The sequence below is a fragment of the Lactuca virosa genome, chromosome 4, assembly GCF_052849685.1.
Source record: "Lactuca virosa cultivar CGN04683 chromosome 4, Lactuca_virosa_CGN04683_v6, whole genome shotgun sequence".
NCBI classification, from domain to species: Eukaryota; Viridiplantae; Streptophyta; class Magnoliopsida; order Asterales; family Asteraceae; genus Lactuca; species Lactuca virosa.
In genome coordinates this window covers 292,771,320-292,843,408 of record NC_136429.1, presented here as the reverse complement: position 1 = coordinate 292,843,408, position 72,089 = coordinate 292,771,320, and the positions used below count along the sequence as shown (strand labels likewise).

General features: G+C 36.7%; 3 protein-coding genes and 1 non-coding gene across 8 annotated transcripts; 3 read left to right on the top strand and 1 right to left on the bottom strand.

Annotated features, from left to right (window-relative positions):
• The first annotated feature begins 1,295 nt into the window (after nt 1-1,295).
• Nucleotides 1,296-1,844, top strand: LOC145105979 (uncharacterized). The gene has a single exon (XM_079043038.1). It carries the CDS (start codon nt 1,296-1,298, stop codon nt 1,842-1,844), a length of 549 nt encoding a protein of 182 aa, XP_078899164.1.
• A 26,592-nt stretch (nt 1,845-28,436) lies between these two features.
• LOC145110309 (small nucleolar RNA R71) lies at nt 28,437-28,543 on the top strand. Its single transcript, XR_013709692.1, has one exon. It is a non-coding gene; the product is annotated as a small nucleolar RNA R71 (small nucleolar RNA).
• A 19,121-nt stretch (nt 28,544-47,664) lies between these two features.
• On the top strand, nt 47,665-50,645 carry LOC145108390 (uncharacterized). Of its 2 annotated transcripts, none has more exons than XM_079045412.1 (6): nt 47,665-47,883; nt 48,722-48,839; nt 49,011-49,187; nt 49,674-49,772; nt 49,870-50,115; nt 50,234-50,645. In XM_079045412.1, exons 2-6 carry the CDS (start codon nt 48,762-48,764, stop codon nt 50,504-50,506), a joined length of 873 nt encoding a protein of 290 aa, XP_078901538.1. In that variant the 5' UTR covers nt 47,665-47,883; nt 48,722-48,761; the 3' UTR covers nt 50,507-50,645. The 2 variants fall into 2 exon arrangements, with proteins under 2 accessions (XP_078901538.1, XP_078901539.1); XM_079045413.1 differs by lacking the exon at nt 47,665-47,883 and adding an exon at nt 48,512-48,578.
• Nucleotides 50,646-51,266: 621 nt separating this feature from the next.
• LOC145108388 (uncharacterized protein At1g01500-like) lies at nt 51,267-54,321 on the bottom strand. 4 transcript variants are annotated; one of them, XM_079045409.1, is made up of 4 exons: nt 54,070-54,320; nt 53,487-53,540; nt 52,460-53,188; nt 51,267-51,717 (listed from the first exon to the last, which is right to left on the bottom strand). In XM_079045409.1, the coding sequence occupies exons 3-4, from the start codon at nt 53,141-53,143 to the stop codon at nt 51,478-51,480; spliced, it is 924 nt and encodes a 307-aa protein (XP_078901535.1). In that variant the 5' UTR covers nt 53,144-53,188; nt 53,487-53,540; nt 54,070-54,320; the 3' UTR covers nt 51,267-51,477. The 4 variants fall into 4 exon arrangements, with proteins under 4 accessions (XP_078901535.1, XP_078901536.1, XP_078901537.1 ...); XM_079045410.1 differs by having other exon boundaries at nt 53,487-53,528; XM_079045411.1 differs by lacking the exon at nt 53,487-53,540 and having other exon boundaries at nt 54,070-54,321.
• Nucleotides 54,322-72,089: the final 17,768 nt, after the last annotated feature.

Here is a 72,089-nt window from a genome sequence, read left to right as displayed (position 1 = left end):
GCATTATGTTGATTATGGTCCTACTCCCTTCCGGGTTTTTCATTCTTGGTTTGGGATTGTTGGTTTTGATGATATAGTGAGAGATTCTCTGATGAACGGGGTGGTTTTAGATAACCCTTGGGTTATTTTTAAGAAGAAATTACAGCTTTTTAAATCTAACTTAAGGAAGTGGAACATCAATAGTCGGGATCTGGTTGCTACTAAAATGAAAAACATCCAAGATTCGATTGAGTCAATTGATAGTCGCTTGATGAGTGATGATGGCTCTGCTACTTTTAGAGAGCGGAGGGTCTCTTTACTTAATGAATTGGCGGATCTTGATCACTCTTCTCAGTTAGATCTTTTTCAGAAGGCAAAGATTCAGTGGAATATTTAGGGTGATGAGAACTGGGGTTACTTTCATGGTATCATTAATCGTAAGAGGCGTCAAATTGCTATTCGGGGTTTAATGCTTGACGGAGCTTGGATTGATAATCATGTACGGATTAAGGAGGAATTTCATGTTTATTATCAGTCACTTCTAGGAGAGTAGGGAATGCCGTCCTTTGACAGGGGCCACTCATTTCAGTACTTTATCTATTGATTAGGTTGACTTTTTGCAGTCTCCTTTTACTCGTGAGGAGATTAAAAGGGTTGTTTGGGATTGTGGGTCTTCTAAGGCTCCGGGGCCCGATGGATTTACTTTTGGGTTTTTCAAGCGTTACTGGGATCTTATAGCGGAGGATGTTGAGGCATTTGTCATGCATTTTTTTCATCATTCTTCTATTCCGAAGGGATGTAACGCTTCCTTTTTTACTATTATCCCTAAAGTTCGATACCCGAATACTCCGAGAGACTTTAGACCTATTAGTCTAATTAGGTGCCAATATAAAATTATTGGTAAACTTTTAGCTAACAGATTGGTGGAGGTCATTGCTAGTGTCGTTAGTTTGGAGCAATCTGCTTTTGTCAAAGGTAGACAAATTCTAGATGGTTCCTTTCTCCTTAATGAGGTTGTGGCTTGCAGTAAATCTTTTGGGAATTCTCTGATGCTTCTTAAGGTAGCTTTTGAGAAGGCCTATGATTCCCTATCATGGGACTACCTTTTAGAGATCATGCAGATTATGGGATTTGGTCCGTTATGGTGTGGTTGGATTAAGGAGTTATTGAAATTTGTCACGGCTTCGGTTTTGGTCAATGGATCGCCTACCGATGAATTTTAGATTCATCGTGGTTTGAGACATGGAGATCCTCTTTCTCCTTTCGTTTTCATATTGGAAATAGAGGGTCTTCATGTGGTTGTGGTTAGAGCTCAGATGGCTAACGTGTTTAGGGGGATCTCTATTTCGAGCGTTGAAATTTCTCATCTTTTATATGATGATGATGTTATATTGATTTCTTCTTGGGATCCTGAGAATGCGAAACGTCTGATTCTTATTCTTCGTTATTTCTTTATGGCTTCGGGTCTTAAAATCAATTTGTATAAAAGCAAATTGATTGGTGTAGGGGTTCCTTTATCTCTAGTCTCTAGTGTTGCAGACATGATTGAGTGTACAGTTTTTGAGCTTCCTTTTATCCACCTCGGTGTTCCAGTTGGTCAGAATATGTCTCGTATCTCTGCTTGGTCTCCTGTGTTTGATCAGTTTCAGAGCAGATTGTCAGGCTGGAAAGCTAAATGCATTTCTTTTGGTGGTCGACTTACTTTGGTTAAGTCGGTTCTGGGTTCGTTGAATAGTTTCCTAATGTCGATTTTTCTTGCTCCTATTTCGGTTCTTAAGTCTCTAGAGTCGATGCAAGCTAGATTTTTTGGGGAGCAGATTTGGATGGGAGACGTATGCACTGGGTCAGATGGGACAGAGTTTTAGCGGCCAAAGTAGAGGGTGGTTTGGGTATTGGGAGTTTATATTCCTTTAATAGGGCCATCATGCTACGTTGGTGGTGGAGATTCTATCATTGTCATGATGTTATGGGTTCAGATTATCAAGTCTTTGTATGGCTCAGATGGAGGTTGCAAGTCTATGTCCCCTAGGAGATCCGGATCGGGACATTGGTGTGGAGTGATTCGTATGTTTACTCAATTGTGGGAGAAGGGTATCGATATTTAGTCCTTTTTCCTATCAGGGTTGGTGATGGGAACGACCATACGTATTTTTGGAAGATTTGTGGATTGGAGAGGCCCTTCTTGCCGAAACTTTTCATAGAATTTATGCTTTGGATACTGTTAGACAAGCTACAGTTAGAGATCGTCTAACCTTGGCGTGGGATCATGTTACTTTCAGACGTAGTCCTAGAGGTGGTATTGAGCAGGAGCAGTGGGATGCTTTTATTTCTCTTTTGCAGGATTTTCAATTGCAATCGATTCCTGATAAATTGGGTTGGTCGATAGATGTTTCAAATACTTTTTTTGTTTCCTCTGCTCGTTGGTTCTTAGATGGGAGTATGCTTCACTCTGGAGGTGGTGAGACTAGATGAAATAATTGGGTTCCCATCAAGATCAACATTCTTTTATGGAGGATTCAATTACTCAGTATTCCTACCAGAGAGAGACTATCTCATAGGGGAATCATGTTGGACTCGATTTTATGCCCTATATGTTCCCGTTCGGTGAAATCTGTTGATCACCTCTTTGCTGATTGTACTGAGTTGATGGAGATTTGGCCGCGTATTGCTATTTGATGGGGAATTCATATTCCGACTCAGTATAACGTTCACACCCTTATTAAGTGGTCAGATTTTGTTGTTTTGAGAAAGGGTCAACGAAAGGCCTTTGATGCTGTGGTTATGACATCTTTCTGGTGCATGTGGAATTTTCGTAATTCGACAGTTTTTGGAACGGTTATGCGTAGGAAATCCATGCTTTTCGATGATATTGTTTATAGATCCTTCTTTTGGATTTCTAATAGGTGTAGTAAAACCAAGATTAGTTGGAGCTCTTAGCTTCATAATTCGGCTTCTGCCACTTTTTTATTGTCATGATTTCTTTCAAGCATCTTGCTAGTTTTTTAATAAAATATTCCGCCGTTCCAAAAAAATTTATAGTATGAACAACCACAATCATTTTTCTAGTTTTCACCAAACGTAATGACAAATCCATGATTCAAACTCACATATATCAAACTAAATTGTTGTTACTTAATCAATAGATCGAAATTTTGATTATCAGGCCGGGTTGACAATAATATATTGTCTAAGACATGTATAATATTAACTTTAGCAACAAATATGGAACGAAATTTTAAACAAAATCTTAGATAATGTCTTTCGATTGTTCCCAATAAGTTTTCACATTTTAATTATAATATATACTTGTATCGTTGCTAATAAAAATAGTTGCTTGGCAATAAAAAAACAAAATAATTAGAAGAATTTACATGTAAATAAATACTCTTATGCTTTCATAATGTCTAATATATATCTAATATATTTGATCTTTAGAAGAATTATAAAAAATCATTATCTTTTTATGATGTTAATATCAAGAGATCTAACTAATCAGTAAATTTATAAAAAACATTTACTACATATAATCAAGAAATTTTGAACCAAATCTTAATGATATTTGTGATAATTTAGGCCTAAACATATAATACATACATTTTATTATTTTAAATTTTTATCTTCATATGCAATTCGCAGTTCGATCAAATATTCTTTTATTTTTATTCATATTCATCTTCTTAATCTTCTTACTCAGTAGATCAAGACAAGTATAAAAAAAAGATTCTACATATCATTATTTTATATTAATATAAAGATTGATAGGAACAAACGGTAGGAAAATATTTAATTTCTCACAAAAGTTATATAACTATGACACATTTAGCCTATAATATTGTCTAGGTTCTAGGTAGCTTAGCTATAAATATTTCCATTATTTCTTACCTATGCTAGAAAAAATTCATATTTTCACCAATGCATTCAACAACTACAATGAAGCCTTACTTGAACTGATGTACACACTATGGTAATTTTCACTAGATTTCTATTAGGGTTAATGCCACAAAAACCCTCAAGTTTGCAGCAAATTGTCGCTTTTATCTAACGTTGATTTTTATGTTCATTTATGCCTCACATTTGTATACTTTTGTTCATATTGGCCATATACCCGGTTTTCAGGTGATTTTGGTGCTTACCTGTCGGTGAGATCGCTGACGTGGAGCTTATGTGACTGCCACGTCAGCCAATATTGTTTTTTTGAAGAATAAAAGTATAAGGCGTGCATATAGAGAACGTCTAAATTTTACTTCGTATGAGTAAATTATGATTTTTCGAAATTTCAGCGCAATAGTGTGCGCACAGAAACCGAAATTTAGATCGGTCGATTGTTACAAAAAACAATCTAAACATGAGTTTAAGATCTCGTCGATATGATTTCGTCGATATAAAGACAATCGAGAACGGAGTCCGTATGAAAGAGTTATGAATTTTAAATGGTCGTTAATAGTATAATGTGTTGGATTAGGTGTCTAAGGCAATAACTAAATTGGTATATACTTGAATTAAATGCAAAGTGCTTTTGGGTTGTCCTCAAATCTAGTAATTGACTAGAATTACTTTTGGAGAGAGAGATTGATTTATTGATTTATTATATGATTAATAAATAGCAATAAATAATTTTTTAATATATTATGAGATTAATATATCAATTAGAAATAGTATTATTTAATTAATAATTAATCAGAAATTAACTGAAATTAATTTTGGGATTAATTGGATTAATTAAAAGTACAAAGACTTAAGCTGTAATTGTTCAATAATTGAACAAGAGAGGTTCCAGAACTTTCCATGGGTTATGGACGGTTTTTAGGAGTTTTTTAAAGGATTTTAGATTAATCCTAAAAGATAATTAAAGAGTTGGATAATGACCAAATTTGAGATAATAGTATTATATTCAAATTAGGGTTTTCAAGGCTCCTTGTATCAGTTATAAATAGAGCCACTTGGCTCCTCATTTTGGGCCACGACTTCTACCAAATGAATAGCCAAAAATCATATTCCCTCTCCTCTCTCCTCAAGTCTTCTTATTTGCTATGGTTTGGGTACAACCCATCAGAGGCATTAGATTTCTGGTGCTTGCTTTCTAAGAGCTTTTTGAAGAAGGATTTGGTTGATTATTTGCAATAATAATCATAAGGTATGTAAACCCTAATCACTTGTAATTCTTGATTATAGTAGGTTTCCTTAGGGTTCTTGATGTTCATAGATTGTTCCTATCAATAGAGAAAACTTATATCCAAATAGGTTGCATGTGAACTTAAGGGTTATGTTTTTGTGCCACATGTTTTAATTATAACCTGTAAACCCATTAGTGGTATAGAGCTATAGTTTTCTATTTGATTGTGCATATTAGTTAATAGATCAAAATTAGGGTTTATAGAAATTAAACTCTAATGGCCATGGATTTTCGATTTTGCTAGGGTTTCTTGAAACCCTAGCCTCCTTTAACCTTATTTTCGAAAGTGGTGGGGGATGTCCTTTAGGTTTTATCTTGTTTCCTTAATTATTATTTTAAAAGCCTTAAAATTTGAATAATTAAAACTTGATAAACCCAACCCAAATTTTTAAAAATTAGAAGGGTTTGGATAAGGATTACATTTGAATTATTTAATCCCTAGATGAGTTAATTAATTTAATTAACTATTTAATTAAAAGACAAAGATAAATCAAAATTTGTTTAATATTAATTAAGTAAAAGGTTTATTTTAGATAATTAATATTTAAACCTTGTATTTTGAAAAGTTTTAAAATACACCTTATATATATTATTAAGAGTTTAATTACTATATGTATAAGAAAATTCAGTCAAATCAATAGTAGGCATCATTCACGAAACCATGTTATAAAGAAGATATAAAGAAGCAACTTAAAAAATGGTCGTTGAATGGGTGTCCACTCTCATCCACCGCTCTCCTGTGTGGTGGAGGGTCGTTAGCCGAACGGGTTTGATAGGACATAATATCATTAAAAGTATAATGATATTAAAGTACTAGAAACTTCTTTAAAAATCTCACTCTAGTTACTTTAGGAAAAATGTGAAAAGTGTGCTAATCCATGAAAATGCACATCATATTTTATCTATCGTTAGTGGAGCGTGTGTGGTTAACCGGCACACTAATAGGGACTTTTAAGCGAAATGATGCGCATCTCGAAAATCGATACGTAATATTACTACATTAATTAGTTTTACCAACTATCTAACTAACTATTACGATTTAAGGCAGTGTACATTCTCGTAAATAATATAGCACTAACAGTCGGGTATCGAACACAAGGAACGAATTTAATTAACTAATTTAATTACTAAAAACTAACCTAAAAGCATGAAAAAGTTTAAATGGTTTTTATCTGATTTTACAAGTTCAGACAAACTTAAACAATTAACTAACGATTTAAACAATTACTAAAAACACTTCCGTTTAGTTTGAATTCATTTGTCCTCTATGGTTAGCTACTAATTATGGATTATTAAAGTTGGTTATCATATATTATGTTATTAGAAATTCAAGTCCAAATTTACTAATGTTTTTCACTAATTCATGTAAAACTATGTATGGTCATACACCAGCAAACATAGAATCAGTTATTGGTTATAGAATAGCTATGTAAGATTTATCTAAGTAAACACAATTATGGCCATAATTTATGTTCTCCAGCACATCTAAATTAGTTACTTTTATCACTTATCTAAGATTTGGTCGATACTGGCTCTAGCAATTTAATAGTCACTAAACTATTAGGTAACAAGTTTATGTAATTTAATGGTCACTAAGCTACACAAAACCTAAATTCAAGCAATCAAAGTATCAAATATTAACATTCTAGGTAATCAAAATCAAACACAAGCTCAAAACCAACGATTAAAATCCATAATTTGATAAACTAAACCGAAGAGTTAAAGCTTCATCTAGCTAAACGAAAGCAACTAAATTCAGCTACTCATGGCTGAAAACATAGACAAAATCTCAATATAAATTGACATGACTAAAGTAAACAAACCAATGTAATGAATGTGTTCTTCATTCTCTCGATCTCCAAGATAATCTCCTTCAAAAGAATTCTTTGTGCACTTTTTGGACTTCAAATTCGGTTTCTCAGAATTCCTTTTCTCCATAAAACTCTCCCCAAGAGCCTCCTAAAGCAGTGAGAATGAAGGAATATTTATAGTTTTGGTAAACATGTTGCTCACGTCATGAGACTTGATGGCTCACATCGTGTGCTCGGTAGTAATCCTTATCTTCCAAGGAAATTAGATCTCGTATGCTGATCTTCTAGAACTTGATCCTCACGTCGTGAGATTTGATTCCTCACTTCGTGAGCTTGGCTTTTCAGCTGGAATTTCCTTCTTTTAATCTTCAATCCTCTAAAGTTCCAATTCTTGTCAACTTTGGTCCTTAATCTTTAAGAGTGTTCTTTTTGGCTGCAAAATACAATTTAATTCAGTAAGTACCAAATATCTTTGCAAATAACCAAAATATTAATAAAAATGTATTACAATATTGCCTAAAAATGTATATAAATATGGCAATATCAAATACTCCATACTTATCATTTGCTTGCCCTCAAGCAAAACTAACTTATTTTTAGGTCAAACTTTCATCACCAACATCACATAAAACAATCCATCTTCAACTCAACCATTATACCAAGACCTCAATGTGCATATTTGTGTCTAAAGATCCTAAAAACATCCAAATCCTAAATACTCACAATCCTGATGAACCTTCACCCCTTAGCTTATACGACACTCATTTATGCAACCCTCTGAATCCATCCTCAGACATCTTTCTTAACCTTAAGGTATTTTAGTGTTAAGCTACCCAAGCATACATAATCTAGAAAAATTACAACTTTTGATACCACAATGGAGCTCTTGGAATTCTTCACTTCTTTGAATAATTGATCTTTGATTTCTTTGAAATCACCACCTTTATTTTTGGTTTTTGGTATCTTCAATATTTTGATTCTTCAGAATTTTGTTTTTCTTTTGATCTTCATACTTGACAACTCCAAAATTATTACAACTTTTGATAATTTTTCTTTTTTTTATATAACTCACTTTTTTCGTTTAAATCCTACATGCTTAAGCAATGGAGCTTAACTTCAACTTTTATTGGTTAGAGGTATTAGTCTAAGTGCAATGACTACATAAGCTCTCTTAGATAGATTTCAGGTACATTCTGTAAAACTTATTATGTCATATAAACTACCAGATTATCTTTCATACCTCATGACTTTTCACTAAGACTTGGGAAGCCACAAATATACTATAACATATGTTGGATCAACTAAGCATTTGAGTTCGCACTGGATCATCCCATATAACACTAGCAACCTCATGACCCTTCTAAGACGTTATTTTTCTTGACTCTTCCCTTGTAACACCCAAAAATTTCAAACCAATTTAAACTTTTAAAACATGTCAAATTCATCAAAACATTACAACCTTGTTTTCAAAATATTATTTATCAGAGTATTCCCAGAAACATAAACATAATATGAGGAGCTGTACGATCATGCCTTCGTCTTGCCGCGATCCCCTGATGTACCTGAAACAATAAACTGAAACTGTAAGCCCAAAAGCTTAGTGAGTTACCCCCAAAATACCGATACACATACAGTCCACATAACCATGTCAGCAATAACATATCATAACAAACTGAACAGAACAACACATAACGGGTCCACAGCCCTACAGACTGTAATACTCACGAGCCCACAGTACGAGTCTCCCTTAGCCCGTAACTGGAATGCTCCTGACCCCACAGTACGAGTCTCCCTTAGCCCGTAACTGGAATGCTCCTAGGGTTTGTTGGCTACCGCACGAAGCAGTACAACCTCAACCCATCCCATATAACAAACACATAACATAACCACTGAGCATGCAATAATCACATAACATCACAGGTAGTCCTACAGATCCACCTAACTGGCATAACTACTAGCATGCAACACCAACTCGTACTCAACCTCTAACACTGCTAGGATAATATATCTAATGGGCCGGCCTTGGTGCCTTAGACCCCTTAGTATAGTGAGGATAACTCACCTTGCAACTGTCGTCTGAAACTAGAAAGCTCAACTCCCGGATCAACAACACGAACTCCACCACCTATAGTTACCATAAAACCCTTTTTCATAAATCTCCAAATTACCGGAATACCCTCAGAAGTCAACTGGTCAACCCTTGGTCCAAGTCAAAGTCCACAGTCAAAGTCAACAGTCCATGTTGACTCGACTCGTCGAGTGCAGTTCACCGACTCGTCGAGTCCTTCCTGAACTCGAGAAGTCGTGAAATCCTTGATTGGCTCGGTGAGTTCCCCTTTAACTCGTCGAGTTCATACGTGTCCAAGAATTGGGAGAAACCCTAGCCGACTCTCCGAGTCTTCGAATGACTCGCCGAGTTCAAGGCAATCTTCAACGGACTCGCCGAGTTGTTCATCAGTCCGTTGAAGATGGCTATGAACTCGACGAGTTGTTCATCAACTCGTCGAGTTCATAGCCATCTTCAACGGACTCGCCGAGTTGTTCATCCAACTCGCCGAGTCCTTGCAGACCTTTATCCATGCAGACGCTTTTTAAGCCATGGCAAGGTTCCAGATTACAGATCCAAGCTTCTAAGGCATGTTTATCACGTAAAGTTGCAAACTTTACGCACATGCAAGGATCTAAAGGCCCTAAATGACCAATCTAAGCTTCCAATGGAGCTTTACACCTTGGGAGAGTCTCATTCTTGCACAAGTTGGAAACTTTATGGACTAAGAAGCCCAGGGGAGCTCAGTTCTGAAGTGACAACTCCAGATCTAAGCTTGCACAAAAGAATAGCTTCCATTCATACCATGAAAACCCTAGAATTTGTCCAAAGAGGGGATCTAGAATGAAATGAGGTCAGGGTAACGATTTATACCTTCCAGAAGATGCCCAATAAGGTAGATTTCAGATCCCCAAGCTCCTTGCTTCTAAATACTTGCTCTCCAAGCTCCCTTCTCCACAAAATCCTCTTCCAAGCTCAAAAATACACAAATGGAACACACACACACGATTAGGGTTTGAGAGGGACAAGAAGCAGTAAAGGGGAGGCTGGGGGAGGCCAATGATCCTTTAAATAGGGTGCAAAACCCCGAGATTTAGGGTTTCATCTGCCAGCTCCTACTCGTCGAGTCCATTCTTGGACTCGGCGACTAGGTCACTAAAATACATGGACCAATCCGCTGCTACTCGGCGAGTAGGGCAACCAACTCGTCGAGTAGACCTTAGAAATCAAGGGATTTCTTATTTAGATCAATACCTGAGAATCGGGTCGTTACAATTCTCCCCCACTTGAACTAGAGTTCGTCCTCGAAGTCTGCTGCAGCAAATAACTCCGGGTAATGCTCCCGCATTTCAGCCTCCGTCTCCCACGTCCACTCGGACCCCCTCCGATGCTCCCACTATACCTTCACCAAAGGTATCCCCTTATTCCTCAGTATCTTCATCTTCTTCTCCAGTATGGCCACAGGCCTCTCTACATAATTCAGGCGTTCATCAACCTGAATATCATCCAGCGGCACCACCTCCTCTTGATCGATAATGCACTTTCGCAGCTGCGAAACGTGGAAAGTGTTGTGTATCCGACTAAGCTCCTCCGGCAGCTCTAGCCTGTAAGCTACCTTGCCAACCCTGGCAATGATCCTGAACGGCCCAATATATCGGGGACCCAATTTTCCCCTCTTGCTGAAGCGGATCACGCCTTTCCAGGGCGAGACCTTCAGGAGTACCATGTCACCGACCTGAAACTCTAACTCGGAGCGGCACCGGTCGGCGTAACTCTTCTGCCGACTCTGAGCGGTCTGCAGTCGCTGCCTAATCTGCTGAATCTTCTCGGTAGTCTGCAAGACCACCTCGGTCTGACCCATCACCCTGTGACCAACCTCACCCCAACAAACCGGGGTGCGACATCTCCGCCCGTACAACAGCTCGAATGGCGGGGCGCCAAGGATAGAATGATAGCTGTTGTTGTAGGCGAACTCCACAAGCGGTAGGTGAGAATCCCAACTCCCACTGAAATCAATGACACACGCCCTCAACATGTCCTCGAGGGTCTGAATAGTCCGCTCGCTCTGTCCGTCTGTCTGCGGGTGGAATGTTGTGCTGAAGTGCAACCGCGTGCCCAGCTCCTCGTGAAACTTTTGCCAGAAGCGGGAGGTAAACTTGACATCCTGATTAGAGACAATGGAAACGGGAAGTCCATGGCGAGACACGATCTCGCGAACGTACACTTCGGCCAATTTCTCGGCCGATGAGCTCTCCCGTATGGCCAAGAAATGGGCACTCTTAGTCAATTGATCCACGATGACCCATATAACATCAAACCCCTTCGCCGTCCTCGGCAACTTGGTAATAAAATCCATCGTGATCTGTTCCCACTTCCACATGGGAATCTCTAGAGGCTGCAGCTTTCCATGCGGCCTCTGATGCTCGGCCTTAACCATCCTACAGGTCAAGCACCTCTCGACGCACCAAGCGATCTCTCGCTTCATGCACGGCCACCAATAACTCAAACTCAAATCCCGGTACATCTTGGTGGCCCCCGGGTGAATAGAGAAATGAGACTTATAAGCCTCCTCCATAACCGTCTGCCTAACCCCACCAGACATCGGAACCCAAACCCGACCGCATCGGGTCAATAGTCCCCGACTATCCTGCACGAACCGGGTATTCTCACCCTTGATCCTCTCCAGCTTCCAATTCTCCGGTCGCATGCCCTCTACCTAGGCATCTCTGATCAAACTCACAAGCGGAGAATCCACCGCTATCCTCATACATACCGCGGGGGTGGAAGACCCAGCTGACTTGCGGCTCAAGACATCCGCAACCACATTCGCTTTACCAGGATGGTAAAGGATCTCGCAATCGTAGTCCTTGACTACATCCAGCCACCTGCGCTGCCTCATGTTCAGGTTCGGCTGATCCATGATATGTCTCAAGCTCTTGTGATCCGTGTAAATGGTACAGCGGACCCCATAGAGGTAATGTCTCCATATCTTGAGGGCGAACACCACCGCCCCCAGCTCCAAGTCATGCGTAGGGTATCTCGTCTCATGCGGCTTCAGCTGCCGCGATGCGTAGGCTATCACTCGTCCCCTCTGCATGAGGACCACCCCTAAACCTGTGATGGATGCATCACAGAACACCACAAAGTCCTCAACTCCCTCCGGGAGTGTCAAGACTGGTGCCTCACACAAACGCTGACGAAGGGTCTCAAACGCCCTCTGCTGCTCGGGGCCCCACCGGAAATCCACCCCCTTCCTCGTCAGACGAGTGAGGGGTACTGCAATCTTGGAGAAATCCCGTATGAACCTCCGGTAGTACCCTGACAAACCCAGAAAACTCCTAATATCTGAGGGAGATTTCGGAATCTCCCACTGCATAACCGCCTCGATTTTGGCCGGATCGACCAAAATCCCCTCCTGGTTAACGAGATGTCCGAGGAACTGGACCTCTCGTAACCAAAACTCACACTTCGAGAACTTGGCGTACAGCCGTTCTCGTCTCAGAACTCCCAACAGCTCTCGCAGATGCTCCTCATGCTGCTCTTGGGTCTTGGAATACACCAAGATATCATATATAAACACTATGACCGAGCGATCAAGCATCGGTCTGCAGAGCCAATTCATCAGGTCCATGAACACTGCTGGCGCGTTGGTGAGCCCAAACGGCATCACCACGAACTCGTAATGTCCATAACGAGTTCGGAACGCGGTCTTCTCCACGTCCTCCTCTCTGACCCTGACCTGATGATACCCAGACCTCAAGTCTATCTTGGAACAAGATGCGCCCTGCAACTGATCGAAGAGATCGTCTATCCTCGGGAGTGGGTAACGGTTCTTCACCGTTAACTTATTCAACTCACGGTAATCAATACACATCCGGTGCGAACCGTCCTTCTTCCGGACAAAAAGAATCGGCGCCCCCCATGGAGAACTGCTAGGTCGAATGAACTGCTTGCCCAGCAGTTCCTATAGCTGCGACGACAGCTCCTGCATCTCTGGTGGTGCCAATCGGTACGACGCCTTAGCGATAGGGGCCGCACCTGGCACCAGGTCGATCCTGAACTCGGCCTGCCTCTCCGAAGGTATCCCTGGCAACTCCTCCGGAAACACATCTGCAAACTCCCTGACCACCGATACATCGGAAATCGAAATCTGATCCCTGACTCGCGTATCTACCACATACGCTAGATACCCGCACACCCGTGCTGAATGTACTGCCGAGCCCTGGCAGCTGAACAAAACCCTGATCCTACTCTGGTGCCCTCGCCATATACAATCAGTTCTCCCCCACTTGGAGTTCGAACTACCACTCGCTAGCCCTCGAAATCAATCATAGCACCGAACCGACTGAGCCAATCTATGCCCACAATCACGCACACCTCCCCCATGGGGATCGGAATCAAATCTATCAGAAAGGACACCTCGAAAATCTCCAAGTCACACCCTCGATAAACTGAAGAAGCAGAAACCTCGTGTTCGTTGGGGATAGACACTCGCAACGGACACTCTAACTCGCCCACTGGCGCACTGAACTCCCTACTAAATGACTGAGATACGAAGGACCGACTCGCCCCCGAGTCAAATAAGACTAAAGCAGGCAAAGAGTTCACTAAAAATGTACCTAATCACAGGTACAACAGATAAGCATACAACAGATATAGAAAACGAGATAAAGGATAGAAACATACCAGCAACCACATCTGGTGCTGTTCTGGCCTCCTCCGATGTAAGCTGGAAAGCACGACCCTGAGCCTTCGGAGGCTCTGCCCTGACTGGTCTCCCATCCGTGATCCTCAAAGTAGCCGGCGATGGAGCCTGCGCCGGTTTGGCGACGCGCAACGGGCAGTTGGCCTTCAAATGGCCAACCTGATCACAATGGTAACATAACTTCATACTCGGTATCGGAGCGGCCTGGCGACAATCCTTCGCATAGTGCCCCTCCTTGCCACACCTGTGGCACCCACTATTGGCTCGACAAATCCCAGAATGAACCCTGCCGCACTTCCCACAAGAGCGGCTCTGCTGACTCCCAGACCTCAAATCAGCGGTCATAGACCGCTTCGGCGCTGGCTGCGACTGTGCCGGGGCCGGCCGCTGCTCCCTCAGCTGCAGCTCAATCTCTAACTCCCGCCGTCTGGCAGCATCCTGTAACTCCAGAAGAGTATCACATCGCTGGGTAGATACAAACTGTCGGATATTAGTTTTGAGCATACTCAGATAACGGGTCATCTGAGACTGCTCGGAAGCAAACTCTGGGCAGAACGTCGCCCGCTCAGTGAACATACGGGTGATCTCCGTCACCGACTCCCCATCCTGTCTCAAACTCAGAAACTCATGTGCCAACCGCTCCCACTCAACCCGCGGAATGTAACGGGCGCGAAACATGTCCCTGAACTGCTCCCAAGTAACAGCAGCTCTCTGGTCATCAGTGTACGACCCCGTCATAAGTCTCCACCAGTCCTTGGCCCCAGACCTAAGCAGGTTCAGAGCACACCTGACCTTCTGGTCAGCAGGACACGAGCAGGTGAAGAAACACCCCTCCACATCTGAAATCCATCTCATAGCCTTGATGGGATCCTGCGTCCCATCAAAAGTAGGGGGCTTCGTGTTATCGAAGTCCCTGTACTGAAAACCTCTACCAATTCCTCCCCCTGCCGCTGATACAGCTGATACAGTTGCTGCGGCGGCTGTCTCTGCAAGGGCTGCGTAGCGCTCATCAAAATACTCCACCATGGCGGTCTTAATCGACCCGAACATCTCCGGTAACTGATCCCAGAATGCAACAGCAACCTCATCATGCAGGATCTCTGAAATCCTGGCATCCAACTCCTCTGTACCCATCTGCACTACCGGCTCAGGTGCTGTCGGCCCCTCCTGGCCTCTGTCCCCTGATCCTGATCCCGTACCGGATCCAGCCACAAAGCGCCTCGTCATCACCATTCTGAAACATACCACAAGATATCAGATAATCCATATAAATAAATGGGAGCCAACTCCCTACTAACCCTGGGGATTGTGACTTACTTGACACGCGTATAGGTCCTGTGCTTTCAGTAGTACGGGCCCATACTACCTTCCACACCTACCCATATTTGTCTCAAGCATCATCACAGTTCCCTAACTGAATACACAACATGGCGAGCGCTCAATCCTCACCCTAGAGGAATGATAAACATCTCATAACTGCCCTCCCGGCCTCACTCAACCCACCTATCCATGAAACTTCCACCAACCCTGTAGCACTAGTGTATGCTAGCCCTACATAACGCTGGACCTATATGTTGGATATAGTGTCTAAGTCCATAACTATATTTGGTATGTACTTGACCCGACCCGGCATGGTCCATTTGGGTTGCACTTCACCCGAACAATTTATGGATAATTGTTTGAGAATAGTATAAGTTATGATTTATTAATATATTATAAGTCCTAATATATTAATATAAAATCATATTATTTAATTAGTATTGATCTATAATTAATCTAGAATTAATTTAGAGATCAAAAGTATGACTAATTAAATATGGGCTCTTGTATTTATATAGTGTGGGCTAATGCTTATTTGGAATGGGCTAGGCTTGCATGGAAAGTCCATGGATACTCCATGGAGCTTTAACCCATGGATCTCATGGAAATGAAAAGACATGGGTATTAGGGTTTACATGAATGTAACCCTAATCCACCACACTATATAAAGGAGGCTTTGGTTCTTGAAATCACACGAGTTGTGGTGAGTAAAGTAAGAGGGCCAATTTCAAGAAGGTGATTACTATTCTCTCAAAGTTCCAAGTTGTTGTGATTTGTGATTTCCATTTGAGGCATCCACACTATTGGTGCTAGGCTCTAAAACTCCAAGCAATCAACTACAACTACAAGGTAAGTAATTCTACTAGCTTTATTTGATTCAAGTACCCCATACCATGCTAGTTAGGATAAGAACCTTGGAAAAATAATTATTTACATGTATCTTAGTCAAACATAGATCCAAGGTTTCTAGGGTTGCATGTACACCATAGGAGTGTTAGAATGCTCAAAACCCTTCAGTGGTATCAGAGCCTGGTTTGTTTATTTGATACTTGATGCAAAAAAAAAAAAACTTGAAAATTGAAGTTTTGTTCAAAAGCTCATATCAAAATTTCAAGCTTTGTATATGTACTTACGATTCTTGAAATTTTTGATATGAACATTCATAAACATATGAGTTTAGAAGATCATAGAAATTATGTGCTAATAATTGATTAGATTAATTCTTGATCTTTATGTGTTTTAATGGAGTCCATAACTAGTTCTTAAGTTATGGATAACCAAAAGTCACATTTATAAATAACCATTAAAAGAACACATAGGTTACAAAAAATGAAAAGTCTTCATTTTTAATAACCATTAACTCATAAGTTATGAGAAATGAAAAGTTTTGAAAGTTTACAAAACTTGCCCTCAAGTTTTGGAACATGTAAAGTCATATTAAAAACTTTAGTTCCAACCCCTAGAATTTTAAAAGTTAAAATTCAACCCTTATACTTTATAATATTATAAGTTTAATAATATTTATATATGTATAAGATCAAGTCGTCTTACCGCTAGTACGCCTCATTCACGAAGCCGGTCTATAAGGGGGGTATAAGGTTGTTGCCTATAAAATGGCAACTTAATGGGTGTCCACTCTCACCCACCGCTTCCTTGATCGGTGGAGGGTCGTTAGCTGAACGGGTAGGACAAGGACTTATATATTCTCATTAAAAGTATAATGATAATACTAAAGTAACTAAACTTTATTGAATTCCCAATCTTAGTTATTTTAGGAAAATGTGAATAAGGTGCTAATCCATGAAATTACTCTTTACACTTTGTTTAAGTCGTTAGTAGAGCGTGTGTGGTTAACCGGCACACTAACTTGAACTTAACAAGGTAGGTAAAGGGTGACTTAATGTTTATCATAGTATCGATGGAGCGTGTGTGGTTAACCGGCACATCGATTGAGGGGTAATACATTAAGGGTACCAAGTAATTTGCATGGTTACTTCACACCTTGTTTTGTGATCCTCGGCATCCCAGTCACAAAACTTGAAGGGCACACTCGAGATTGAAACATGCCATTGAAGAAAGTTTAATGAATCTCAAAGAATCTAGGAGTTTCTAAACCAATTAAAACCTAATTAAATATTTTGTTTTTCATGGTGGAAATTGGTGAATCGTCATTCACCTACCTTCAAATATCTTATAGCTTAGATTACGGCATCCCTCTTCTAAGTTATAAAATATTGTGTTGGGTCCTAGCCTTAATATTACATTTGGGTGTTTTGTTAAGGACTATCTCTATATCTAATCTAATCTATTCCCTCTTCTTTTCAGATGTCTTCCAATAACAATGCTTCTGGCTCAAACCCTACTAGCTCCTTCTCTCTCATGAATCTTTGTGGGAGAGTCATCTTTGATGGGTCCAACTTTACAGATTGGATCAGAAACATCAGGATGGTCACTCGGTATGAGAACAAAGAATATGTTCTCGACAAGGAGCTGAAGGTACCCGAGCCAACTGCTACTCCTGAAGAGCTTGCTGAATATGAGGTACATGAAAGAGATGCTACAAAAGTGGCATGCATCATGATGGCCACCATGACAGCCGAGCTCCAAAAGTCCTATGAGGACTATTATCCTTTTGAGATGCACCAGGACTTGATGGACCGCTACCATCAAAGTGCTCGTCAAGAGCGATATGAAATAATCTCCTCCATGATAACAACCCGAATGAAGGATGGTGAACCCATCACGGGCCACATGCAGAAAATGCAAAGGTATGTGGACCGTTTACTGAAGCTGAATGTGAACTTCCCTGAGGAGTTAGCAATTGACATCATTTTGCACTCCTTGCCATCGTGTTATGATCAATTCCGCATGACATATCACATTAACAAGGAAAAAGTCACCCTCAGCAAACTTCAAGGACTCTTGAAGACCGCCGAAAGTGGTCTAAAGGGTAAGTTGGTTGTTACTACTCCTACTCCTACTCCAACTGCGGCCAATGTCTTGGCAATCGGGCATGGCAAAGGGAAGAAGAGAAAGAACCCTTCTAAGGGTACCAAGGGTAAGACCCTTGAAGGCTCCTCTTCAAGCAAAACCAAGAAAGGTTTTGTCACTCCTTCTGCTAACCCTAATGAGGCTGAATGCTTCTATTGCCATGAAAAGTCGCACTGGAAGCGAAACTACCCAAAGTACCAGCAAGATTTGAAGGATGGGAAAGTAAAACCCAACCATGCAGGTATATACACTATATTGTCTAATAACTCACCTCATTCTAAGTCTTGGGTCCTTGATACAGGTTGTGGTATTCACATATGTTGTGATTTACAGGGACTAAAAAGAAGTGAGAATGTGGAGCAGGGAAAGATAAACTTGATCATGGGAAACAGGAAAGCTTCACCTGTCACCAAGATAGGAGTTTATTCCTTAGTGCTAAATAGTGGGTTTACATTAGATTTGAATAAATGTTGTTATTCGCCAGAAATGGCAAGAAATGTTATTTCCTTTCATGCATTGTATAAACAAGGTTTTACCTTTTATTTTGATAATAATAATGGTAGTATTGATGCTTTCTTTAATAATGTTCTTTATTTTAAAGCATTACCGTGTGATGGCGACTGAAGAATCTATATCTCTGAGGCGTTCCACCAGAGTTAGGAATGCACCTGAGCATTATTATGGTTTTCATATTACTGCAGAAGGTGAGACACTTATCAGTGATAACACACTGGTAAATCTGGATGACCCTAACAGCTACACGGAAGCCATGGCAGGCCCTAAGGCTGCTAAATGGAAAGAGGCTATGGATAGCGAGATACAGTCCATGTATGACAATCAAGTTTGGAACTTGGTTGACAATGTACCTGATCGTAAGATAGTTTGGTGAAAATGGATCTTCAAGAAGAAGACCGACATGGATGGTAATGTACACACTTATAAGGCACGACTAGTTGCAAAGGGTTATTCTCAAACTCCGGGAGTTGATTATGATGAGACCTTTTCACCAGTGGCCAAGATTAAGTCTATTAGGGTTCTGTTAGCCATTGCTGCATTTCATGATTATGAAATATGGAAAATGGATGTCAAAACCGCTTTCCTTAATGGAAAGTTGGCTGAAGATGTTTACATGGTTCAGCCAGAGGGTTTTGTCAGTACAGAGTACCCCAGTAGAGTGTGTAAGCTCGAGAAATCCATTTATGGATTAAAACAGGCACCTCGCAGATGGAATCTTTGCTTTGATGAGAAAGTCAAAGAATTTGGCTTTTCAAGGAGTGAAGATGAATCTTGTGTCTATATCAAGGCTAGTCGAATACCTTATGCTTCAGCTGTAGGATCGATCATGTATGCTATGACGTGTACTCGACCTGATGTAGCCTTTGCTTTGAGCATGGTTAGCAGGTATCAGGGGAACCCTGGCAAGGCACACTGGACTGCGGTAAAGAATATCCTCAAGTACCTACGGAGGACTAAGGACTGGGTCCTTACCCTCGGTGGCAGTGAGGACTTGAGAGTTGTAGGGTACAGTGATGCTAGCTTTCAGACTGACAGGGATAATTTCCCCTCTCAGTCGGGCTGGGTCTTTACTCTAAACGGAGGGGCAATTACTTGGAAAAGTTCCAAGCAGGAGACAGTGGCTGATTCCACTTGTGAATCAGAGTATATAGCAGCAAGCGAGGCAGCAAAGGAGGCTATATGGCTAAAGAACTTCATCGGAGACCTTGGAGTTGTACCAGCTATAAACGAGCCAATGGAGATTTTCTGTGACAGCAATAGTGCGGTTGCCTTAGCCAAGGAACCAAGAGATCATGGGAGATCCAGACACATTGACAGAAAATATCACTTCATCAGACATCGAATAGAAGAAGGAATCCTCATGGCAAAGAGGGTATCATCGGATGAGAACCCAGCAGATCCCCTCACGAAGGGACTGACTCGGGCTAAGCATCTCCAGCATGCTCGTAGCATAGCGATGAAGGATGATATTAGTTTTAGTAGTTAGATAATCTTGAAATTTGTAAAATGTAATTGACATTTGATGATAAATAAAAGCTGTTATTTATGAGTAAAGTGTTGCTATCTCTTGTAAATCGTTTACTATTATTTCTTTTTGCATGTTTTGACTTCCAGAATAATTATGTTATGGTTTATATCATATTATTCAAACTCTCCACAGTCGGTCATATGTTGGAAGTAGATATGAATCAAGACTGTCATGGGTTGGCTTGTAGAGGTCTAAGATGTTAGACAAAGCGGGGCTACAACACTCATGAGTGCTCATAAGTTCTGAGTATTGGATTCAACCCACGCTCACTTGTATCACTTCATGGAATTTATCTTGAGTGATCATGAGACGGTAATATCATATAAGTCTTCAAACCTAGAGATATGATTTGTTGCCTATGAGTTGGTTATGCATTGATTGCATGAAAACGCATTGGTAACTCGATGTTATAAACCGTGCTTTTGTGTGTAATTCAACAAGTAGTAGAGCAAACATATGAGTCGAAGTTTATCTGTTCCTTCTAGGATTAGAAGCGATATCTGGGCCCCTCGATGATTTTGTTTTGACCTATGTACCGGGCCCGGTCAGAACTAAATTGATGTGTTCAGTTAAGTTCTATGTCAAAAAAACCGGAAATCGGGAAACAAATGCTGGACAATAAGCAAGACCATGTTCCATGTATTTGTCCGGCTGATATCTAGAACAGAGGATTATATGATCACTTATCTAAAATGGCGCTTCCTAGTTCAACAGAGTTTAAAGAGCTACGATTGTTGATCGGTTCCTGAAGTCATACTTGCAACTATAGTTATTAGACTTATCCAAGTGGGAGACTGTTGGATATAGTGTCTAAGTCCATAACTATATTTGGTATGTACTTGACCCGACCCGGCATGGTCCATTTGGGTTGCACTTCACCCGAACAATTTATGGATAATTGTTTGAGAATAGTATAAGTTATGATTTATTAATATATTATAAGTCCTAATATATTAATATAAAATCATATTATTTAATTAGTATTGATCTATAATTAATCTAGAATTAATTTAGAGATCAAAAGTATGACTAATTAAATATGGGCTCTTGTATTTATATAGTGTGGGCTAATGCTTATTTGGAATGGGCTAGGCTTGCATGGAAAGTCCATGGATACTCCATGGAGCTTTAACCTATGGATCTCATGGAAATGAAAAGACATGGGTATTAGGGTTTACATGAATGTAACCCTAATCCACCACACTATATAAAGGAGGCTTTGGTTCTTGAAATCACACGAGTTGTGGTGAGTAAAGTAAGAGGGTCGATTTCAAGAAGGTGATTACTATTCTCTCAAAGTTCCAAGTTTGTGGTGATTTGTGATTTCCATTTGAGGCATCCACACTATTGGTGCTAGGCTCTAAAACTCCAAGCAATCAACTACAACTACAAGGTAAGTAATTCTACTAGCTTTATTTGATTCAAGTACCCCATGCCATGCTAGTTAGGATAAGAACCTTGGAAAAATAATTATGTGCATGTATCTTAGTCAAACATAGATCCAAGGTTTCTAGGGTTGCATGTACACCATAGGAGTGTTAGAATGCTCAAAACCCTTCACTATAGACTTTCGAATATCCAATCCTACCCTAAGCTCCCAAGCAAACAAGAACAGAACATAAGGCCAAATCAAACATTCTCAGGCTATAAGATCTTAATTATGTATAACTGTGATGCATACACTAAGCAACTACAGTAATGATGTCAATTTCATATAAAGGAAACCCTAGGCTAGCAGGCATCATGAAATCAGACAATTCTATCGTGCAATTTCTGAAGATCCCTAGCCTAGTACTAACATGCTGTTCTAACATATCACATAATCAAATAACTTGTATGGTATTTTCAGGTCTACTTACTGGCTCCGGCTGATCGTACACCCTGCATCCTCCTTTATTTATTTTGAAAACCATTTTAGAAATTATTTTGAAACCTTTCCTTGATTTGAGACTGGATTCACACGAATGTTCCTCCAATTCACTCAAACCAAGGCTCTGATACCAACTTGTAACACCCAAAAATTTCAAACCAATTTAAACTTTTAAAACATGTCAAATTCATCAAAACATTACAACCTTGTTTTCAAAATATTATTTATCAGAGTATTCCCAGAAACATAAACATAATCTGAGGAGTTGTACGATCATGCCTTCGCCTTGCTGCGATCCCCTGATGTACCTGAAACAATAAACTGAAACTATAAGCCCGAAAGCTTAGTGAGTTACCCCCAAAATACCTATACACATACAGTCCACATAGCCATGTCAGCAATAACATATCATAACAAACTGAACAGAACAGCACATAACGGGTCCACAGCCCTACAGACTGTAATACCCACGAGCCCACAGTACGAGTCTCCCTTAGCCCGTAACTGGAATGCTCCTAGGGTTTGTTAGCTACCGCACGAAGCAGTACAACCTCAACCCATCCCATATAACAAACACATAACATAACCACTGAGCATGCAATAATCACACAACATCACAGGTAGTCCTACAGATCCACCTAACTGGCATAACCACTAGCATGCAACACCAACTCGTACTCAACCTCTAACACTGCTAGGATAATATATCCAATGCGCCGGCCTTGGTGCCTTAGACCCCTTAGTATAGTGAGGATAACTCACCTTGAAACTGTCGTCTGAAACTAGAAAGCTCAACTCCCGGATCAACAACACGAACTCCACCACCTATAGTTACCATAAAACCCTTTTTCATAAATCTCCAAATTACCGGAATACCCTCAGAAGTCAACTGGTCAACCCTTGGTCCAAGTCAAAGTTCACAGTCAAAGTCAACAGTCCATGTTGACTCGACTCGTCGAGTGCAGTTCACCGACTCGTCGAGTCCTTCCTGAACTCGAGAAGTCGTGAAATCCTTGATTGGCTCGGCGAGTTCCCCTGTAACTCGCCGAGTGCATACGTGTCCAAGAATTGGGAGAAACCCTAGCCGACTCGCCGAGTCTTCGAATGACTCGCCGAGTTCAAGGCAAACTTCAACGGACTCGCCGAGTTTTTCATCAACTCGTCGAGTTCATAGCCATCTTCAACGGACTCGCCGAGTTGTTCATCCAACTCGCCGAGTCCTTGCAGACCTTTATCCATGCAGACGCTTTTTAAGCCATGGAAAGGTTCCAGATTACAGATCCAAGCTTCTAAGGCATGTTTATCACGTAAAGTTGTAAACTATACGCACATGCAAGGCTCTAAAAGCCCTAAATGACCAATCTAAGCTTCCAATGGAGCTTTACACCTTGGGAGAGTCTCATTCTTGCACAAGTTGGAAACTTTATGGACTAAGAAGCCCAGGGGAGCTCAGTTCTGAAGTGACAACTCCAGATCTTAGCTTGGACACAAGAATAGCTTCCATTCATACCATGAAAACCCTAGAATTTGTCCAAAGAGGGGATCTAGAAAGACATGAGGTCAGGGTAATGATTTATACCTTCCAGAAGATGCCCAATAAGGTAGATTTCAGATCCCCAAGCTCCTTGCTTCTGAATACTTGCTCTCCAAGCTCCCTTCTCCACAAAATCCTCTTCCAAGCTCAAAAATACACAAATGGAACACACACACACGATTAGGGTTTGAGAGGGACAAGAAGCAGTAAAGGGGAGGCTGGGGGAGGCCAATGATACTTTAAATAGGGTGCAAAACCCCGAGATTTAGGGTTTCATCTGCCAGCTCCTACTCGTCGAGTCCATTCTTGGACTCGGCGAGTAGGTCACTAAAATACGTGGACCAATCCGCTGCTACTCGGCGAGTAGGGCAACCAACTCGTCGAGTAGACCTTAGAAATCAAGGAATTTCTTATTTAGATCAATACCTGAGAATCGGGGCGTTACATCCCTCGTCTCTAGTCTCTTTTCTCTTACGAAATTGACCCCACACTTATTAAAAATTATGGGCTTCGACTCATAACTTTAAATGTCACGGCTTTTCTCATACGCTTTTATCTCTATTCTCTCACGATATTCTAGTAAATCTGCAACAAAGCAAACAAACTGTAGAAAGAAAAAAAACAACCATCACATAGTTTGGTTACAAGTTTTAAACAAACCAAATAAAAACTAAAAACTAAAACAAAACGCACCAAAAATAACAAAGAAAATAAAAAGTACTAAAATAAAATGGATAGATAATCATTCTTCATCTTCGTTATCCCATGCTCCGCTAGTCCCTACTCCGTCTCCATGTCGCGACCAATACTCACTTCATGATGGGAAAATTGATTTCCCAAGTTAGCTGGTTGATTAATGTTGAAGTGTTGAATCATGTTTTCCGTAGTACCACCTATCCAATTCATACTCAAGCTCATTCGATTAAAATAACCCGCCATCATATCATCGCGGAATGGTCCTCCTCCCATATGTGTGCTTCGTTGCACCGGTTGACCTCTTTCTCCTCGCCCCCTCACATTTCCCCTTCCTCTCAGACACGACTTCTGCTCGGGTTGCCCAAATTTCTCCCCGTCATTATCGGCAGGAATACTCTAATGCGAGCCCATATTGACAATAACATGCATGGACTCCAAATATCCCAAAGAAAGATCGTCCCCTCCTTGCATGTTAATGTACGAGTCAAACAGGGCGTTAAAATACCATAAGATCTTGCCAAGCGAGTAACAAAATGTCCTCCCTCGATAGGGCATCCGGCTCATGATATGGCCGCCTTGCTAACCAAGTAACTAGCAAGATGGTATGGGATATTGCAAAAAACCGTCAGTGCAATAATAGATTACAAGAAGAATAAATTTAAATTTGTAACTTTGTCTCCATGCTTCTTATGGTTGATAAAAAAAAGTAACCAATCGATGGAGGAGTCGATGAATCGGCGACCGGATATGGCTCTCTTGCGAGACACCTGAATGGAATGCCCCGTCCGCAATGGTAGTCCAAAAATCATAACCACTAACCCCGGTAAATATTCTCGAGCACCGACCTTAAAAAGATATAAAAAAACAGGAGACCTTGTTTCATTTTCATTATAAATACCCATTCTTCAAGAAAATTCTGCTAAACTGCACTCCCTATATTCTCTCCCAAGGCGAAAAACTAAAGCTCACGCAAAAGATAGGTCCACAGTGGCGTCCTCAAATGTTATCGACGCGAAACTCCACACATAACTCTTGAAAAACAGGCTCGCTAATAGCAAACACATTCTTCCACCCATTACAAGTGAAAGAAAACCTGTCCCCGTAAATGTCTTCGTTAAATAAGAGGCCATCCTTGCCGTGAGTCCTAGTTCTCATAATTTTTCCCAATCAATCCAAAGAGAAATAGAGAATTCTCTGTTATGTAACCACCACAGCTTGTTCGTGAAATTCGTCACCACACTTTAGGGCATGTTGACCGGAAGTTGATACAATGGGTGGTGATCAAAACATTCCCGTGAAATTGCTCATTTGTTCTCCTTGAGGCCACTTCCTGCAAAATAAACAATAAACAAGACCAAGGGAAGAAACAAAGATCAAACAATAGCAGAAAAATCACAACAAATCGTGTGAACTGAGCTCACGTCGTGAGTTCGCAACAGCAGGTAATCATCAGACCAATAGACATTACGAAACCCAAATTTTGCCAATGGTTTTATATGACAACATTCTTATGTTCATAAATCACACATGCAGCTGAAATTTTGCAAAATATATAACCAGTTTTCACATTTAGACTCCAAGAACAAACCCTAACTCTAAATGCCTAAAATTAGCAACATTAAGGAGATTAAAGAGGGTAAGATCTTGCCGAAATTGATGAATAACAAGAAATTGGGAGGATTTTGAAGAAAAACGGCGGAAAATCTTAGCCAAAATCGAGTGTGGGGTTGCTATTGCGTTCGTGCGAGTGGCTTAAACAAATGGGTCAAAAGTGAATGTTCTTTGCTTAAACTGCCCTCCCCTCCCCTCCCCCCCCCCCTCCGTGTTTTTTATGGCTCACGTCGTGAGCTTTAGACCTCACGTCGCGAGGTTGAAAATGGGCTAAAGGAAACGGGACAATTAGTTAGATCACGAGGTGGGCCTATTCCCACGTCGTGTTATCGAGGATTTTGACCAAAAATTCCATTTTTTTCAACAAAAAATTCCACCACTTTATAATTTTTACCCCACACTTGATTTTTACTATCTTAAAGAAAATAAGATGAACTTGATGATTATTTATCCTAAAACTCAAATAAAAATGCAAAAATTAAAAATGCAAAAAAAACGAAAAGAAAAATGCAAACCGAGCTCGGGTTGCCTCCCGAGAAGCGCTTCTTTTTATTGGAGTCATGAGTCAGACTCCGTGCCACCCTACGTTGCATCGTTCGGAATCTCAATCAACAATTTCACCTTTTGTTCCCTCCATCTTTGCTTTTATGCTTGCACTCTCCTAAGATATGCTTTTTTAGAATTTTCCTTTTTCACTTTAGAATCACCTTCTTCGAGCTTTTGTTTCACCCCCTTATTTTTCACAATAAGCTCTGGTTTCCCTTCTTCTTTTTGTAGCTCCTTAGGTTCTAAATCCACCTTGTTCAAAGTTGGTTGTTTCAAGTCTTAAATAACTTCTTCTTCTTCATCATGTAACACTAAATTGTCTTCACTCTCCTTACTAACTAGCGAACTTGGAGTTTTATACGCAAAGACTTCAAAAACCATAGGAATTGATGCTCTAGGGTTGGTACGCTTGACTTGTTTAATTGCTTGAATTTATTATTCCACCAATTTCTCCAACTCTTCAAGCTCGTTTACTTCATCTATATTGAATACTTCATTTTGAACATAATCATTTTTGAATCGGTCCGCCACTCCAAAAGTCATTTCTTCATCTCCTACTCGCAATGTAATTTTAGACTCACGAATATCCACCAAGGCTTGTGCGGTATTAAGCAAAGGGCGTCCAAGGATAATTGGGACATCTTTATCCTCTTTCATATCGAGCACCACAAAGTCAATTGGAAAAACAAATTTTCTGATTTTTACCAAAATGTCCTCAACTATGCCTCGAGGATGAGTTACAGAACAATTTTCCATACAAATTGTCATTTGAGTAGCCTTCAAATCTGGAAGATTGAGCTTTTGATAGAACGAATAGGGCATCAAATTTATGCTTGCTCCAGAATCAGCCAAAGCATATGTCTTCATATTATTTCCAAATTCACATGGAAATGTAAGGCGTCCAAGATCTCCCATCTTCCGTGGTATGCCTTCCATAATAACCTTAGAACTTTGCTCACTAAGGACAACCTTGGAAGTCTTCTGTAGTTGTTGGCGAGTGTCGAGTAAGTCTTGCAAAAACTTGGCATATTCGGGCACTTGTGTCAAGGATTCAATAAAAGGAGTATTAGTAGGAATACCCTTAACTTGCTTCATAAATTTCATATGCTCTTGCTCCATTGGGTGAACTCTAGCTCGAGAAGGAAATGGTAGCGGAGGAAGAAAAGTTCGAGCATCAGCAAAAATTTTCTGCTCAGACTGGACCCACGTCGTGAGGATTGAATCCTCACGTCGTGAGCACTGTGATTCAGCAACTTTTTTGTCTTTGATTTTTGGATTCTTTGGCTGTGATTCAGGTTGCTTTGGCTCTTCTTCTAAGGCTTCTAAGAACTCATAAATTTTATCTTCTTCGGTGTCGATGGACATGACATGCGGTGGTGGTTTCTTATCTGGAATTTGTGGAGGTAATCGTTCATTAACCAATGTAGTTAATTGACCAAGTTGAGCTTCAATATTTTGGATAGATGCTTGACGATTTCTAAGTAAAGTTTGTTGATCTCTCATTAGAGATTGCTGGTCTCTTATTGCTGCATCGGTTTCATAATGACGTTTTTCCGAAGCCTCCATAAATCTAGTAAGCAAGGACTCAAAATCAGCTTTCTTTTCAGGTTGTGGTTGCTCTTTTTGGTAGAAGCCTCGGCCCGTTTGCCTATATTTCTCGTCTTTTTTCTTTTTGTATTCATCATATGGCAACCATTCTTTCTTTGGCTTCCTCTAATCTTCATAGTAACGGTCTCCACTTGAGTAGCATACTTGAGCTTTCTTATTTCCGTTCTCATCCAAATGACAATCTTTTGTCAAATGTGGACCATTGCATTTTCCACAACCCATACGTATAACATGTATGGATTGATCCATCTTCGTCATTCTTCGATCCATATTATTCAACGTAGCCAAAACAGCCTCCATGTCTTCCGAAGTGCCACTCCTAATTCCTTTTGTTCCATCATTTCGAGGATTGTGATACTCACGTGAATGCTTAGAAAACTCTTCAATTAACTCCTTAATTTCAGCAGAATTTTTATTCGTTAAAGGTCCTTGAGAATCAAGGAGTTTCTTTGTCATCACATTTCCCCATCATAGAATATTGATACTTCTTGTTGCACATTAAGATCATTTTGGGGGCAATTTCGAAGTAATCTCTTGTAATGCTCCCATGCTTCATAAAGTGACTTCCCCGGTTGTTGCTAAAAGTTAGCTATCGCCTTCTTGAGTTTGGACACTTTTGATGGTGGAAAAAATTGCTCTAAGAATTGTTCACGCATTTGTGCCCATGTTGTAGTTGCACTGGGTGGACGTGCTTTTAACCAGTCTTTAGCAGCTCATTTGAAAGTGACTGGAAGCATTCTCAATAACACTGTCTCGCATGGAACATTCGGGATGTTGAAGTAATCAGCGATGTCTTTAACTTCATCAAGGTGTTTGTAAGCATCCTCATGATCTTTTTCAGAAAATGGAACATCCTTAAGTGCGGAAAGAATATGTCATTTAAGCTCGAATGTTGCGGTAGCGGGAATTTCGGGTTACACTAAGCCTGGACCGGTGTCCTCTCGAATTCTCTTCTTGTACGTTTCCATCGAAATGTCGGCAATGTATGTCATGTTGTTTCCTTGCTCGCTTTCGGGTTCGTTACTTTCGTCTGTTTCGTAACCTGCTTCCTTTTTATTAGGATTGTTATCAATGCCTTCTAAAGTGTCTTCGTCTTTTGGGGGATTGCTTGATTCTCCTACGTGCTTTCCCGTCTTTTTACAAAAAACTGATTATCCTACGTGCTTTCCCTTCTTGAATGGTGATTTCCTTGGTGTGTGTGATTCTCCTTCGTCCTTGTCCTTCTTTTTATGAAAAGCTGACTCTAGATCTTCAAGTGGTGGTGTCAAAGGTGTATTGAATCCACAGGTCATAAACTTCTGCAACACAAACAAAAATACAAACGTAAAAACGAACAAAAATTAATTAAAATTTCCTACTGATCTTTCACCACGACGTGGTAATGATACCACCTCGTGTTGAAGAAAATAAACTAAACAAAAAGCAAAAACAAACTAAAAACACCAAATAGCTGAGTTCACGTAGTGAGCTTTAAGAGCTCATGTCGTGAGTTCAGTAATTCAGAAAAAAAACTAATGCTAAAAATTAACTTTTTGCAGGTTTAACCCCACAAAAAGGATCGATTAACCTAAGCAATTAAATCAAAAACTAAATTAGTCGTTCCCCGGGAACGGCGCCAAAAATTTGATACGTAATATTACTACACCTATTAGTTTTACCAACTATCTAACTGACTATTACGATTTAAGGCAGTGTACCTTCATGCAAATAATATAGCACTAACAGTCAGGTATCGAACACAAGGAACGGATTTAATTAACTAATTTAATTACTAAAAATTAACCTAAAAACAAGCAAAAGTTTAAATGGTTTTTATCTGATTTTACAAGTTCAGACAAACTTAAACACCTAACTAACGATTTCATTCAATTACTAAAAACACTTCCGTTTAGTTCGAATCCACTTCTCCTCTATGGTTAGCTACTAATTATGGACTATTAAAGTTGGTTATCAAATATTATGTTATTAGAAATTCAAGTCAAAATTTACTAATGTTTTTCAGTAATTCATGTAAAACTATGTATGGTCATACACAAGCAAACACATAATCAGTTATTGTTTATAGAATAGCTATGTAAGATTTATCTAAATAAACATAATTATGGTCATAATTTATGTTCTCAAGCACAACTAAATTAGTTACTTTTATCACTTATCTAAGATTTGGTTGATCCTAGCTCTAGCAATTTAGGGGGTGTTCGGTACAGAGAAATAAAACCAAGGAAAAAGAATTGATTCATTTTCTCTTGTTTGGTTGATATAAAAAATAAAGAATTGAGAAATAAATCAATTCCTTTTCCATCAAAACAATTCCCTATTAAAAATAGAGAAAATGAGAGAAAACAACGTGTACGTCGGGTAGAGAATCAGAAAAAAAAAAAAAAGCTGAGAATTCAATTACACCTCCATTCGAACCTCCTTGCGTGCAAAATTAAACCAACGCTCCAACAAAAAAAATTCGATTGCATATGGTTTCATGCAATCGGCCCTTCTTTTTCGTTTGCCCTACTATCATATCGTATCATTGAGTCACAATCGACTGTTTTTTTGCTCATAGACTCACGATTTCACACTTATGGGTTACTCCTGTTTTTCGATTTTGTCACCACTATCTTCCAATTCAAGGTATGTCGATCAATCTAGCAATCTTTAAACTCAATTCTTGATGTTTCAATTATGTATTTGTGTTGTGCAAAGGTCAATTGTGACCATATTATATGCGATTATAGCTAATTTCAAAATTCTTGTTGTCACTAGAATTGTAGATAATGATGAATGATGATCGATAGCTATTTGGATCTGGTTGGTTGTTTGTATAAAGCAATTTTTTTACAATTTCAGCTTTTCATTTTTATTTTTTTCTTAAATTTGAACAGCCATTATATCTTCATACGATCTCGGAATGAGTAGATTGTTTTTCTAGATTGTAGTCCTCTATCTTGGCTATGTTTTACCCACAAAAAACAGCTTAATTGATTAAGATATGATTGAGATATATAGCCCTAAACATGGGCTGGTATGATGGTTCTAAACTTTTTCAGCATTTTTTAGCTTTTTTGTCCAACTTTGAACCATCGTAAAATCCTCATACCAGCTCGGAATGAGGTGATTTTTTTTTCAGATTGTAGTCCTCTATTTTTTCTACATTTTAGGCTCAAGAAATAGCTTTTTTGGTTTAGTTTTGGCTGAGTTATGCAGCTGTAAACATGGGCTTTTTAGGATATTTGTAACTGTTTCAGCAATTTTTTAGTCTTTTTGTCCAACTTTGAACCATCATAAAATCTTCATACTGGCTCGGAATGAGGCGATTTTTTTTCAGATTGTAGTCATTTATCTTGTCTACATGTTAGGCTTAAGAAATAGCTTATTTGGTTTAGTTTTGGCTGAGTTATGCAGCCGTAAACATGGGCTTTTAGGATATTTGTAACTGTTTCAGCAATTTTTTAGTCTTTTTGTCCAACTTTGAACCATCATAAAATCTTCATACTGGCTCGGAATGAGGCGATTTTTTTTCAGATTGTAGTCATTTGTCTTTTCTACATGTTAGGCTTAAGAAATAGCTTATTTGGTTTAGTTTTAGCTGAGTTATGCAGTCGTAAACATGGGCTGTTAGGATATTTGTAAACTGTTTCAGCAATATTTTAGTCTTTTTGTCCGACTTTGAACCAACAGAAAATCTTCATACTGGCTCGGAATGAGGCGATTTCTTTTTTTAGATTGTAGTCATTTGTCTTGTCTACATGTTAGGCTTAAGAATAGCTTATTCGCTTTAGTTTTGGCTGAGTTATGCAGCTTTAAACAGTGGCTGTTATGATTTTTCTTTCAATAGTTCTAGCAGTTTTTGGCATTTTTGTCCTAACTCTTCCTTGTTTGTATATACGTAGATGACACGAACACCTTTGCAACAACGGAGTGTACGAAATAGACAAATTGTTAGGACATCCGTCGTAATTGGAGTTCAAGACGTGCCAGTAATTAATTTATTCCATGTTTTTCTGTAAACTTCATTATTCATTATGTGGTGTTTATACTATTTTTAATAATTGAAGAACTCTATTTTTATTTTATTATTCTTGTTTGTATATTGTATTCATTATGTGGTGTGATAATATTTCTTCAGTTTGAATATATTTATAAATTATTCATTTATATTAGAAATATGTTTTTCAATATTAGATATATATAAAATAATATTAATTAACAAAAAAATAAATTATTTAGTAAAAAGTGATGTTAAAATAAAAAATTATAAACATAAAATATACTTATTTTGGCAAACTAAAATGTGTATCATAATGCATTTTTATAAAAAACAATATTGTTTGAAAATAAATAAACAAGGTAAAAATGCATTTCCATTTCCCTGTTTAATACTACCAAACAAGAGAAATGATTCTGAGACACATTTCTCTAGTGGATTCTCAGTTCTACCAAACAGGGGAGTCAATTCTCTTTCTCTAGCTTAATTCTCTTTCTTTGCATTTCCATTCTCTGCAGCAATTCCATTTCTCTGTACCAAACGCACCCTTAATAGTCATTAAACTACTAGGTAACAAGTTTATGTAATTTAATGGTCACTAAGCTACACAAAACCTAAATTCAAGCAATCAAAGTATCAAATATTAACATGCTAGGTAATCAAAATCAAACACAAGCTCAAAACTAACTATTAAAATCCATAATTTGATAAACTAAACCATAGAGTTAAAGCTTCATCTAGCTAAACGAAAGCAACTAAATTCAACTACTCATGGCTAAAAACATAGACAAAATCTACATATAAATTGACATGACCAAAGTAAATAAACCAATGTAATGAATGTGTTCTTCAATCTCTTGATCTCCAAGCTAATCTCCTTCAAAAGAATTCTTTGTGCACTTTTTGGACTTCAGATTCGGTTTCTCAGAATACCTTTTCTCCATAAAACTCTCCCCAAGAGCCTCCTAAAGCCGTGAGAAAGAAGGAATATTTATAGTTTTGGTAAACACGTTGCTCACGTCGTGAGACTTGATAGCTCACGTCATGAGCTCGGTAGTAATCCTTATCTTCCAAGGAAATTAGATCATGTATGTTGATCTTCTAGAACTTGATCCTCACGCCGTGAGATTTGATTCCTCACATCGTTAGCTTGGCTTTTCAGCTGGAATTTCCTTCTTTTATTCTTCAATCCCCCAAAGTTCCAATTCTTGTCAATTTCAGTCCTTATTCTTCAAGAGTGTTCTTTTTGGTTGCAAAATACAATTTAATTCAATAAGTACCAAATATCTTTGCATATAACCAAAATATTAATAAAAATGTATTTGAATATTGCCTAAAATGTATATAAATATGGAAATATCGAAAATTATCATTGTTAATGGAGCGCGTGTGGTTAACCAGAACATTAATTAGAGATGAGAAAAGACATCGAGGTTGCCAAGTGTGTTTGCATGGTTATTCACATCTTGTTTGTGATCCTCGTCATCCCAATCACAAATAGAAGAGCATAATCTAAGATTAAACATGTCATTGATAAGATTCAATGAATCTCAAAAGATCTAGGAATTCCATAGATTAAAATTGGTGAATTTTTTACCTACCTTCATAAATTCGCAATAAGATTACGGCATCCCTCTTCTTAGCTGTGAATTGTTATATTGGATCCTAGCCTTGAATATTTATTATGGGTTGAAATATTAAGGAATTTATATCAACTAACTAAAACTTTTATTATCCTATAGATTTCTACTTCCAATGGTGATGCTTCTATTGCTCAAATATCAAATAACAACAACTTCACTCTACTGTCAATCCTCTCCAAAGAGAAATTAGTCGGTCTAAACTACATGGACCGGATGTAAAATCTCAAGATGACTCTTCGATATGAGGGCAAAGAATATGTTCTCGAAAAACCTCTTCTTGAAATCGATGAGTCAACTGCTACAATTGAATAGCTTGCTACTTAAAAAAAACAATATGACGACGCAACGAAGGTCGCTTACATCATGGTTGCAACCATGGTACCTGAGTTGAAAAAGTCCTACGAGGACTACTGGACATACGATATGTGCTTGGATCTTGCGGAAAAGTTTCACAAGAAAGCACATCAATAAAGGTTTGAGGTCGTCAAGGCGTTGATGGCATGCAAGTTGAAGGAAGGAGACTCTATGTGCACCCATGTGCATAGAATGCAGTGATAGGTGAAGTGTTTGGAAAAGCTCAATGTGTCATTTGACAAAGAGTTGGCCATAGACATGGTACTGAACTCTTTGCCTACCAGTTATGATCAGTTCATCCTAACTTATCATTTGAACAACACAGATACCACATTGGCCCAACTCCATAACTTGTTGCAAATTGTTGAGTTAGGGATGAAGAAGAATCACACCCCTTCTGTGGCAAGTGCTCATGTCCTTGCCATCGGAAAGAACAGAGGAAAGAATAGGAAGGCTAATCTTCAATCAACTAGGAAGGGAAAGGCCCATGATGGAGGGTCTAGTAGTGGGTCGAGGGCAAAGCCCAACGTTGATATTTCGGCTATATCTGATCCCAAGGAGGTCACTTGCTACTATTTCAATGAAAAGGGCCATTGGAAAAGAAGTCGCCCTAAATACTTTCAAGACATCACGGATAGCAAGGTCAATCCATCGTCGGTAGGTATATACACTATTAAAGTCAATAACCCACAACTTACTTGTTCTTGGGTCCTTGATACAGGATGTGGTTTTCACATTTGTTCTGATTTGCAGGGGCTAAGAGAAAGTGAGGAGGTGGAGCATGGAAGAATAAATCTGATCATGGGGAATAGGCAATTTTCACCTGTTACCAAGATTAGAACTTATGGTCTTATGCTCGATGGTGATGTTAGATTAGATTTGATTAATTGTTGTTATTCGTTAGAAATGACACGAAACATTATTTCTTTTCATTCATTGTTCAGACAAGGTTTTCGATATTCATTTGATGATGTGAATGGTTCGATTTTAGTTTATAAAAATGGTGTTTTTATGTTTAAAGCTTTGCCTTGTAATGGTATGTATGAAACTATGATATGTGTTGAGAGCTTAGGCAATAGTGTATTTCACATTGATTTTTCTAATGGTGTAGACAAAGCGTGCTTGTGGCATTGTCGTCTTGGACACATTAACAAGAAATGCATCGCCAAACTCCAAAAGTATGGAGTGTTGAAATAATTTGACTTAAGGTCAGATGATGAATGTGAGTCTTGTCTTTTGGGTAAGATGACAAAATCACCTTTCACTGGGTCTTGTGAAAGAGGTGAAGGTTTGTTGGGTCGCATACACGCATATGTGTGTGGACCCTTCAGATCTACCACAAGGGATGACAATCGATTCTATGTGACATTTACAGATGATTATAGCGGATATAAATATATCTACTTAATCAAACATAAATAAAAAACCTTTGAAAACTTCAAAGAGTTTAAACACAAGGTCGAGAATCAATTGGGCAGGAAGATAAAAATGCTCCGATTAGTCAGAGGTGGAGAGTATCTTAGTATCGAGTTCCACGACTATCTTAAGGAATGTGGAATAGTTTCACAATTGACTCCTCCTAGGACACCACAACTTAATGGTGTGGATGAGAGGCGTAATCTGACCTTGTTAGACATTGTTCATTCCATGATGAGTCGAGCTTATCTTCCTATTTCTTTTTTGGGGTATTCCTTAGAGACAGCTATCCATATCCTTAATCTTGTCCCTACTAAGAAGGTTGCGAAAACGCCTCACGAGATGTGGACATGGAAAGTTCCCTCGCTAGCCCACATCAAGGTTTCAGGCTGTGAAACTTTCATTGGACGATCGACTCATGAAAAGCTAGAACCTAGAAGCGAGAGGTGTATTTTCATTGGTTACCCACATAAGTCTTTTGGATACTTGTTCTACAGACCAAGTGAGAATGTGGTCTTTGTATCTCGAAGGGGAGTCTTTCGCGAGAGAGAGATCATATTCAAAGAGGACAACGAGAGTGCAATTGACCTTGAAGAGATTCAGGAGTCAACTAGTGAAGGAACCTTAGAAGACACTATCTCTCAACCAGAGGATGAGACTCCTACTGAGCCTATTGACAATTTGTTACCTCTTCGCCGATGTAGTAAGGTTAGCATGCCACCTACGTTCTATGGTTTCCATATAATGTCAGATGGTGATACGTTTATCAGTGATGGTACACTGGTTAATTTGGATGAGCCAACTAACTACAAGGAAGCGATGGTGAGCCCTGAGGTTGCCAAATGGAAAAAGGAAATGGACGGTGAGATTAATTCCATGTATGCCAACCAAGTTCGGAATTTGGTTAATCATGAACCTAGTCGAAAGACAGTAGGTTGCAAATGGATCTTCAAGAAGAAGATCGACATGGATGGGAAGGTACACACGTTCAAAGCATGATTATTTGTGAAGGGATTTACTCAAACCTTCAGGGTTGACTATAATGGGACCTTTTCACCAGTGGCTAAGATAAAGTCTATCAGGATAATGCTTGCCATAGCTGCCTTTCATGATTAAGATGGATGTAAAAACTGCTTTCATCAATGGGAAGTTGTCTGAGGATGTTTACATGAGCTAGCCAGAGGGTTTTGTACATGCAAAGTTTCCTAGTAGAGTGTGTAAGCTTGAGAAATCCATTTATGGATTGAAACAAGCATCTCGCAGCTGGAATCTTTGCTTCCACGAGAAAGTCAAAGAATTTGGTTTCTCTAGGAGCGAGGATGAGCCTTGCGTGTATGTCAAAGCTAGTGGAAGTATAGTAACTATCCTAGTATTATATGTTGATGACATACTCCTTATGGGAAACGACATTTTGACCTTGCAAGAAGTGAAATGTTGGCTTGGGAAGTGTTTCGCCATGAAGGATCTAAGGGAAGCAGCCTATATTCTTGGGATAAGGATTCCGAGGGATAGAAAGAAAAGACTTATTAGTCTTAGTTAGAGTACATACTTGGACAAGATACTAAAACATTTTAGTATTGAAAATTCCAAGAAAGGGGAACTGCCTATTCAGTGTAATGCCAACTTGAGTAAGACTTAAAGCCCTAGTACAAATGAAGAGATAACTGACATGAGTCGAGTCCCATATGCTTTGGCTGTAGGTTTGATCATGTATGATATGATATGTACTCTCCCTTATCTGTCTTATGCTTTGATCATGGTCAGTCGCTTCGGGGAAATCCTGGAAAATCTCATTGGACTGTAGTAAAGAACATTCTTAAGTATTTGCGAAGGAAAAAGGAAATGTTTCTAGTCCTTGGTGGCAGTGATACATTGAGATTGACTGGATATAGTGACGCCAGCTTTCAGACAAATTGAGACAACTTATGCTCTCAATCGGGCTGGGTGTTTTTGTTAAACGATGGAGCGGTTACTTGGAAGAGTTCCAAACAAGAAACAGTGGCTGATTCTACTTGTGAATCAGGGTACATATAAGCGAGTGACGAATCAAAAGAAGTGGCTTAGTTGAAGAACTTTATCAGTGATCTCGGGGTAGTACCGACCATTCAAGAGCCATTGGAACTTTTCTGTGATAATGAGGGCGCGGTTTCTGACCAAAGAACCCAAGGATCATGGTAGATCCAAGCATATGTACATAACCATTACATCAGAAATAAGGTTGAAGAAGGTCATCTCCTAGTGAAGAGAGTATCCTCATCAGATAATCCTGCAGATCCTTTCACAAAGGCTTTGAGTAGGGTTAAACAAAACCAGCATGCTAGGAGCATAGGCTTGAGAGATGATATTAGTTTTAGTAGTTAGTTGGTAGTTTGAAACTTGTAACAAAATAAATTTAATTGATTTGGGTGATTAAATAATAGAGATTATTTATGAGTATGGTTACTGCCTTTTTAAATTGTTTATTCTTGTGTTTCGCTTTGCATGTTTTACTTCCTGAATGATTTAATTATTCGAAACTCCATAGTCGCTCATACTTTTGGAAGTAAGTAGTGAATCAATACTATCATGAATTGAGTTGTAGATTGTCTATAGGAGTTAGACATTGAAATAAGATTTGCTACAATGTTCATGAGTACTTAGAAAATGAGATTTTGAGTATTGGATAAACCCACGCTCAGAGAATTATTTCATGGATTATATCATGAGTGATTCTGAGATGATAATATTTTATATTCTAAAGAAGGAGATATATGAGTTTAAATTTACAAGTCGGTTGTGCATTTGTGTTACGTAAACGCATCAGTAACATGATGTTATAAAACGTAGCGTCATGCATGATTTGGTGAGTAAAAGATACAAGCATATAATTCGAATTTTATTCGTTCCTTTTGCACTAACCGGAAAAGTGATATATTTAGGCCCCTCGGTGATTTAGTGTTGACATTATAGCGATGGGCCCATCCAGGACTAAATTGATGTGTTCACTTAGTAGTCTAATGAGGTCATCACAAATCAGGAAATCAGGAAACAGTATTTTGGACAAGAGATTGATTGTAATCCATATCATCTGTCCATACGATATGTTGAAGAACAGAGGAATATTTGATCACTTATCTTAGGACCGATGTCTGATCAGGTAAGAGTCTGGCAGTTACTTTGGAAAACACACTTTGCTGTTTAATTTAGAAGTTATACTTGCAATTGTAGTTATAGACTTATCCAAGTAGGGGACAGTTGGATTATGCATCTAAGCAAATAACTATAATTGGTATATACTTGAATTAAATGAAATAAATAATTTGTTAATATATTATGAGATTAATATATTAATTAGAAATAATAGTATTTAATTAATAATTAATCATAAATTAGTTGGAATTAATTAGATTAATTAAAAGTGCATGGACTTAAGTTGTAATTGTTCAATAGTTGAACAATAGAGGTTCCAGAACCTTCCATGGGTTATGGACGGTTTTTAGGAGTTTTTTATAAGGATTTTTGATTAATCCTTAAAGATAATTAAGGAGTTGGATAATTACCAAATTTGAAATAATAGTATTATATTCAAATTAAGGTTTCCAAGGCTCCTTGTATCAGCTATAAATAGAGCTCATTGGCTCTTCATTTTCGGCCACCACTTCTACCAAAAGAATAGCCATCATATTCCCCTCCTCTCTCCTCAAGTCTTCTTATTTGCTAGGGTTTGGGTACAAACCATCAGAGGCATTAGATTTCTGGTGCTTGCTTTCTAAGTGCTTTTTTAAGAAGAATTTGGTTGATTATTTGCAATAATAATCAAAAGGTATGTAAACCCTAATCTGTTGTAATTTTCGATTATAGTAGGGTTTCCTTAGGGTTCTTGATGTTCATAGATTGTTGTTATCAATAGAGAAAACTTAGATCCAAATAGGTTGCATGTGAACTTACGGGTTAAGTTTTTCCGCCACATGTTTTAATTATAACCTATAAAACCTATCATAATCTTCTCAGGCTATTAAATTTAAGTTGGGATGAGAATTAGCCGGCATAATCTAAATGAAAGTTGTAGTACTCGTCGATATCTACATGTGTATATAAATAACGTCAAAACGGAGATTGTATGAGAGAGAGAGAGAGATACGGTTTTAGAAGATCTATGATTTTACCCAGCATGGGAGGCCCAGAAGTGAGCACATGGTAGCAGGTGGCCCACCCAACCCACCTACCCAGGGCGCGACGCGCCTTCTTGCTATAAATAGAATGGCTGCAATTTCCTTCGTTTCTTACCCCTTATTCACTCCAAAAACTTTCTGGAGATCCCTCCCACCGTGAGTCCTATATTTTTGGGTTTTATAGCAAATTAGCGAGGCTTTGGAGTATCTAGGAGCCCGACAAGAAAGAGGTCTCGGCTCGGAATTCTTCCCGTGGAATTTCCCAGTTTTCGCTAAAATCTATGAAAGTTAAACTCCACTTATCTTAATTCAAGTGTAACTTATATTTATAGTCATAGTCATTATTATGAACCTATAAATAAGATTTATCAGTAATTCCAATTATAATATTGATTGATCTACTTACGAGAGATGTGCCTAGAATGGTCATGTTGGCTTGGTTGTTGGATTTCAGAAAAGTTATATGACGAAATGATCCTGCCTCCCAACTATCATGTCTGGCTAATCCTTATTTGATATAACTCTCAGTATTCATTGGTATTAGTGAAAGATCTAGCCTTTCATTATCAGATTCCCATAGGAACTAATCAACTATAGCCTTATAGGTTAATACTCGTTAGACTCGTTGCCCGCTAGTGGGATCACCCAGAAAGCTGTTAATCTTCTAAGAAACTGTCCAGGTGAGTTATCTCACTATACCATGTAGTACAATATGTGTCCATGTATGTCAGGATAGAGAGCTATTAGAGTAGAGTTGATAGTATAGTCTCTATGTACCTAAGTATAAACTAGTAGAGTAGAAAGTATAAATGTGCCTGTATTAGTAGAATCTATAGTGCAGTCTCTACGTGCGTAATTGTTGTGATATTAAACTTAGTTAGGGGATTATGGTGGAACGGATAAAGAGGCTGGGAGCCTATAGGCCCACATGTTGACAAAATGACATGTAGGCCGTAAGTACACATAAGACCACGTGTTGACAAAATCGTGTGTAGGACGTAAGTACACATAGACCCGTGTTGACAAAATGACATGTATGTCGTAAGTACACATAGACCCGTGTGAATTATTGGCAGATCATGAGCCATTATATGTATGCATGTATATGTATTGTGGTATATGGTATTTTGGGGAACTCGCTAAGCGACGTGCTTACCCAATTGAATAAAAATGTTTTTCAGGTACTTTAGTGATTCGTGAGAAGGACAAAGTTCGACTGTATACTTGCGCATTCACAACATATTTCCGCACATTGTAATTACACTATGATATATTTTAATAAATAAAAATGAAAAAAATGGGTTGAAAATCGGAACACTACAAATTGTCCAATGGCATTGCGATGCCATTTTATGATAGATGATCACCGGTATACAACGATAATACTTGAAGTTGTAGCGTCATAAGATTTATGGATATGACATGTATATTTTGGTGTCATTGGTGGTAACAATGACCTAAACATCCTGACCAATCACCACTATTCAACGATAAGCTGCTTGAAAAAACACCAAAATGTTCATTTCAATTGAACGAGACTTGTTGATCACATTCATCATACGTACATACAGTGTTGTAAAAATCCCGACTAGGTCCTGGTTAATCTCCGATTAATCCATAGGCGCTATCCGACCAACTAGAAGGCGCCTAACGATTAATCTTTGCTTACAAAATGATTGAAGCAGTAGCAAACAATGAAATTTTAACACTTTGAAGAAGTTTTATCTCAATAGAAACTATTTGAGGAATGATTAGTGTTGTATTAATCATATTAAGATATTTTGTTATGATATTAGTGGTCTTTACGAACTTTGTTATGATATTAGCCATATTTTTTTTTTAAATTCAACGAAATACCAATTTATGGTTTCCGCTTAATCCCCCGATTAATCCCTTAACTCCGGTCCACCGACTAGCTAACGTATAGCGTTTTTTACAACCTTGCGTACATACCTTCTCTTGATAACTAGTTTTTTTTTAATAATCGTATTAAGATTTCAATTATCGTATTTAGGTTTTAAATTTCCGTTTGTAGTAAGGTGCTTTTTTAATACAATGTCATTTTTTGTTTATTTAATTGAATTTATAAATGTTTTAAAAAAAATGTAAAAAAGAAAATTATATAAGCTGGAGGGTTGGAAAAGAACGATTCCTTATATTGAAGGTTTGGAAAGATGAGCATAAAAGGAGAAAGAAATACGGATATTGTATATATAGGTGGCAAGAGGGTGGGCTAGGATCCATTGTTTCTAGTAAATAGTATGTTAATGTATAACCAAGTCTTGACCATTTGATGAAAAGAATGAAGGGCGGTGATATTAGGATACATGATATTAAAATGGACTAGCATGTATCATATAATAAAACTAAAACATGTATCATATAATAAAACTAAAACAGTATAAAAGGGTATTGTGAACATTTCATGTTTATTTATTTATAGAATGTGCAATAACTATGTGATTGATTTTTTTGACTATTTTGGGAATAATTATGGGATGGATTTTTCTAAACCTATTCTTAACATAATGCGGTTCATTCTTGAAATAATATAAAATTTTCTTCACATAATACATTTATAGAATATAAATTATAATTCTACATGTGACATTCTCATGAAATTCTTGAAATATTCAACAACATGCTTGTAAATATGTTGAAAAAAACAAATTCTTGAAATAATAAACAACATTCTGGAAAGAGTAGAACATAAATTACAATTGTACAAATGGCATTCTCATGAAAATGATAAAACGAAAGAAGGAAAACATGAAAATACAGGTGACGTTTAGTAAGAATGAAATAAAAACAATTACAAATATGTTATTCTTGAAAAAATACGAATAATAAAGACATTCTTAAAAGAATACATTCATTCTTTCAAGAATAACCATCTTTCTATTTTCTTCAAAATCACACCACCATCCATTTTTGTTAACATAGGTTACATCCTCAATAAAAATCGATATAACCATCCATTCCCATTTTTTCTGCCTCTCCAGAAAACCCTAGCATCAAACATAGTGTTGGTTGAGTCGGACAATTTGAAACTAAAATACTATTCCAAATAATAAACAAATCTTTGAATACAACCACATACACACTCCAAATGATTGTAAAACCACACTTAATAAACAAAGAATTTAAGCTTGAAAAATAAGAATTAAGGAATACCCATATCAAGAAAGAATAACAAAAGCTTAAATCACATATCGGAATGAAGAATAAAGAAGAACCCATCTCAAATTGCATTTTGTAGTTCAGAAAAAATGAGATCTAATCGTGTTAAATTAGAACAAAAAATAAATTGAAGCTACACTTGAGTAGTAGTCAAGAATTGAAGCAAAAAAAACTAGATTTCTGATAAAAAGATGATGGTTTGTTTACCTTTCTTGCTAACGCTGACGATGAACAAGCACACCCTCATCTTCATCTATATACACCATCGTCACAGACATACAAAAATCAGATTGGTAGAGAAGTGTGTTTCTTGATGAAATCAAAACCAACGCAGATAAAAAAATAGAGAGAAAGAAACTAAGAATTATGGTCTTGTGGTCTTTCTTTGACGTTCTTGAGTTTATTTTGTGAAGATGGTGGCCAAAGCCCATAATCACTTGATGTTATTTTTGATTTGAGCCCTAATCAACCAAATTCATTCTTAATTTCATATTTTAAGATCGTGAACATAGTGATGACAGGTTGTGTGCACGATGGCGGTGCATAGGGGATTGTCTTATGTCGATTGTTAGTTAAAGAAGAATTAGAACCGAAAGGCACCTATTACCAGTTGGTCGTTGGTCGTCAGAAACATTAACGAAGGAGGCGGCAGCAGGAAAGGTGGTGGTGGTGGTGGTGGTGGTCAGTAGAGATGGTGGAGACAGTAACGGAGATGATGGTGCCAAAATGAAATTAGTTGTCTTAATTATATAATCATAATTATTAATTAATTAAATTTTTATGTGTTAATTTACTTTAATGCCGTCCATATTTAGTTACACATTAACACAATACTTGTTGTTTACATATGATCCTAGCTCACAAGAGGGTTAGGAGGTTTGGAAAAGATCCAATCCTCCCACTTAATTAGTTGATAATAACAACTATGTTTATAAATAAGGGTAATTAAGTAATCTAACAACTTTTGTATAGATTTTTTTAAATAACCAATTATTATTATTATTGTTATTTGAAAAATAACCATCATGTCCAAATAGGCCATTCTAGAGCCCATTTCGGACTCTGGCGATCCGGCTTGGCCTAACAACGATTTTCAATATGATATTTCATAATGTATACCAGAATATCTACACATTTCCTACTAAAGGAAAATAAAATATGTCATCTGATTCAGATGAGTTTGAGTTTGAGGTTTTACGGGTGAGATCTTGACTCCTTCAACTTTTATTTACTAAATTTTATGATTATTTCGGTAAATTAGTAAGTCCCGAACATGAAAATCATGTTCGAACACGAAGATCATGTTTGGAATGTTAGGTTTAATCTTTTATTTAGTGTTAGGACCAATCCAAAAATAGTTTATTTAGTGTCATACGTTATTGTATATGTCCGGAATGTTATTGTACATCGAATTTTGGTAATCCAGCAGACACATGCGCATTCGAGAACATGTCCAGAATTCGAAGAACTTGTCTGGAATGCAAAGAACATTTTTGGAATTCTCATCGCAGTTTGTTCTAGAGCACCATTTACACTTTGTAATTATCTTAAAAGTATTATTATTATTGTTTTTTGTAGCATGACAACATGTTTGGTGGTTCTCTTACACTATCACCATTGCATAATTGTATAACCCCTAACATTCATAGTATATATGAACAATTTGATGCTTCACTATTGTTTTTCCATCGATTTCTCACTTATATACCACCAATGGAGTTTTGGATGCAGTTATATAGGGACTTTGACTCTGGTTGTAATGTGATGTAAGTTATATACATATGTGATCATTACATAGTATGCATTTAGTAAGGTTACTAACTTTTATGTATAATTGGTAGCATATCATGATTTGGATTTCCGTGTTGATAGAGGATAGCTTGGATGATGCTCGATGGACATTTATGCTGACAGCTTTCGGCACAGATGCATATGACGGGAGTAACATGGTTAATGAATCTATTTACCCAGCTTTGTCTGAGTGTGATACGGTATAATTGTGTTTCAATTACATTATCTAAGTAATGAACACTTATAAGAACATGCTATAATAACATGTTATCTGATGATTACTTAATTCCTACCTTTTCTGCAGCTATACATCCATATCAATATATCGAACTCGCACCGATTTTTGGGAGTTATGGATTTTCGGACATTCACAATGACAATATACGCTAGTTACCAGACCGACAACCATATTTCAAACTCTCATCAAGCCCGTATCCATAAACCACTAGTGGGTATCAACTATTGAGGTACCAAACCCACTTATGTAATCTCACTTAAGAGTTTCAAAATCACCCTTGTGTAGGGCATGAACGCACCAACAGTCTACCGTAAAGGGGATTATAGAGCGTTCGTTTGTTGATTCCTATAAAGGTTGAGTGGGGGCAATTTGGTGACCATGGAGGGTTGCACCAAGATCGAGTCATATCGATGGCAATTTGAGGAAATTGTATGGGGTACAAATAAAAAGTAGTGGTCGATTTGGACATTATATTATTAATTAGACATATTTAATTTTATGTAATTATTATTTTTTACTATAGATTTAAGGGTTTTCATATAATTACATTTTAGAGTATGTTTTTGAAATACATCTTTTTTTTAGTTAACCATTAACTAAACAATAGAAAAAAAATCAATTAATCTTTGGAATGTCACTCCGAAACAACCTTGACAATAATTAAACAAAAAAAAATCTATGTAATGGGGTCTTGGAATTTCGAATTAAGCTCCAGAATGTTTTATTCTTAGACTATATATATATATATATATATATATATATATATATATATATATATATATATATATATATATATATATATATATATATATATATATATATATAGAGAGAGAGAGAGAGAGATAGGTTCAAATGTTTTTAGCAACTATTGTGTGCCTAAATGCACCAATGAGAATTCAAAAAATAACAAATAATTAAATATATCATTTAAGGGTATTTTGGACCTTTTGTACTTTTAATTAAGAAAATCATTTAATTGAAATCCTGTAATTAAGGAAATAAAGTAAATATATTTGACCTACTCGTGTGTGGTAGAACACGTCCATTGCTGACGGCACCAATTTCTTCGCTTGGCAGAGGATCCCGACGGCTTTTTCTCCCTCTCCTGCTGGTTGTTTCCTCTTCGCCGCCTGAACAATCTTTATCTGTGCCGTTATTCGTGTTGTTTGTGAGACCAATTTCAGACAATAACTGTTTCTGAATAATCTTAATTAATGGATTCTTCGAGGAGGTACCAGCCGCCTGCTTGTAAGGCTGGATATTATTCTTCGTATCAGCATATTGGGTCTGATTATGGTTAATTGAGTCAGAATTTTGGGGAAATTGATCATTGACTATCGCATTTTTTCTTCTGGTTCGATTCAGGAATGTCAGTAATCCCTCCATCGACCGTCTTCAAGCTGTCAGTAATCCCTCCAACTAACCGTCTTCAAGCTGTCAGGTATGATTCTCCCTTGGGTTGATTTCTCTTTTTTCTTTGTTTGAAACTAATTGGATTTCATTGATTGAGAATTCAATAATGGAATTGGACCTGTCTTATCCAAGTGTTTGATAATAAAACATGTCTTCCAAGTGTTTGATATAATGTCAAAAAGAGAGTTTTTGGGTAAAAGATGCAAGTTTGATATGTTTGACTTATTGGGAAGATTCTGTCAGAATATGTTAAGGTAACATGTTTATACTTGTGTTGAAATGTTCTGTTAGAAGTAAAGTAGATAATATTTTGTTAGACTTCTTAAGGAATTGAAGTTTAAGCAACAAATAGAAATGAAATATTTTTTTAGAATTGATGTTAATATGTGTAGTTATGTTATTTTGGTGTTTTTATTTTATAAAAAAAATGTTGTAAATTCTATTAGAATATAAGTTAAAACTTGTTTGTATTCTGTCAGAATTTATTTATATAAATGCATTCTGTCAAAATGTCTTTAAGAATGTTTTATTAACAACAAGTATATTTGTTTAACTGGTAATGCATTCTAACAGAATTACGAGTAATGCATGTTATTAGAATAGCGATAGTATATTCTAGCAGAATAACTAGTAATGCATGTTGTTAAAATAAATTACAATTGTTTGATGTATACTAAATTCTATCAGAATTTATAGTTGTTATTCTTTTAGAATGCTCCGAATTTTTTAATATTTGAAAGTTGATTATGTTTTTTTTTTTTTTTTTGTGGATTTAGGTTTTGAAGAGACTGTCATTGATGTGGAAAAGGAGAAAAAACATGGAGAACTAGAGTTTTTTTTTGCAAAATGTATAAAGTGTGTCTTAACAATAATATTCTTTTGGAATAGATTATTGTTTTTGTTAGATTTTGATGTTTTTTTTTCTTTTTTAACCATTTTTAGTTTTAATCTTTAAGAATAAATGTAATCTGTATTTTTTAGAAAATGTTATTCTTGATAATATGTTATATAATTCTTTAAGAATGTTTAATATAAAAAGTATCTTGAATGAAACAATATTCTGCAAGAATAAAACCGAAAATATATTTACTAGTTTATTGTTGATTTTTTGTCATTCTGACAAAATAAAATCTGTTATTATTAAAAAAAATATTAAAAATTAATTAGAATTAAATTAAAAAATTCAGATTTTTAAAAAATAAGGGATTTAATGATCCCTTAAAATCCGAAAATTTCCTTTTTTAAAATAGGTTAATTGACCAAAATATCTTTTTGCTGAAATTTGTGTGATTATATGATACATGCTACCCTATGGTAATATCATAGACCCTCATATCATGATTGTTGATTCTATTCATCCAGTGGTCCAGATCTGTGCATTCTGACACACAATAGTTAGTAAAAACAAAATAACTCAAGCATATATATATATATATATATATATATATATATATATATATATATATATATATATATATATATATATATTATCAAACAGCCACATTTATATAGGTTATAGATTACTTAATTTGCCTATAAATAAATATTAATTTGTACATATGTTGCGCTTCATTTTATAAATTGAGAACAAAACACACATACACACACAGGCTTGAAGCTTTTCTCTCTCTTACACTCCCTCCAATTGTTAGCTGTCCTCTAAAATATTACCATAGTGATTGAGATCATTTGTCTCCTACAATCTCCACTTCTTAATTTATCAGAGGTTTTTTACAGTTGACTTCCAAGATCAGAGGTACCTTCAACATCAAATTTATCAGAGGTACGTTCAACAGCAAATTCCCTTTAAACAAACTCTGTGTTTATGCAACCATTAGACGTTGATTCTTTCTTCTTCTTGGAATCTAGCTATTCAATACATGTTATGTATCTGTTTATTTAGGGGTTAATGATGATTAGGTTCATATAGCATCATCCATGGAAAATCAATTTAAGAACATATGAGAAGGAGATGATCAATTGATTACTTGTGACTGGAAGTAGCTCGAGATTACTGTTTTTAGTCTTCCATTTGTTTTTCAATTCATCATTAAATTTCTACATCTTCATTAATAATATAATTTTCTGACATTAAGTCAAGTCCGACGGCCTAAGACTTTTGTTTTATTGATTTTCGTTATCACAACAATTTTTCTCACGAATACGCTATAATAACAACTTCTTATCTTTTATTTTTGACTTTACACGAATAATGTAATTAATTTAATCGTTGGAATCATTGTAAAACGGCAATTTTATCATATAGAAAATTTTCTATGTACAAAATTTTCAACATTATTGATTTGGTCAATGGTCATGGTCAACTTCGGTTTTTATTCAACTTTCCTACCACCTTCTTTAACACATGTCTACACATGGATGATGGACTTGTTTGTTATGTTAAATAAACTAATTCATTATGTCTCATTGCATTTTTTTTTCTACCAAATATAGTCTAACATCTTGGATATCTGTTAGGTATTACCCTTTTTTTCCTTTCTCACACTAATAAGTAGTTCTCTTATGAAACTATGAATCAAATGCATCATTTTTTTTGTAGTCACTTTGTCTTCTTATTTTATTTTTTTGAAAGATCTGATCTTGATTATCATTCTTTGTAGGTAATTCAGTTGTCTATCTTTATCATCACTATTCATCACCATGTCCATGTTTAGGCGTCGTGGGTCACAACGACAACAACAAGAACAAGAACATCATGAGCTTCATCCTGAGTCTAAGGTAACATATTAACTAATTTGATAATTTCAATCTCAAATACAACCAATTTATTAAACAAATACTAGCATACTTACACACCATTTCTTCAAAATTGTTGCATACATTAATGAATCGGGTTTCTTTCAATCATAACTCTTATCCACTTTGACCTTATCATTTTATAACTTGTAGATCAATGAGCTTAAAGCAGCAATTGGTCCTCTTTCTGGGTGTAGTTTACTATATTGTACTGATGCATGCTTAAAAAGATATCTTGAAGCACGAAATTGGAATGTAGAGAAAGCGAAAAAGATGTTGGAAGAGACCCTTGCGTGGAGATCTACCTATAAGCCTGAAGAAATCCGTTGGGTTAGTGCTCGTTCCATTCATCTTTTAACTTTGATTTGAATCAATTTTTGGAAAAGGGTAAATTCTTCTGGTAACCTTTAGTTGACTCACACTGCCCAAAGCATCATGTGAGATATAAATCAGGTACAGGTATACAGCGGTCTGCTAGGTGGCAGACATAATAGTCTAGTGTCACGAGAGTCCAGTCCACATTGGAATTAAAACTCTCACCGAGCCTGCTGAGATTCATACTCTTGACCTTTATTGTATTTGACATGCATTGGACTGTGATTAGAACAAATGTCAATAGGAGAAAAAAAATGCAATTTCTTGTCCAACCTAGAGAGGTAGGACTGAAACTCGCTTTCGATATCTTGTTGGTGCAAAAAGACGTGAATGCCCTTACCTCTCATAAAAAATAGTCCTAGAAAGCCTGTCTAGTAGAGTATAACAAACAAAACATTATTGAACGTATTTTTTACATGTATTTTTTTTTTCATTTTTTAGCATGAGATCGCTAAAGAGGGTGAAACCGGGAAAGTATTCAAAGCAAATTTCCATGACCGTTTTGGAAGAACCGTTCTCATAATGAGACCAGGACGACAGGTGATTTTATAAAGTTGAAAATGAAAGAAATAACAAAATACTTTCGTTATCCTTTATATAGTATAAAGATCTAACATAATAATCTAAATCATTATAGAACACAACATCAATGGACAACCAAATCAAACATCTAGTGTACTTGATAGAAAACGCAATCCTTTATCTTCCAGAAGGCCAAGAAGAAATGGTATGGCTCATAGATTTCACCGGATGGTCTCTTAGGACCAATGTCTCAATTAAAACCGCACGTGAAACCATCAACATTTTACAAAATCATTACCCTCAAAGGCTAGCCGTTGCCTTTCTCTATAGCCCACCACGCCTTTTTGAAGCATTTTGGAAGGTTCGTATTGTGTCAAGAAATAGCTAACCTATTTTTATTTCTTTATTTTACAATATTGTACTTTCAAGATTTGTTTCTAGTAAAAGTCAAAACATACATTGTGCTTTTTAATATGTAGGTTGTTAAGTACTTCTTGGATCCAAAAACATTCCACAAGGTGAAATTTGTGTACTTGAAGAATAAAGAGAGTGTGTCGCTAATGGAATCTTGTTTTGATGTGGATAATCTTCCAACTGAATTTGGTGGAAAGGCGACTATGAAGTATGATCATGAAGAATTCTCGAGATTGATGATCCAAGATGACGTTAAAACCGCTAAATTTTGGGGTTTGGACAAAAATACCCTTGTTGTGGAAACTAACGGGCATGCTGCTCCGGCTTTGGTTGCATAAGAGTTGAGTCACTTGAATGGTTACAATTGTTGTATAAAGTTTATAGGCAGGATCAATTTGTGATGTTTTTCCTGAATTTTGTTGAGGAACCTTGAATTCTCTATCTATTGGTGAAGTTTGATGCTTCTATTATTCCTAATGGAACTTTGTACCCTGTTTTGTATGTGTTTTTTCAAAGTGATTATTGTGATTTTGGGCTATATAAATATCAAATCATAATCAAAACAACAAAAACAAAAACTAAGGGTTTTCTCAACGTGGCCCATGACATAACATAATAATAGCGACTAATCAAATAATGAGATGATTATCAGTTGCTTGAGAGTAGTGAGATTATTGAACATTGATCTCGATAATCTGTTTTTCATATACTAACTTCATATATGATTTGTTTTTATCCTGATTATACAAATTCTATTTTTAGTTCAAACATAAATTAAGCTCTTGAGAGCATTAGGCTCTTATGTCAACCACATAACAGATCACTGTGTGTCTGATTTACAGCACACAATGCACATCACAACTGATGTTCCACGGTTGTTAGAAGAATAATTTTTTTTTTTGATAGAAAAATGCACTTTATTGTTACAAACTTTTGAGAAAAGAGAAAGTGTTATTCATTACACCATGATAAAGTTTAATTCTATTAACCTTACTAATAACAAATGAAATGAAAAGATGCTTAAATTTAATTCTATTATCTTCATCAAACCAACCAAGCATATAGACTTCATAGTACCTAACTTTTTGCAAATCCGTATATTCATAGAGTTCCTTAATTATGAAAAATACTAAAACTTAATATAGACAATACATAAACCCTAAACCCTTATGCCAAACACTTGGGTCAACGTCACATCGATTTGGTGATAAAACTTATGCCAAAGAAAGTTGTTTTCTACACCCTTTATAGAATATAACCAAAATTTGAAAAGAAATAATAAAAACACAAAAAGGAATAAGAGGAATTACTATAGCCGCCTTCTAAAGTTTCGAGTGGTAGATTGATATGTTCGAACAAGAAGACCAACTCCAATTCCAACCCCGAGACAAACACCAAGCCCAATTCCGACTCCGACTCTCACTCCGGCATTGAACCACGAGAGTGCTCCATCTTCTCCTTCCAAGTATTCCATTTGATTCCAATACGGGCTCATCTCATAATTCTCATGATTCTCATTTCCACCCTTGTAATTCCCATATCCACCTAGCTGTATAGCAATGAGAGGTAGTATATAAAGACTAAGACTGAGCCAGATGTCAATGAGAAAAAGTACAATTTTTTCCCACTCCCACTTAAAAAGATGGAATATAGTGGGACCGATGTCATGTGGGAAAAAAACAAACTTTTTGTCCCACGATTCTATTCATACACTCTACTACTAAATGTACACCACCATTTTAATTTTTTGACAAAATTACATAAATGGTCCCTGTAGTTTACCAATGGTCAGAAACTCAGTCTTTGCTAATTTTATGACGAACATAGTCACCATGGTTTCCAAAATTTGCGTGAATGGTCCTTTTTGCTAATACCGTTAGTTTTCGTCCATTAGTGTGAGGGTAATTTGGTCTTTTTAAGTAGTAGGGATCTAGTTTGTGACCATAGGTAAACCATAGAGACCATGCACACAAGTTTTGGAAACCACAGAGACCATGTTTGTCAAAAACAATTAGCAAGGACTGAGTTTGTGACTTTTGGTAAACCACATGGACTATCTATGTAATTTCGTCTTAATTTTTTAATATTTATTTTACTATCCAGACACCCCTAATTACTTATTGTACCCCTGATTTAACATTTTTTTGTCAAATCAAAAGGGTGTTGTTCATATTGTTGCATAAACTGTTTTCACAGTTAACATGATGCAAAAACTAACGTTAATATATTTTAAATAATGTTATTGAAATCTACTATGAATTTAAGCTCCAAAACAACTATAGAATGACTACCTGAAGATCAAGTCCAGGTACAACGTCTTTACGAGATTCCGATTCCGCACTCCCATACTCTGGAATGGAATCCAACATTCCTTTCCGATTTTGCTTCTTCTTGAGACTAATCTGTAAAGTTTTTGTCAAAATAATCGGTGTCCCAGAAAACGATCCCGCAACATAAACTTCAATCATAGGTGGCAATGAATATGAATCACCACCCTTCAAAAACCCATTTCCACCACAAATCATTGATTCACAACTCATACTCCACTTCCCATTATCGTTATCTTTTGATTCATTTGACATCTCCAAAGTCCCAAAAAGAATCAGATCTTCACCATCAAAAACCTCAAACTTCACACCACCTGACAATCTTATACTGTCTGTACTTACAAAAGTAGCTTCTTCAAATTTCTTGTCTACTCTGTTCTTTTTTAGGCGACAAGAACTACCCTCTGATTGGAGGCTACATCTTCTACCATTTACTTCAAGGACAGTATCAGGGTCTAATGGGATATGGTTGAGGGTGAGATATTGAGGGGTATATCCGTCAATCATGAAATTGCTTATTCTAACGTAGAACACACGGATATCAAACCAAGATATTAATCGTTTACCATATGATGGGTAAGAGGGGTGCTTTATAATCTGAAGACCATGATTGGTATGATTAGATTTTTCGTATGAATCTTTCTCCATGTTTACAAGAGCTCTTAAACATCAAGCATAATTTGCAGAGGAACCCTAGAAACAAAAAAAAAAAGCATAAAAAACCGAACTTTGGATTAGTATATTGAGCACCGGGGACTGGTAATTGAGTTTGTAAGTTACTAAGTTATAAAGAAGTTTTGGATTAAGAAGCATTTATACAAACAGGTGGTGTGCGACATAGTGACACACACATTTGAACGATTTCTTTGCAGGGTTCAAGTTATTATTTTGTAATCGAATCACATAGAATTGAAAAAGAAACAGAGATGAAAGAAGATACAGAAATCTGAATTATCAAGAAAGAATTGGGGTGGAAAGAGAAGATACGCACCTGAAACAAAGGATTCAAAGTCCAGACGAGAATTCCTGGTCTCTGTTCAATTTCCTAGGTTAAGATTATGATCAAATTTTACTAATTTAAAATCTTTTAGCGTGTAATTGTGTGTGTGTGGTGTGAGAGAGAGAAAGAGATAGATATAAAAAAAGAGAGTCAGGGGCTGCCGATGATAAATGTAAACAGCAGGTAGCCACTAGTATTGAATAAATCGCAAATGGTATGAAAATCTTGAATAGTTTATCAATGTTTACAGTCCACAAATGCAAAGAAGTCACTCTCACCAACGCCCACTCAACTTAAGAAGATTAAATTAAATCTCAGAGTGATTCCTCAAATTCCTTTCAGATACCCCACCAAATAGGTTTAATTCTCTTCAAAACCACAAGTTTCAAAATATTTCTCTTGGTATCAACAGAAACAAAAAACAGCCACACAAAAACTAATCGATATCTTGAACACCTAGAATGCAATGTTCTCGAATTCCCCTTTGTTCTTCTACGCACACATAGATGATACATATGCATATGTATAAAGATGAAATCGACAGCGATAGGTAGGAAAGCTGGGATTTTGTTACCTTATCCAGATATAAACATGGGGAGGAGGGATGTGCAATCACATTCACGACGACGGAGGTACGATAATCGTCTTGTTGGATCGGATGAGATGAGAGTGATATATGTCAACTGAGCAAAGATTGGGAATAATGAAGAAAGTTTGTACTGCTATGAATCATGTGTTTCGCATTCCCCTTAGTTTAAGGTTAACTGGTTTCCTAGAGATGCAAAGTTTTGGAACCATCACGCATATTATAAGAGTTTTGGTTTTGCAATTTTATGCATAAAAATCATTTATAACGTCAAAAACATATGGTATTCATATATATCAAAATAAAAATACACCGTATGTGCAACTCTATATTGACAATGTATTCACCCGTGAAATTGATTCCACATTAGCATTATATCTCTTTCATATTACATTCACTATTGTTTGAGATGGTGTTCACTAGCGAACATCTAGTGAACAAGAGAAAGAAAAGAAAAAAGGATGAGAGAGATAGAGAGAGGCCGATAAGTATTTTGGGAGAAATGATTTTGATTGGTTGTGAGAATTCATGACCAGTTTCAATCATCACCACCTTTACACCTATTAGGGGCGGTGGTCACGCGTGAACATCCCCTCCACATATATCTTTACACACAGAAACACCCCCATTACCACATGGCCTAAGTGCAGAAAAAATAAAATAAATATATATATATTATTAATTTTGGCAAAAAGCTGGAAACAACTCTAACTAGGGTGAAAAATGCGATTTTCACTGACTGGTTAGGTTTTTAACAACTATGATAGATAATTTTGTAAAATTCATAATAAATTGTAGAAAATCGTATGAACTAGTAAAATTAGTCCATGGAAAGCTGAGAGACAGAGCTACTAAATTATGAACTTGATTACATTTTTCACAGGTTTTAGTAGGGCTAAAGCAGTCTTGAATAGATTGTATTGTTTTGTGAAAAACAAAAAGGTTTTGTTTAGTCAAAAACAACTTCAATTTTATGTAAAACAACTTTAGAAATCAGAAAACAACTTGGTATTTCTGAAAAATAGCCCGAAAAACTGAAAAGGCAGCTTGGTTTTACTGAAAAACATCACATTTTAAATAGTTTTTTTGAAAGAAAACATCAGATTTTCTGATATCATAATTTATGCATCAGTTTTCTGCATGATAAATCAAGTTTCAGAATTTCTATATCAAAATCTATGTATCAATTTTCTGTATCAGAAATCAAGCTTTAGAATTTCTGTATCAGAAGGTTTTCATCAGTTTTCTACCTGAGAAATCAAGTTTTAGAATTTTGCATCAAAAATCAAGTTTCATAATTGTTCATATATAGATTTTTAATTATATTGAGTTGTGTCCAAGCAAGAGGCAAGCATATTTTCTAGAAATTAGAATTCTAAACATTTATATTTAGTGTATAAATGATTTTAGAAATGTCACCATCCAAAGTGGAATGATTTCCGAAGTAAACTCTATAGATGCTAACTCCATTGAGTGATGGATTAATATGGGTGTTACACGCCATGTGTGCTCAAATAATGAGTGACAAAAGAATTATAAGGTTGTCCAAGTTGATGCAGAATTTTATTCTTGAAATTGTGATTCTAAACACTTAAACTTGGTGTTTAAAACATTCCAGAAATGGTATCACATAGAAAAGAGCTAACACTTAATGACGTGTTGTATGTTCCATAGTGTGACAACCCGAAAACTTTTTGCTTTGAAAGCTCAGTCAGTCAACTCAACTGAGTGTCAGACTCATTGGTAATGAGTTCTAGCCTGGTTAAAGGTCATTCTAAGGAGTTTTAAGCCTAGTACACTTAAGGAATGAGTGTTAGAATGTACCTGCTAGAGACACTGTACAACAAATCCAGCCTTAACCTCATCATAAGGAGTTCACGGCCACAATGTCAATGAGTTTACGACCGTAAACTCATGTGGCCGTAAACTCAAGTCCATATATATGGCCCTTGATCATTTCTAGCCATTTCTTACATTCCAACCTCAAGAACACTCCATTTCTCTCTCAACTATCATCCCGATTTTCATCCTAGATCTTCAAAAGTTGTAAGTGTTCTTCCTTGATCTGTTGATACATCTCTTAATCTAGTATCATCTAATGATTTCATCCATGGAAATCATCTTTTCTTAGATCTTCAAGAAACACCAAGAACACCAAGAACACACACTAGTGTTCTTGGACCTTAATCACCATTTCAAGCCTCTAGATCGTAAGTACTCTTCCCTATACTTGATATCTAGTTAAGACTCATGCTTAGAACCTTGAAATCATCAAGAATGCAAGACCAAAAGGAGTTTACGACCAAACCATCTCACATGGCCGTAAACCCCTATAAGGGTGCCATTTTGGCCATAAACCCTCCTAGATGCAAAGCTTGTGACCTAGAACCCTTCCTTGATGAAAATAGGACCTTGAACAACTCTCAATTGCATAATGACCATGAGTTTACGGCTGTAAACTCCTTGCTTAGCCGTAAACACATCAAAAGCCTCCATTAGGATGATCTTTATCATCTTTGTGTATAGTCATGGCCCTTCAAGTTTCCCTAGCCTTCAAACACCCTCTTATGCATGTTTGACCATGAGTTTACGGCTGTAAACTCCCATGGCCGTAAACTCATGGTAGTGTCATTCCACTTTCCTTTGGTGAATCACATGTGATTCCAACACTTGGTCAAAGTGTTTCCTAGTCCCGTGAGGTGTTTTCTTGCATTGGGTTGCTTCCAAACACTATATTTATGTCAGAATATGCCAATATATGTCATTTAGGACTTGTGGTATCTCGGGACTTCATTCGTGGAACTTCTCATCCTTACACGCGTATTCGTTGAATCACCCACATCAGGTGAGTTCATACCCCGAAATGAATCTTTTAAACTGTTTTAAATGCTTTTAAGGGGGGGGGGGATACAAGTTGAACACAATGATAATTGTGTAATTGTTTTTTATAAACATCTTTCAAAAGATTGCTTATGTCTTTTATAAGTGATCAAAACATTTCAAAAACTCTTTTAAAGTTATGTTACTTTATAGTTTTACAAAACCCCGTTTTTAAAGTACAATCATAACTTAGTTGATAAATGAGTCTTTTCAATAACAGTTCAAGTAAAACATTAGTAAACTATAATAGGTATAGTTTAGGAAGATACTACTCATTACTTCTAGTACAATGAAGCATACAAAGAGTCAGTTCATACATGAGTCAAAGCATACTATGATGAGAAACTAAGAGAACATACTATTATGAGAAACTAAGAGAACATACTATGATGAGAAACAAAGAGAACATACAATACAGCTAGTACATACAATACATATACAAGTATACTATAACATAAATGTGAATCATTGTTTCGAGGCATGGCATCACCTGTCATGACTCAATTTGTAGCCAGAATCTCCTAGAGGGAGAGCGTGAATTTGGGTATAAATATATACTGGATTGACTATCCTACACCTTGCTGTTCGCTACAGTGGGATTTGCAAGTCTACGGGTGCCAAATGTCATTTCTTCGACGTCTTTCATCGTCGTGTTATTAGTCGATAGTATGGTGCAATCATATCACATTATACCTTAAATAACAATTGGTTTAAGGTAGGTAGTACAGCAGTAGTTACTATAATACAATTCTACAATACTATTATTATTTCCCCATTTCATTCACATTGTGATCTTCTCACAATAAACGTTAATGTAAAAACTATATTTTTGGTTAATGATAGTCTCACTTGGGAAAATACACACTCATACAAGAAACAATCACATATAACATTAGATGCCTTGGTAGAAAGCTCCGTTTAATAGAAAGGACCATAATGCTAACCTTACGATTCCTTAATGTATACATCAAAGGATATACATATATCAATAGGATCCGACAGGTAATAGGATGTGTGCTCTCCGCTTCATTCCTTATTCCTTGTTTGGTTGTGGGCTTGGAACGAATTCACCCAGTCTATTTTCTATTCGATTCTGGATATATATATGTTCAGTACACATTAAGTCATCATAAGGGTACCAGGTATGGGTCAAGTCATAGGACACAGAGTCAATGCACAGTTTTCTAGTACAAAACATACTTTCCAAATCAGAACTTTTAGTATACAAAACTAGAAACTTACCAATTAAGGGTTTAATCCATTTTATTAAACCAGTATAAACTTAAAGGACCTTAGGTGATTAACTCTATAATACCTGAGTTTATACATGACAGTTATATATCATTAATACCCAATAGGTAGTTGGATGTGTGCTTTCCGCCTTAATTCCTGTTTCTTGTTTGGTTGTGGGCTTAGGGCAGATTCACCCAATTAACTATCTATTCGATATTAGATCATATATAGCCAGTATAAACTAAGTGATTATAGAAGTAATCACTGTGGTCACCATTTTATTATAAGGAATAAGGGTTTTCTTAAAGAATCTTTTCATTAAATATAAAGGAACCATTACAATTAACTCCATGAGTAACAAGTGAATACACCATGGTTATATACCACAATGATCAAACAAACAATGGGACGTGTGTTTTCCGACTTAGGGCAGATGCGCACAATCGATTGTTTGTTTACTCTGAGTCTTATATAACTTGTATCCATTTAGTACTCATAGAAAGGATTGTAGAGTCATTTTTACTTATCTTTCATCAAAGTAGGAAATATAGGATTTTCTAAGAGGAACAGGCGAACTTTTCTAAACAGAACTTACAACTTACTACATTTTCAACAACATTTTACAACAACATTCTACAACTTACTTACATCACTAAAATCTTATGAACTCACCAGCTTAATTGCTGATCAACTCTTTCAAATAACTTGTATTCTCAGGAGCCTAGTAGACAGGTACTCGCGCTGGGAATTCAGAAGATGGAGCATAATAGCTTCAAGTCTTGTTTTGTTATTTGCGTATGTATTCTATGTTTTGTGAACACACACATTGTAAACACTTTTTTTCTAATGAAAGGGTTGTTCGTTACTTTGCTTACTATGATGCATGTCTTGTGATACTAAACATGACGTCCTCCACCCCCGAACGATTCCGCCGTTCCGGTTTTGGGGTGTGACACATAGATTAGGAAGAACTTAGTGTTTGGATGGTTGTTGAACAAACATGGTTTTTGTTTGGTGTTTGATTCAAATATGTTTCTACTAAACATAAAGGGTATGCTTGTAGGCAAACGTTATTCGGATGGTGGAATGTTTAAATTCCATGTAATAACTATCAATGACATGAATAACCCTTCCACTTATTTATTTGATTCTTTTAATGTGTAACATGCTAGACTTAGACATGTTAATTTTGACACATTAAAGCAATTAATCAAAATTAAACACAACCCTTACATTCATATAGACTCAAAATATAAATGCAATACTTGTGTTGAATTAAAGTTAATATGACAATCATTCAAGTCCATTGAAAGGACAATTGAACCCCTTGGATTAGTTCATGTAGTTGTGTGTGATATGAAATCGAATCAATCTAAAGGTGGAAATAAGTCTTTTTTCACTTTTATTGATGATTTCACTAAACTATGTTATTTCTATTTACTTAAAAGTAAAGATGAAACGATAGACAAGTTGAAAGTGTTTAAAAGTGAAGTTGAGGATCAACTCAACAAAAATATTAAAGTATTAATAAGTGACTGTGGAGGTGAATATGTATCACCATTTAAATAATTTTTTGCAAATCATGGTATAATACATGATATTATTGCACCTTATTCGCCACAACAAAATAGTGCATGGAAAGGAAAAAACATATCTTAGAGGAAATGATGAATGCCATATTATTAAGTTTTGGGTTGCCACCCTCAATCTGGGGGAAGTTGTATTATCAACAAATTACCTTTTAGATAAGGTACCCTAAAAGAAAACAAATAAAATATCATCCAAGTTATGGTCGGGTATAAAATCATCTTACAAATTGTGACATCCCCAAATTCACGGTCATTTTAAAAAATTTATTTATGCTTATTTAAAAATCAGAGTATCCTTTTTGAAAAGTAGTATTGCAAAATTTGTTCCCAGAAAACATGATAATGATGTTATCAAAGCATTTCCGGATAAATGTATTTTTATTTAAAACATTGAGATGTCATCGTCAATACAGAAACATAAGCATAAACAGACCTAACATTCATTTACACTAATGATTTACATCTCCATTAATCTCTCAGTGTAAGCTATCTTCGCATCGATATCTGTGATTCAAATAAACTGAGTGGGTCAGGTTGGGAAACCTGGTGAGTACATAGAGATTTCAATCCCACAGTGTTATATATATATATATATATATATATATATATATATATATATATATATATATATATATATATATATATATATATATATATATGTGTGTGTGTGTGTATATTAGAACTCACAATATATACAATATCACCTCATATAAGCAATTCTACCCCACCCCGTCGATCCTCGCAACGACATGATCCATACTCTCGGATCTAAAATGAACGGCTTTACCTAATCCATACTCCCAGATCAGGTATGAACAACTATGTCCAATCCATGCTCTCGGATCAATGACAAATGACTATGCCCACTCCATACTCTCGTACTAGGGACGAATGACTATGTCTAATCCATGTTCTTGGATCAATGACAAATTACTATGCCCAATCCATACTCGCGGACTAGGGACGAATGACTACGTCTAATCCATGCTCTCGAATCAATGACAAATTTGTTGGATTAGTGTCTAAGTCCATAACTATTTTGGTATGTACTTGACTCGATGGTGCATGGTCCTTTTGGGTTGCCTTCACCAAAGCAACTTGATAGGATGAACTATGGAGAAAAAGGATTAAATATGATTTATTAATATATTATGAGAATAATATATTAAAGGGGAAATCATATTGTTTAATTAATATTAGTCAAGAATTAATTGGTAATTAGTTTTGTGGCTAAAAGAGATTAATTAAACTTAAGGGACTAGAACTGTCAATGGTATGATAGTTGAATATTGAGCTAATGGACTACATATTAAAGGGGTGGACGAATTCTATGGGGAAACCCATTAGAAATCGTCCAAAGCCCTTAAGGAAAGGAGTCCATGGGTTGCTTAGGGCTTAAGCATCCAAATTAGGGTTTCCTTGTTAGATAACCCTAATAGCCTCACTATATATAGAGCCCTTATGCCTCAAAAACGTGGACAAGCTTCCTTCTAGGGTTTCCATACGTTTTTGAGAGCCTCCTTCTCTTCTCTTCTTCATCCTCTTGCTCTTGGTGTTTGTGAACCATTAGAGGAGTGACATTTGTGACTCTAAGCTTTCTAAAGTCATTACAAGAAGGATTTGAGATTGTTATTGCTACATAACAATCAAGGTATGATCTAAACCCTAATTCATATGTTAATATTGATTATCACATGCTAGATCTAGGGTTTAAAGTCTTGGATGAATGCATGTACAATAGAGAAACCTAGATCCAAGCATTAGGGTTTGTATGAGCACATAGGATGTTCTTATGGCTTAAACCCATCAGTGGTATCAGAGCCTTGATTGGTTTCTATTGTATTGATGCCTTGGTTATTTGTTCAAGCTTCAAAATCGATTTTTTGGCTCCCTGACTGATGAACTCGGCGAGTTCCAATGTGGACTCGGCGAGTTGCTCCAACTCGGCGAGTCCATAGAGGAACTCGGCGAGTTCGAGCGTCAGAAAGAGGGAAATTCGGGATTTCTTGCTGTTTTGCTTGAGGATACTTGCCTTAATTGTTTTGGATCTTTAATATTCGAATTTTATCTTATATTTGAGAATATCCTTGATTAAACAAAAAATAATTACCAATTGATTAGATAATAACTTCCTTATATGATTAAAGTTTGATTATTTGTATTAATTGGGTAACTTATCTTGCAAGAAATTGATTTTAGGTCAAATTTAGATAATCATTAAATTAATTGTTTAATTTAAATTATTTGCTATTTGATCCTTTGTGTTTTGGAAAGTTTCAAACTTGCCCTCAAGTCTTGGAATTTAAATTTTTGATTAAAAGGTTTGATTTTGAAATATTTAAATTCTAAACCCTAATGTTTTGAAATGTTTCAAAACTTGCCCTCAAGTTTTGGAATTTAAAAGTTGATTAAAAACTTAATTTAGAAATGTTAAATTCTAAAACCTTAGTATTGTTTTGAAAAGTTCAATTCACACCCTTATGGTTTTATTAATTAATTAAAGTGTATAATTAAGAGAGATTTAATAAATCCATAAAAGTTTTGGTTTACAATTTAATTAAATTAAAAGTGTAATTATTAAATTTGACCACCAAGTATTTTAAAAGTATAAAATACACCCTATACTATATATAACATTAAAAGTCTAGTATTATATATATATGAGTAAACAGTCAGTCTTACCGTTAGTAGGCCTCATTCACGAAGCTAGTCTATAAGGGGTGTTTAAGGAAATTGCCTATAAAATGGCGATTGAATGGGTATCCACTCTTACCCACCGCACTCTTGACTAGTGGAGGGTCGTTAGCTGAACGGGTAGGATAGGACAGAAACCTTCCATTATAAGTATAATGAAGTACAAAAGTAACTAAATGCTTTTACAAAATTCCCAATCTTAGTTACTTTAGGCAAAAGTGAATTGATGCAATTCCATGAAATTACACTTTGTGCACTTGCGAAGACGTTAGTGGAGCGTGTGTGGTTAACCGACACACTAAATGGTTCTAAGCAAAGGTAGCAAAGGGTGACTCATTGTTTGTCATAGTTCGGTGGAGCGTGTGTGGTTAACCGGCACATCGAATAGGTGACTGTAACATTTGAGGGCACCATGTAAGTTTGCATGGTTATTCACACCCTGTTTTGTGATCCTCGGCATCCCAGTCACAAATCGAGGGGCATATCGAGATTTAAACATGCCATTGAAATGTTCAATGAATCTCAAAAGATCTAGGAATTTTCAATAGATTTAAAACTTAAATTTTTTTCGTTTTTCATGGTGGAAATTAGTGAATCGTCATTCACTTACCTTCAAATGTTCTGCAATTTGGGTTACGGCATCCCTCTCCCAAGTTGTAGAGTATTGTGTTGGGTCCTAGCCTTAATATCTCATTTGGGTGATTTATTAAGGACTCAATCAATCAACTAACTTAAATTTTTCTCCCGTTTTGTAGATGTCAAAGTATGACAACTATGGTCTTCCCAAATCCCGTGGAAAAAGCTTTTCACATGAAGATGATATTCCACGATTCGATCGAGGAACACGAGATCATGCTTCACTTCCTCCACCTCCTCCTATTGTTCTCCCTAACCCACAAGTTCAAAAGATTGAAAAGTTCAAACTCACTCAAGCCCTTTTGGCAAGTAAACATGAAGAAGGAAAGTCAGTGTGTGCACACGTCCTAGAGATGAAGTCACACATTGATAGGTTAAGAATGTTGGGATTTGTTGTCTGTGAGGAGCTGGCTGTTGACTGGGTTCTTCAGTCACTTCCTGACTCATATAGTGAGTTCGTAAGAGAGTACTATATGATGAACCACGACGTAACCCTCATCGATCTCACCTATATGCTTATTGCTACTGAATCAACAATGATTTGGCGCACTGGAAAAGCAAAGTTGATTGGTGGATCTGCCTTCCAGACCTCTATGGATATAGACAATGGCAACGAAAGGCATGCCATGATCGAAAAGTTTGATCATAAGAGAAAGGCAAAGTCAGAAGTAGTTCCGTGTGTTGTTCCAAAAGAGTCAATTTGCTTTTATTAACGAGAGAAGGGGCATTGGAGACGAAGCTGCTCTTTTTACCTAAGAGATCTAAGAGATGGGAGAGTCAAAACGTATGGCTCTACTTTAGGTAAAATCCATTAACTAACTCTTTTAAGTTCCTATTCTAGATTCTTAATACATAATGTGATAAGATTACATTTCGATGTCTTGTAGGATCGAAGAAAATAGAGGAATCTTAAGGGAAGAAGTGAGCGGAATCTAATCGTGAAGAAATGGATTTCGATCGCATTACTTGAAGATTAGAATCTTAAGCTACTACTTGGAGTTAGAATAGATTGCTTAGGAATATTTAACAACATAGTTTTTCAGTTGAATTGCATTGTAAGGACAAATTTTTCCGCAATAATATAAATTTTGATTTTATATTATTTATTTATCCTTGCAATGGCGTGTATGAAAAATTGATGTAAGTTTCTATTATTAGCAATAATGGATTTGATTCTTAATTATGTTATTTGTGGAAAGGTCAAGAATTTACCAAATAGGGAAATTTTCTCATCGCCCAAGTTTCAATTGGACAGAAACTTGGAATCATACAACTTGGTTGCATGATGAATGAGAAATTTCATATTTGGAAATTAGACTAATTCATTGACAAAGTGTCAAGTGAAGGACTAGGAAATCGAGTACACAAGGTTGTGTGTTGATCAAGTCCACCACAAGAGTAACAAAGATATTCGGCATGATTTACTAAGGTTAAGTAAATATGATTATACTTATGAGATTAAGTGTAATTCTCAATTGATTGAAAGAGTTTCAATAAATAGCAGAACGAATAAGAAGAATCAAGTAGGCAGAAAGATAAAAGTTTCTCTATTCTAAGAAGAAGGGAGAGTACCTTTTTATTATGTTTTATGATAGGTCTTAATGATTAAGAACCATATCTCAATTGATCCTCTAAGTGAGTCTTAGTGCAATTGTATGTCTGAGAAGAGGAATCAAGAATTGAAGAAATGGTTACATCAAGAAGTCAATCATACTTCGTTCCAAAAACCAAGTCTTAGAGTTAAGATTGTGAATTGAGTGATAAGTCTTAAAAAGGTTTATAACATTCATCAAATGTGAAATTTGAAAAAGGTTTTCTTATTCTTGCACAATTGGAAAGTTGTGATGTCTTGGATAAGACAAAGACCAACTAGGGCCAATTTAGTGAAGTGTTTTGTCTTGATAAAAACTACACTAACTCTTGAATATTTGTTTGTCGAGAAATGTTTATTGACAAAAGAATCTTATATGTCAAGGAGTCAGTGGGAGTCTTAATGATCTTGAAAAGTTTCAAGAACTAATCGAGAATAAACCTTATCGATCATCACTAGCACACGACTTGAGGTTTAAAACCTATCGTGTTGACATTATTTTGTTTCTGTGCCATTCCAATCAAGTTAATTATGCATGTGAGTTCTATAAGTTCTCATTTGAACGCATAAAAGGCAAGCACCTTGATCAATGAAAAGTACGTTGAGCTGCTTAACTACTTGGAAGACATGGTGGGCACTCGTGTTACCATAAGGCAAGAAATCAAGATTGAGAAAGTTCAGTCCATATGAGTTTGGATTTGTCGCAAACTTTGGTTTTGACAAATTCGCATGGATAGGAACACATACACCATTAAAATCTAAGTGTCATAAGATTCCCTCCTTCATGAAAATGACTGTGAGGAAATGCTTTCACTAAGAGAGATTTTAAGAAGATAGTGATTGTGAAATTGTATTCTCGAATTCGATTATGGTTACGGCATCCCTTTCCATAATTCGATTGTGAGATTTGGCAATTAGTCTGGATTGTTTAGACACACATATGAGCTATCTAAGGCAAAGGTGTATAAGTTTAAGAAGCTTAGATAAAGGATTATCAAAGCATTAGGTATTAGAAATATGAACTTCAGAAATTCAATAAGTATTGTTTTCTGGAAGTTCAGTTGTTTTCTAAAACATGTCAAAGCTAGTGGGAGCATAAGTGTTATGCTTATATGATAATAATCATCATGATAGTGGAAGCATAAATGTTGTGCTTGTATGATTATTAAGGAAAGTATTGCAAGTTAGCAATATTAATTATAGAAAACAAGAGTCATACTTTGCACAGTCGTAAGGGTTGAATAGTTGTTTTGCTATAATTAAGGGAGAGAATATTGTACTTCGTTTCAAAATCTAAAGCTTAGATTGAGAAATTTTAATAAATTTAGTCAAAGGATACATAGTGTGTTCTTAAATTTCGATTATGATTACGGCATCCCTCTTCATAGTTCGAATTGTAAGAACGAGACACATAAAATATTATGGCAGAAGATGGATAAAGCATCATATCTTTATGTAAGACATTATGCATCGTGTTCCATACGCTTCGGGTATAGGATCGATTGCAAGTGCTATAATATTTGACCATTCTAAAATTTTCAAAATGTCTAGCGCATTTAGAGGGAAAAAGGACTAGAATCGGTTTTGACTAAAATAATTAAACAACTATCAAAGGACGATCCAAAGCTCGTTGAGGATTGATCGCTTGTGAGTAGTTGGAAGTATGGTATTGGATGACATTATTATGAATAGATAAGATTCTATTAAGAATGAATTGTCATATGGCAAATATGGAAATGTTTCCATATTGGGAGTTGGATATTGAGAATCTGTATCTAGATTAGAAACTTTTATGCAAGAAGGATGTTCAAAGGAATGTACTTTGAGTGAGAGACATCATATCTATAGAATTGTTTCTGATAGAGATTGGCCGAGTCTTGATGATTTTGAGCTGTGACTTTACGAAAGAATCATTGCATTAAAATGTTAGAATCTAGCATAAGTAACAAGAATTTGATATTCTTATACTTGTGATAAGGATTGGGAGTTGTGAAATGAATATGATTGGAAATGTGTTCATTTGATCTATTTCACGAAGAAAGGACCATAGGTAAACATTGTGTGCATGCTGAGAGCATGGGACAAGTGTAGTAATAATTCAAGTAAGAAGTTGATTACCCGAAATAACAAATAATGAGTAATCAATATGGTGATTAAATAAAATGTTTTATTTATACCCAGAGTTTGGGGCCATATGGGATTAGTATTATTCTTGTGTTTCACTTTGCATGTTTTGACTTCCTGAATAATTAAATTATTTCAGAATAATCAAATTATTCGAATGGTCCACAGTCGTTCATATGTTGGAAGTAGGTATGAATGAAGACTGTCATGAATTGGTTTGTAGATTGTCTAAAGTGTATTAGACATAAGCAAATGTTTGCTGCAACGTTCATGAGTGCTTATGAATATGATTTGAGCATTGGATTAAACCCACGCTCACTTGGATCACTTCATGGATTTTATCACGAGTGACTGGTGAGACGATAATATCTTATATTCTTGAAACCGAGATGTGTGAGTTGTATCTTGTGAGTCGGTTACACATTGATAATATGTAAACGCACCAGTAACTTGGTGTCATAAAACATATTGTTGTGTATGATTCGGTAAGTGAGTGCAAGCAAGCATTGAATCAAAGTTTATCCGTTCCTTTTATCCAAAGTAGGATGAAAGCGATATCTGTGGGCCCCTCGATGATTTAGTGATGACACCTAAGCGCTTGGCCAAGCCGGGACTAATTTGATGTGTTCAATTGTAGTCTGTTGTCAGTCGTCATAAATCGGAAATCGGGAAACAACACATAGACAGAGAGAATGATTTAAATCCATGTCTCAGTCTATACGATATCTAGAATGGAGGAATATATGATCCCTTATCTAAAGGACACGCTTCTGATAGGATCAGAGTTGACAGCGGTTTTTGAAAGCTACGATTGCAGATCAGGATCTGAAGTCATACGCAGAATAGTTATTAGACTTATCCAAGTGGGAGACTGTTGGATTAGTGTCTAAGTCCATAACTATTTTGGTATGTACTTGACTCGATGGTGCATGGTCCTTTTGGGTTGCCTTCACCAAAGCAACTTGATAGGATGAACTATGGAGAAAAAGGATTAAATATGATTTATTAATATATTATGAGAATAATATATTAAAGGAGAAATCATATTGTTTAATTAATATTAGTCAAGAATTAATTGGTAATTAGTTTTGTGGCTAAAAGAGATTAATTAAACTTAAGGGACTAGAACTGTCAATGGTATGATAGTTGAATATTGAGCTAATGGACTACATATTAAAGGGGTGGACGAATTCTATGGGGAAACCCATTAGAAATCGTCCAAAGCCCTTAAGGAAAGGAGTCCATGGGTTGCTTAGGGCTTAAGCATCCAAATTAGGGTTTCCTTGTTAGATAACCCTAATAGCCTCACTATATATAGAGCCCTTATGCCTCAAAAACGTGGACAAGCTTCCTTCTAGGGTTTCCATACGTTTTTGAGAGCCTCCTTCTCTTCTCTTCTTCATCCTCTTGCTCTTGGTGTTTGTGAACCATTAGAGGAGTGACATTTGTGACTCTAAGCTTTCTAAAGTCATTACAAGAAGGATTTGAGATTGTTATTGCTACATAACAATCAAGGTATGATCTAAACCCTAATTCATATGTTAATATTGATTATCACATGCTAGATCTAGGGTTTAAAGTCTTGGATGAATGCATGTACAATAGAGAAACCTAGATCCAAGCATTAGGGTTTGTATGAGCACATAGGATGTTCTTATGGCTTAAACCCATCAAAATTACTATGCCCAATCCATACTCGCAGACTAGGGGCGAATGACAGAATCCATGCTCTCGGATCAATGACAGATTTTAAAGTTCTACCCTCCGTGTACATATCAATCGTACTCATAAGAAGATACTACCCAATATTCCTCTTAATTAATTTAGGTTTACTCTGTATCCTAAATCATCATATATTGTCAGATATGCTCTTAACACGTATTTTAGGCAATATCAAATATTTCACACATAAACATATATTTAATACTTTAATTAATACTTGTATTAAAATCATGTTCATGAAAGGGACTATGCACTCATTGTTAAAGTGATGATTCTAAACTCGGACAGCGCTTCGCTTCTTGACAATATAATTTCCTTCGACGAAACCTAGTGTTATTACCACTAGATTTTAGTCTAATATTTATCGCGACTATTTACGAGCGATATTGTTTTATAAGTGTTAAACAATACTTTTCAACCACTATGTACATACAGGGGTCATGCATGAAACACTGGAGGGCAGGACCATTTTGGCATTATAGCTGTTCTGAAATCCAACAACCCTATGCGTTCGTTCAAACCAGATTCCCCGTACCGCTAGTAGTTAAAAAAATATTATAATCACACTTATATATTATATTTTATAATATATATATATATATATATATATAGTTTATAAGTTTATAATAACGATAACAAATTTAAACATAAGCTATACTTAAAGTAGGGTAAGCATAACTCACTTACCGGGAGGTTTGCTAGAAACCGGGCTCTGCGGGAGCGGAACTTTCTGAGCTGAAAAGCACTTTTTCTCGGAGCCTTTTGGTGCTCTAGGGCTTTCCTCTTAGCACTAGGGAAGTATTAGAGCTTGGGAGGGCTTAGAGAGAAGTTAGAGATAGAAGATAATGGTTTTTGGTGAGAGAAATGAAGGCACCCTCGCATCCCTTTTATAGGCGACTGGCTTCGGTTACGCAGGGCGTACCCTCGCAGGGACGCTGCGCGTACCTCGGTGTGAAGGGCGTTCCTGCTTACGTGGGGCGTATGAGAAGATAGGTGTCCGAAGTCTTCTGGAGCGACGTGGCTTATCCGAGACCAAGCATCCGAGACCGCGGGGCGTACAGGCTTCATACGCAAGGCGTACACTCTACCCTCGCAACAACTTTAACAATTTTCTAAATTCTGTAACTTTCGCATACGAACTCCATTTTCAAGGTTATTTTTATCCACGCATAGGTGGGAACGTACTCTACGACTTTCATTTAGACTCCGTCGGCTAATTTTGACTTTATTTTTAAATTATATTTTTAACAGGCCGGGACAGGTAAAGTCCGTTAAAAGTTCATAACTTTGTCATCCGACGTCCGTTTTCGTCTGTCTTCTTATCGTTGAGCTTCTATTAACGAGATCTTCGATTCTCGTTGAGGTTGTGTAGGCTAAAAATCGGTCGATCTAATATTTGAATCCCAGGCTGCATACTGTTATGCCAAATCTTAGAAAAATCATAACTTCCTCATACGAAGTCAGATTTGGACGTTCTTTTTATGCACGCTCTCGGTTTAACGTATACTTACAATTTCGTTTAGATCCCTAAGGCTAAAAATTATTTTATCGCAAACTCACTTTTTACGATTCTCGGTGTCGTGCCAGTTTTGCCGTAAATGTCATTTTTGACATTTATTGTCTCTAAATTGACTAGCCCGAATTTGTGGGTGTTACAATTATCCCCCTTTAGGATGATTACGTCCCGAAATCATCAACAAAATAGGGCTTGTATAATGAATCCATACGTTGTCTTTTCATCCTAGGTAATAATCGCAATTCCTATGTTCCTTCGAATGAGTATCTAACTCTTGGACTTCTTGACTGCAGGCGGTGCTCAATCTTGCACCCGCTCTCTATCTCATGTTGGACTTTCAATCGTGACCTTTTTAGTCACAATCTAGATCCCTATTGGAGAATCCTTCTTCTTCTTAACAAACTTAAGATAAGTTCTTTCCTTCGATTACCATAATAGACCGATGGGTCATGTTCTAATGACCTCTCATCGTATGATGCAACGCTTAGACTCAGGTCTTTTAGAGTCAAATTCCATAATTGAATACAACTTCCTTCATGTTCTAATGTGATATAATCACTTTCTAGCATGTAGCACTTCTAGCTACAAGCTTCTTTCTTTAACAACGATCGCGGTACTTCTATTGATCGCTTTGATTATCTCTTACTTCAATCTTCTCGCTTAAGCCAAATGTTACATCGATCTTGGTTCTCTGAACCACATAACATACTCATCTTAGTCGGACTCGAATGATATGACCTCTAGGGTCGGAATAACAATCATCTTCTTAGTCATTACCGAAACGATGGTAACGACAGACATGAATCAAACAGAATCAATTACTAGTGCCTTGGTAACCTTGTGACTTTCCCTGATCCAAGTGCAAGTCATGTGTTTCCAGTAGTATAGGCCTCTACTACCTTTCACACCTACTCATACTCGTCCCAAGTATTGTCTCGCAGTTCTCCAAGTCACTACACAAGAAAAATCATATAGCAACTTAACACATCAGATAACATAACCAAGGTTCATATTATTTCTTGAACGATTACATAGATATTTAAGCTCACCCTACACTATGCCTCTTATATTAGGCTACTCCACATAATACTATCTAGCTACTTATAGATCCTTACTCCTAATCCCTTTGCGTCGTTTCCTGCTTCATCAAAGATCACCTGGAATGCTCTTGCCTTTGGATTCAGCGGTATGTTTAGCTTTGTAGCTTTCCCTCTTTGGGCAGTCTTGCTTGAAGTGTCCTTCTTCACCACACTTAAAGCAGACTTCTTTCTTGGTTGTGCATTCACTGGCGTAGTGACCAGTCTTCCCGCATTTGAAGCATGTCACCTCTTTATAGCATCTCCCAATGTGCTTCCTTCTGCACTTGTCACACCACTTTTCTTCATTACTATCCCCATACCTTTGTTGTTGGGGTCTGTTACACCCCCAAACCGGAATGGCGGAAACGTTTGGGGGCGGAGGATGTCATGTACAGTATCACAACAATTGTATAATAGTAATAAAAGTACAACAACCATGTATTGATAAAGTATAAGTTATTACATATGTGTTCAAATCATTATATATTGACACCAAAAATGTATAGCAAAAGTTAAAAGACATGAGTCTATGAAGCTCCTGTAGGGTTTTGAGCATTCTAACACTCCTAAGTGTACATGCAACCCTAAATACCTTGGATCTATGTTTTCTCTATTATACATCCAAATATGAACTTTCCAAGGTATTCATCCTAACTAGCATAATAACATTGATTCATATGAATATATCAAGTTAGAATTACATACCTCTTTGATGTAGAATGACTTCATGAAGCTTGAGTGCCTAGTGCCCCAAGTGTGACACCTCAAATGATTCACACAACACCAAATACACTTGGAATAACTTGAGAGAACATACACACTTCATGAAAATCGGCTAGCCCTCATGTTCATTCTCTTGTGGCCGATTTTGTCAACAATAAGATGCTTATATAGTTAGTGACAATTAGGGTAAATCCTAATTGTCATGGCTTTCCATTTCCTTG

Bases quoted from the DNA above. Each gene is read 5' to 3' on its own strand.
- LOC145105979 (XM_079043038.1), top strand. From the start codon at position 1,296: ATGGCTAACGTGTTTAGGGGGATCTCTATTTCGAGCGTTGAAATTTCT.
- LOC145108390 (XM_079045412.1), top strand. From the start codon at position 48,762: ATGTCCATGTTTAGGCGTCGTGGGTCACAACGACAACAACAAGAACAA. The intron at 49,188-49,673 runs GTTAGTGCTCGT...TTCATTTTTTAG, and splicing joins AGCCTGAAGAAATCCGTTGG to CATGAGATCGCTAAAGAGGG. The intron at 50,116-50,233 runs GTTCGTATTGTG...TTTAATATGTAG, and splicing joins TTTTTGAAGCATTTTGGAAG to GTTGTTAAGTACTTCTTGGA.
- LOC145108388 (XM_079045411.1), bottom strand. From the start codon at position 53,143: ATGGAGAAAGATTCATACGAAAAATCTAATCATACCAATCATGGTCTT. The intron at 51,718-52,459 runs GTAGTCATTCTA...ATTGCTATACAG, and splicing joins TACCTGGACTTGATCTTCAG to CTAGGTGGATATGGGAATTA.